The 60,948-nt window shown below is 38.5% G+C and overlaps 1 protein-coding gene and 1 pseudogene across 3 annotated transcripts; both read left to right on the top strand.

Moving 5' to 3' along the window:
- Positions 1-5,012: 5,012 nt before the first annotated feature.
- On the top strand, positions 5,013-27,850 carry LOC114704101 (zinc finger protein 431-like). Of its 3 annotated transcripts, XM_028885152.2 has the most exons (5): positions 5,013-5,159; positions 22,200-22,304; positions 23,455-23,581; positions 23,777-23,837; positions 24,886-27,850. In XM_028885152.2, the coding sequence occupies exons 1-5, from the start codon at positions 5,133-5,135 to the stop codon at positions 26,576-26,578; spliced, it is 2,013 nt and encodes a 670-aa protein (XP_028740985.1). In that variant the 5' UTR covers positions 5,013-5,132; the 3' UTR covers positions 26,579-27,850. The 3 variants fall into 3 exon arrangements, with proteins under 3 accessions (XP_028740985.1, XP_028740986.1, XP_028740987.1); XM_028885153.2 differs by lacking the exon at positions 22,200-22,304; XM_028885154.2 differs by lacking the exon at positions 23,777-23,837 and having other exon boundaries at positions 24,886-25,473.
- A 263-nt stretch (positions 27,851-28,113) lies between these two features.
- On the top strand, positions 28,114-29,642 carry LOC114704103 (annotated as a pseudogene).
- The last annotated feature ends 31,306 nt before the right edge of the window (positions 29,643-60,948 follow it).

Genomic DNA, 60,948 nt, shown 5'->3' with positions numbered 1-60,948 from the left:
TGGAGGGGAGGATTGTGATTTTGGGGAGATATATAACTGTAAAGCAGAGGACAGAGAAGAAAGAAGAGAATGGAAGAACTAGATGGGTAAGAACTTGAGAGGAACAAACTGAGTTGGGAAAGAAGTAGATTGAAGAGCTACAGGAGAGTACTAGAGGAACGTGATGGAAGATGAGAAAGAGCCAGATGGGGAAGAACAAGATGAGGTAGAACGAGAAGAGGAGAGAGGAGACGGGAGAGGAGATGATATGGGAAGGAACAAGATGGATGAGAACCTAGAAGGGGCAGAACTAGATGAAGGAATTAAGATAGAACCTAGGGGGGATCGCAGACAAGTGTAGAGAGAAATCAGGCTAAAGATGACCTAAATATGAGAGCAGAATATAAGCTTATAACTGTCACAGAATAATAAAGTATATGGAGTAAGGAGCTTCGTGTACATAGATTCATTTCTTTTCATCAAAGATTAATTATCATCTGGTTGTAGATTCTTCCCGGACCCTGGGAGGGGACTATCGAGGGGCTGGACCCTCATAGTCCTCAATATTTTTCTTTTTGACATGATGAATCACCACATCAGTTGATGAACAATCACTTCTCCTAATCACAAGGTCTCTCCAGTTAGAATTGCATCTTTATTAATTTTGATGGTATCCATAGCTTTTCTTCTCTTGTGGAAAGAAAAGTAAAACTCCTTCCACAATATAACACATAATCCAGTTTCCACTCTGAGGTCAATACATCCTTAATGTACACAAGCTTATTTAATTCAGTAGTTATTTTTTCTATTGTCCAATGTCTCTCCACAGCTGTTGTTTCTTTCTTATTAGCATTTAGAAAATTTACAGTTAGTAAGTTATTATGCAGTCTATCTCTGGGGGTCTTTAATACTACTTTCTGCTTATTTGGCGTTTCTTTTAAAGTGCAATTTGATCTTTCTATAGCTGTTTGTCCTGAGGGAGTGTGTGGTATACCTGTAATATGCTTTATATTGTAATATGCAAAAATAAAGAAAACTGTTCTGCCAGGTGCCAGTGGCACATGCCTTTAATTCCAGCACTCAGGAGGCAGAGGCAAGTGAATATCTATGAGTTTGAGGCCAGCCTGGTCTACAAAGTGAGATCCAGGAGAGGCACCAAAACTACAAAGAGAAACCTTGTCACAAAAAAAACCAAAATAAATAAATAAATAAAAATATGTGGTGCACTTACACAATGGAATTTTATTCAGTTAATAAGGAAATTAAGGCATAAAATTCACAGGTAAAGGGATGAAGCTAGAAATTGTCGTTCCAAGTTAGGTAGCCAAGACCCAGACAGACAATATTGCAAGTTTTCTCTCATTTGTAGATATAAGCTTTGAATATGTAGATGTGTATGTTTCATTTTGAATACTCATGGAGGTCAGCAATAAACTGAGTCCTAATGACTTACCTATCTCTTTCATTAAGCCCATAGATTAGTGCCTCTATTAACTCTCATCAGAGAAGCTTTTTTTTTTTTTTTTTTTTTTTTTTTTTTTTTAGCAGATGGTGACTGACAGAGACCCACAATTTGTTTCTGCACAATGCTCAACCCTGGGAGAAAGTTGGAAGGGAAATATGTGGACAGGAATGGAGGGAGGACAATAATAGGGAAATTGATGTAATATGTTTCAATTAAAAATATATAGAAGAAAATTTAAATAAAAAAGAGAGGGTCAAGATAGATGGCTCAACAGTTAAGAGTACTGGGTGTTATTACAAGCAATCCAGGTTCCATTTCCAGAACCAACATCATAGCTAACCATATAACTAAACTTTTTTTTTTAAAGGAATGAATAGAATTTTCTACAGTGATGTCACCGCCCCTGAGACTGACAGCAGCTAGAGCTAGTTAAAATAAGCTCCTTTTGGTCTTGCACAGAAGCAGCTGTGGCCTTCCTCCTAGCCAGCCTGCTCAGAGACAAAATCAGCTTTGTTCTGAGAGTAATAGAGCTCATCATAAACATTCATCTAAGAACAGAATATACAGTGCTATTAGGTGACTTTTTCTTGATGTTTTCTGTATTTGTGTTCTCTGTCTTTTATATCTGTGAGTATGGTGGCACTGGTACAGGTATCTTTTAGATCAAATATCAAGGTTGATATGTAGCATAGGCTCCAAAATAATCCACTTTTACAGTGTCATTTACTTGATTTTCAGCTAAGACCTTGTGGTACAAAATAAACGTGCCATAGACATTTCTTCTTCCTTCCTTCCTTCCTTCCTTCCTTCCTTCCTTCCTTCCTTTCTTTCTTTTCTGTTTTTTGTTTTTTGTTTATTTTGAGACAGGGTTTCTCTGTGTAACAGTTCTGGCTGTCCTGGATCTCACTTTGTAGACCAGGGTGGCCTCAAACTCACTGAGATCCACTGTACAGGGACCCCAAAACAGCTTGACCACAGAGCTACCATGACAGGCTTAGGGGCCCAGACAAAGCTTCTGTGACAGGCTTACAGGCAGGCAACACCCAAACCCAGGAAAAGCCATAAGCTGACACCAAACAGGGATCCAGCCAGGGTTGGGAAAGTACCTAACATCCCAAACATTCCAACTAGATGTCTTTGAACCTAGGACACACCTATTTCTCCTTTTTAGCAAGATTCTCTTAGACAATATTCAGCCAAAAAGGGTCCTGAACCCTGGAAATCCCCTCACCCCAACCTCTGCTATGATAAAAAACCCACCTCACCTGAGCTCAGGGCTCTCTGCTCTCACCACTTCATGGGACAGCCAGACCAAGCCCCAGAATATGGAAATAAAGGCTCTTTGCTTTTACATTTGGGATTCAGTCTCTGTGGTGGTCTTTTGGGGTTCCGGATATCTGGGCATCATACCACCCACCTCTGCCTCCCAAGTGCTAGGATTAAAGGCATGCACCACCAGCACCTGGCTTGCCAGAGACATTTCTTTCCATTATTTTTATAATTTATATATGTTCACACAGGACTTTGAGGTAAGAGTATCCCCAAATGTCCCTGCTTTTACGCTGTGATCATGTTCAGAAGTGAATTTGCTAGTTGAGCATGCTTAGGAATAGGTAGAACTCTATGTGAATGTGTCCAGACTGCCTAAGTAAAATCTCCATGCTTCGCTTGTTTAGGAAAAGCATTGCTTTAGAAAAAAGTCCCATGCTCTTCTTGCATCCTGTAGGTAAGAAATCTTTCTCACTTCTCTGTCTTGGCTGTTGTGATGGCTATTCTTGGCAGTCAAACTGACTCTGGAATTAACTAAAAGCCAAAGAGTTGGGTACGCCTGTGAGGGATTTTTCTTAAATGTTTTGAAATTGAAGACCCATCTTTATACGGGATCATTTGAGGTGATGAGATCCACCTTTAGCATCTTGGTGGCACTGTACACCTTTATCCCCAGCATGCAAGAGGCAGAGGCAGTCCATTATTCTGAGTTTGAGGCTACCCTGGTCTACAGACTGAGTTTTGCGCTACACAGATAAACCCTGTCATAAAAACTCCACAAAGAAATCAAACCAAGAATAAGACCCATCTTTAATCTGGATCACACCTTCTGGTAGTAGGTTACATATATAGATACTGAAAAAGGAAGCTCTCTTTCTTTGCCTGTTTGCCCTAGCTCTAGTACCAAATTCATTCCTTTACAAGGGTTAGAGCCTACTCCTTTGGAATTTTGATGTATATTGAAGACCAGCTGAGACATTCAGCCTCATGGAGTGAACAACTACTGGATTCTTCAAATTTCCATGGGTAGATAGACATTGTTGGACTGGCTGAACCACAACTTGTGAGACATTCTAATACATCCACTTTCTACATACATGGAGAGATTGATTTTTCCAGGCCTGCTCATGCAGAGAACCTTTAATAATGCAGCCATATTTTTTTTCACTGCTCACTGAGGAAGATATGCTGGCATACAATAGTGCTCATAAAGACATTCTTGTTAGCTCCATTTTTCTCTAAGTATTCAACTTACTATCAAGACTACTCTTTTTATTATTATTCATTTGTCAAGAGTTTTTCCTGAATTCCAGAAGAAAACTTTGAAAGCAATGGAGCCATCATCCAGCCTTCTAGTAGGAGACAGATTTATCATTATTTTTGTTTGTTTTTGTTTTTTAAATCTGGTTCCTGGATTTCTCTCCTGTTTCTCTGAAGTGCCTGTGACTAACAGGTAAAAAATAATGTGAAGTCAGGACAAACTCCATTTTTTCTTACCTAACAGCTCTAAGATAGAAGCTGTACCAAGTTTCAGAGAACTAGCTAGGGTCCTGGTCAAGGTGACCTCTCCAAGGTGGGTAGACTGATGGTCAAGAAATAGCCTTGAAACTAAAACAAAGGCTTAATCCATCAAACTCTATAGTTCTGGGAGAGTTTACAAATGTATTTTGTGTTCTGTAGTTCTGTTCTTGTTAACTGAAGTATGACCCTGGAATGCAAAGGTTTATACACTCTGAGAACTCAGGGCCGGCCTCCTTCATCTGGATAGCCAGAGTGTTGGAGAGGACCAATCCTGGCTTGCTTATTATCAATGAACCCCTTTGTATTTGCATCGGATATTGGCTCTGTGATGGTCTTGCTTGAGGGTCTCTCAATATAGACATATCAATATCTTCAGTTCACCTGACCTCAGCATGAAGCTACAGAACAAACATCTCCTTTTGTGTTCTTAAATCTCTCTTTAAAATTGTTGATATTCTGGGTACCCTTCTACCTGTGGGACAGGGAATCATTGCACTCCACCCTGAGTAAATGGCTGTGCAAGCTAGTGCATTAGGCCCAGGAGGAAGAATGGGAAGTGCCTATGGAATGCAGGCAGACAGCAGGGTCAGCAATCAGACCCAGGGGCAAGTGTCATTGAAATGCAAATCTCTGCAGTCTGGAAAAGGTCTGGGTCTGGGGTGTAAGGTAGTGTCAGGATCCAGTGTGCTGTGTCTTTAAGCACACTGTAACCCTAAGGGAGGTGCTCTTGTCACTCATGCCTCATTAGCCAATCAGGGACCCCAGCATGAACGTCTAGTCAGAAGCGGTGCAGAGCCCTTCCGGAGCCAGGTTGCAAAATTGGCTTTGAAAAGGAGCTGCCGCCATTGCTTTTATTTGCTGTACTCTGACTGCTGCCGCAGGGAGCTGTGAGGGGGACATGGTGGAGCAGAAAATTCACGACATGGTGAGCTAGAGGCTGCTTTTCGCAGATGAAGAAGAACAGATGGGCAGGTGTGGGAGACAGTGTGGCGGGTCCTCCCGGGGAAGAGAATCTCAGCCAGATTCCCTGTCCCATGCGGTCTGTGCGACTTCCTGGACCCAAGCACAAGCCTCCAAATAACTTTGCTCTGTGGGTTACATCTGTGCAGAGGACTAGGAGCAGGGAGTTGTGTGTAGAAACCTTTGTAGCCAATAATAACATGCTTTGGTGCATCCGCGGCAGGAGGTGGGCCAAATTGGAGAGATCCAGTTTCTCCAGTATCTTCTAGACATTCAGCACTTTGCATTTAACTTTTTTTTTTTTTTGAGACAGGGTTTCTCTGTGTAGTTTTGGTGCCTGTCCTGGATCTCGCTCTGGACCAGGCTGGCCTCAAACTCAGAGATCCGCCTGGCTCTGCTTCCCGAGTGTTGGGATCAAAGGCACGTGCCACTGCTGCCCGGCTGCATTTACCCTTTACATGTAAGATTCATTTAGAGTTAATTTTGTGGATGTTGTAAAAGGCATCTCTTGTGTTGGGTAGCATTTCACTATTAAGCTGTGAAGTGGAAGAGTAGAATTTGCGATATAAAGAACTTATCAATGTTTAGAAAATAGTAATTCTAACAACGTAGAATTTAGCTGAGGGATGACTGCCTCTGAAACACACCAAAGATAAGTATATGCTAACCAGGCCTGTTAGAGTTAAGGATACTAGAATACCCCCCCTTTTTTTTTCACCAGGGGTGTCCAGACATTTGCCTCTAAACCATTACAAAGAGGACACCCTTGATTTACAACCAGCCATTAGGTTCATATATTTATCAAAGAATAGGCCTCCCAACAAGCTGCTCAGTGAGGTCACAGCCTACCTTAAGGCCTGGTGCGCTTTAAAGTTCCAGTTTTTTTTTTTTTTTTCTAGAGAAAAGCATAGGTCTGAGAGATGGGCAGTATGATACCAGCTCACAACTATTTGAAATGTAAAACACCATTGTGTTAAGGACTGGTCTGGTCAAGCAAGGCTTTCATTTAGGCCCTCAGGCAGGGAGGAGGAACATTTTTGGCATAGTTGGGGCCTAGACCTTCAGAGCTTTGCCTAAGGCCTTGATGTATTTAGAATAAAACAAAGCTCCTTCTCTAAAACCAGAAGTGTAGAGCTGATGATGGTCTGGGGCCACGATCTTCCCACCACATTGAGCTATGGTCATCAATCATAAGGCCACTGTAGGAATAGTAATGTTCTTGCCATACCCTGTGTTCCCCCTGTGCAGCATTGTTTGATTAGCCTCTTCCTGAGTATATCCCATTGTATGATAGTTTCATCTGACTTTATAGAAGTTTCTCCTTTCCTTCTATTCCCCCTGGAAGTAGCATACAGGAAGCTATTCTTCTTAAGCTTACTTGGCATGAGACATAGCTTGTGCAAAAACCTCCTCACCCCAGCTTTTATCTGTCTTACCTTCTACTTTTCCTATCTTTCTCATTCCCTGACACCTGCACCTCAGGACCCTGTCACTGAAGAATGACCTGCTCTTTCAGGTCACAGGTGTACTTCAGAAATAATTCTGGTAATATCTTTTCTGTGTAAGCCTTCCATCTGCCTAAGTGGCTAGAATTGCAGTTTCCTGTTCCTATTTCAATTATTCAAAGTATAACCTGGAGTTTGAATCTAAAAGACACTTATGGATGACAACATATATGGAATGTTAAATCTGCCTAGACTGGTGCATCAAAACTTGACAGGATCATGTATGTTGTATTGATTCTGGAAAAAAGAAAGATGCAAAATTTAAAGGTCATAGATTCTTTTTCTGGGGTCAGCTCATCACTTTTGTACCCATCTATGTTTGACAGAGTTGAGGCTCAGTGAGGAGAGTATGAGATTTCATTGTATTTAGCAGTGAAGACAAAGATAGGTTGAATTTAAGGCCATGGGATGTTGAGATATACAAGCTATGAGACATCTGCCATGGAGAGCTGCATATAGGGATTGGGAGTAATAAAAGAGATACATGAGAAGTTGCAGTCATGCATCTGTGCTCTTTCAAAACGAAGCCCCATGTTTCCAAGACATAGCCACAGGATTTGGCATTTGCCCTGCTGATTTTTAGTCTCACCATAGTCTTCTCTCACTTGTCCACATTCCTCTCTTTCATTGATTTATTTTTTATTTTTTATTTATTCTTCTCTCATACCAGCTTCAGTGTCTCACTCCACTCCTGTCAGTTGTCCATCTTGTACTCAAACCCCCTCTTCTTCATTTCCCTTAGAAAAGAAGACCTCTTTCATAGGTCTCAACTAGACACGGTATCGTAGCTAGGGTTTCTGTTGTTGTGATGAAACACCATGGCCCAAAAGCAAGATGGGGAAAAGGGTTTACTGGCATTATACTTCCAGACTGATGTTCACTACTGAAGGAAGTCAGGACAGAAACTAGAACAGGGCAGGATCCTGGAGGCAGGAGCCAATGCAGACACCATGGAAGAGTGCTTCTTACTGACTTACTTCAAATGATTTGCTGAGCTTCTCTTCTTAAAGATCCCAGGACCACCAGCACAGGGTGGTACCACTCTCAATGGGCTAGGCTTTCCTCAATTGTTCAGTAATTGAGAAAATGCCATGCCGGTGTATCTCATGGAGGCATTTCCTCAACTGAGGCTCCATCCTCTCTGATGTCTCTAATTTGGTGTCAACTGGACACACAAAACCAGCCTGTACACATGGTCTAACAAGTTACAATAAGACTAGGCACAAACTGTCATTTCAAGGCTGGAAAAGGCAACCCTGTATGAGGAAAAGAGTCCCAAAGTAAGAAAATAAGTCAAAGAAACACCCCATATACACACACTCCTATTTTTAGGGGTCCCACAAAAATATCAAGGTATGTAATCATCATATGCAAAGGAGTTATCACAGACCCCATAAAGGATCCATGGTTGCTGCTTCAGACTGTGAGCATCAATAACCTGGGGTTATTTAGTTCTGTGGGCTTTGTTCTCCTGGTGTCCTTAATCCCTCTGGCTGGTACAATTCTTCTTCCCCCTTATCTGCAGGGGTTCCTGAGGTCCTCCTAATGTTTGGCTGTGGGTCTCTGCATCTGCTCCCATCAGTTTCTGGATTAAGCTTGTCTGAATACAATTGGGCTAGCTACCATTCTATAAGTATAGCAGAATATCATTAGGAATCATTTCATTGACTTTTTTTTTCCAGTCTTGTTAGGTTCTATTCTAGATCTCTGGACCTTTGAATTTCAGGTTCACCCAAGCAGTGTTTGGCATGGGCTCTCCCTCATGGAATGGACCTAAAGTTAGATCAGTCACTGGTTTTCCACTACCACAAGTTCTGATCCACCAAAAACCCAGCATCTTGCAAGTAGGACTAATTGTAGGTGGGTTTTGTGGCTGGGTTGGTGTCTCAGTCCCCATAGTGAAAGGCTTGCCTGGTTAGAGAAGGCTGTTCAGGCTTCTTAACCCCCATTCCTAGGAGTCCTCTCTAGGGTCATTTTCATGGAATCCAAGGAGTATCCAAAGAGGGAGTTGTACTGCTTATCTTAGAGTTAGAAAGGAGAGTGGTTTGATCAATGAGGGTTATATAACAGACTGCACTAGGTTTCCATATCGACTCCCAAATGCCCCCTCCCCTGTTCCAGTAGTCTCTCCCCATACACTCTCCTTGTATCTCCCCGCCAGCCTGCCCTCTCTTGTTTTCCCCCAGCCACCTCCAGTCTGACCCAGAAAATCTGTTTTATTTCCTCTTTCCAGGGAGGTCCATGTGTTCCCCCTTGAGCCCTCCTTGTTAATTAGCCTCTCTGGGTCTGTGGGTTGTAGCATGATTATCTTTTACTTTACAGCTAATATCTAATTATATGGAAGTTCATACCATGTTTGTCTTTTTGGGTCTCAGTTACTTCACTCAGGATGATATTTTTCTAGTTCCATTCATTTGTCTGCAAGTTTCATAATGTCCTTGTTTTAATAACTGAGTAATATTCTAATATGTAAATGTACCACATTTTCTTGATCAATTCTTTGGTTAAGAGATATCTATATTGTTTTCGGTTTCTGGATGTTAAGAATAGAGTTGCTATGAACACACAAACACACACACATTACACATATTCAGACACAGACACCATACACACAAATAAACCCACAAACAAATACACACACACACACACACACATACACCCACAGTGAAACTTTCAAAAACAGTATTAGTATTTAAAGAACATTTAGGATATGTGTGGTGAATAAATTTACACAGGATTGAATTTTTTGTTAGATTTGTTATTCATTATTTGTATGATATAACTGTATGTTTTGAAAAGTTATGATCTCATAGAACTAGTCTGTTTAGGTAGCCATAATAGAAATATTTGCGAAGTATGATACTTGTAGTACTTTGGCTACTATGAGGAGAAGATGTATAAAATATTTTTGTATTTAATATTAGTGGTTTAGAAGAATCATTTTGAATCTGTATCAATAATATAAAAGGATGCCCCTATTGTAGATACTTGAAATTTAAAGACCTTTGAGGGTTTAAGTAGTAAAGAACTTGAATATTTTGATGTAATGAAAAGAGACCTTGTTTTTGTTTTTGTTTTTTTGTTTTTTGGAGACAGGGCTTCTCTGTGTAGCTTTGCACCTTTCCTGGAACTCACTTGGTAGCCCAGGCTGGCCTCGAACTCACAGAGATTCTCCTGGCTCTGCCTCCCGAGTGCTGGGATTAAAGGTGTGTGCCACAACCACCCGGCTGTGTTTTGTCTTCTTTGGCCCAAGTGTACAATTAGTTCTAAACCATCATTTCTACTCAGCTTTTCTTGTAAAAAGCTTATTTGCTTTTTCAATTATGATCTCTTTACATATCTTCGAGTCTCCATTATTCTCGATAATGTTTGTGCTGAGAGTGAAACCCAGGCAGGGCTCCTGCTGAACAGCTGCTCTACCACGGACTTGTTCCTTCCTTAGAAATATTTGTTTGGTGTTTGAAATATTTTTTCTTTGGTATGATTTTAGTGAACAGATCAAGCCCTTTGCTTAATAAATGTTGTGTATTAGTTTTTACTTCAACTGTGGGTTTTCTCACAGTAGGATGATAATTGTATTGTTAGATGACTTCATTTCTGAGTTTTTCAGCCCCCTTTTTCCCATGTATATTTGAATAAAGACTTAAGATTTGCCTGTGGACAGTATTGAGAGACTGCATGTAAGAAACTGTCTTTCTTTTTGTCACAAAGCACAATAAATGTTTTAGCTAAATTATATTTTTAAAGTTGTAATTAATGAATTAATCAATATATTTCAGGTAGTTTTGATGGGTAGCTTCCCTGGAATTCATCTATGTATACCAGGCTGATCGCACACTTAGGTAATCTTGCTACCTTCCAAAAACTGGGATTACAAGTGTGTGCCCAGTAAAATTCCATTTACCTTCCAGTTTTCTCTCCTAATATATGTCTAAATTAATGATTGTGTATTGCAGCAAATGTGCAATCTGCTAACAAATGTTGCTTACAAGTAGATAATCATTGGGATGGACATTTCCTATTCTTCATTTGGAAGTTAGGATTTCTGAGTTCAGATTACTTAAATGCAGGATACATTTTCGGTCCTATGGAAGTATGGAAACGTGTGTTTATGTTAAGTGAAGTTATTATTACTTTTGTATAACAGTAACAATGTACCAGGAATGTCCAGACAAATATCAAGTAAGGATTAAAGTTTCTTGCAGTCCCAGTCTGTGTTCTTTTAAGGCCCTTGAGAGAACATTTTGTGCTCATTTCTGGGAAAGCTGTTTTCTGGTTTAAGAAGCATTCATTTACTGTATAGGTGCTAGTGTGGTATTATGTCATTTTACAGTTGCTTTTCTTTTACCTAGGCTCATAACTGGCCAAAATCAATTGAGAAATTCAGTGTGATTGACTCACAGACACTTAGGTTTAGGTTTGTTAGCCATACATTAGGCACTCTTTATTATTTGAGAATTTCACACATGAATATAATGTATCTTGATCAAAACCACCCCTTATTTCCTCCTCTTCTGTACCCCTCCCTCTTCTTGATTCCTCTTCTCTACCTCATGGGCTAATGTCAGTCAGAAACTCAAGGCAGAAGAAGCCTAGAGGTAGGAACTGAAATAGAGACCCTGGAGGAATGCTGCTTACTGGCTTGTTCTTCCTGGCTTATTCAGTTTTCTTTCTTTTTTCTTTCCTTTTATAATTGAAAATAGATTTTCACACAATATATTTTCATTTCCCTTACCCAATTCCTCCCAGATCTTTCCCTCCCATCCAAATCCATATCCCTTCTTTATCCCTCTCAATAGAAAACAGTCATCTAAAAATTCTGTTTGCTTTCGTATACACCGCAGTACCACCTGCCCATAATGCAGCTCCACAGTGGGCTGGACCCTTCCTCATAAAAAAATCTATAGTTGAAGTTCCTCTTCCCAAATATTGCTATCTTGTGCAGTGTTGAAGAAAACCCAAGCAGGAAAAGGACTGTGACTTTTGAGCCAACATGGAGTGTGTAGTGAGACCCTATCTGAAAATAAAATCAGAGTAACAAAATATAAAAACAAATAAATAAACCCTCATGATTTGTTCATCTTTTAGCATTCCTCTTTTTCAATACTTTGACCATCTTCCTAAGTCTTGTAAAGATTTGGTTTTGAAAGCACCTATTCTTTTCTTAAATTTGGCTTTTAACTAATTTGATGATTTTGTTCAAAGGTGTAAAACAGGGAAATTTTGGACGTAGGTAGAACCTGTTCTATGTATCATACACTTTGATCTTTATATCTGAAGCAAATCTCATTATGACACTTGAGTAACACCCCAAGTTGTCCTCTGGCCCCTTCGTGAACATTGCACCCCATATACACATGTGCACCTTCATATGAAAATATATGCAAAATATAAAGAAAAAGTAAAGTTTAGGAATAGTGAGAAGTGAAAATGTCTAGGAGTTCATTAATATGTCTGACTTTTGTTCCTAAAAGGCAAGTTGAATTTTGTGACTTAAATGGGCTGATTGAAGTCTTAGGAATAAGATTCAGAAGAGCCATTTCAGTTAAGAGCATTAGCAGGAATGAGTTAGTGTAATTAGTGGGGCAGAAATTAGTTAGGAGCAATGTCTATAGGTATCAGAAAGTGTCCTATCATTAGAGAAATGAAAGAACAAAAACACACCACCTGTATTGTCTATGTAAACACTTGTGTTCAGTGTTCTTCTGTTCACATACACACAGACTCCACAGTGCTTTCGTAGAAGCCAGATGACAAATACAGGGAATTCGTTTCCTTCTGACATATGGGTCTTGTGGATCAAACTAGGTCTTTAGCTTTGGTTGCAATTACCTTTATTGTCTGAGGCAACTCCTTAGCTCTCATACGTATTTATTCCTTTTATTTATTTGTCAGGATAATTTGCATTTGTGTCTAAGGATCTGACTCAGATGGTCTTGTCTGTCTATCCTTAGAGCATTAAGCATACATAGATTTGCTTGCCATCCTAGGACTTAATGCAGTCCAGCATAACTTTTATTGAGTTCCACAGTATATACCACGTAGATTGTTTCTGGGTGGTGTTTTTATTCGTGTACTCCCAGGTATCTTGGTGATCATATGTAAATAGAAATATCCTCAGATTTTGGAATCAACCTGTTTGTAAATTATTGCTTATGACAAAATTTTGTTGCTTTTGCCCTCTCTAATCATATTGTTCTATAGTCATTGTGTAGATACTCAAATATTTTTCAAGAGAAGGAGTTCCATTTCTGCATGTTAATTAAAAGCAGCAATATTTGTTTGTGGTATGCAGTAACATTAAGTGTACCACATTTGCTTTTTACTTTGCTCATAAAATCTAAATACTCTGCTTATATAACATGCATTTTAATGTCTTGTCATTACACACTTAGAGCAATTACAGTGCATGTACATATAGTACATTAATAGCAATTTTTTATTTTTACCTTATTTTTAGAGGTACATTTTGTTGGTGCTTTGTATTTTTATGATTAAATGTAAGCAAATTGTAAAAAGTGCTGATAATGCAGTGTTATTGATATCAAGGTATATACCTTTATACTTATATTTATTTATTAATTTGTTTACTTATTTTTAGTAGTCTATACCTGGATCATGCATGTAAAAAGAGACTTCTTGAACTAAGAATAAAATACAGTTCTAGATTTTAGTGTGCCTTTGAGGATATTTAGGGGTCTTGGAAGGGTGGTAGAATATTTTGATAGATATTAAAATGGCTACACCAACAAGCTTCATAGGTTTATTTGCTTGGACTATCTTTTCCTAACCCTTTACCCTAAGGTAATGTCTGTCATCTTTGTTGAGGTGTGTTTCTTCTATGTAGGCAGGAGGATCAACCTTGTTTTCGCATCCATTGTTAGTCTGTGTCTTCTTATTGGATAATTGAGAACATTTATATGGAGAGATATCAATAAGCAATGATGGTTGATGTGAGTTATATTGTTGTTTTTGTGTGTGTGAGAGAGAAAGAGGAAAGAGAGAGACAGACAGAGAGAGAGACAGACAAACAGACAGGTACTGTTTCCCTTCTTTTGGCTTTGCTGGTGTGAGATTATTTCTTTCCTGTATTTCCATGGGTGTGATTACCCTCTATGTGTTGGAGTTTTCCTTCTAAGAAGCACCTTCTGTAGGGCTGGATTTGTAGACAGATATTGTTTAAATTTATTTATTATGGAATTTTTTTTTTTGAGACAGGGTTTCTCTGTGTGTAGTTTTGGTGCCTTTCCTGGAACTCACTCTGTAGCCCGGGCTGGCCTCAAACTCACAGAGATCCACCTGGCTCTGTCTCCCGAGTGCTGGGATTAAAGGTATGCACCACCACCACCACCACCACCACTACCACCACCACCACCACCCATTCCAGAAATCTTATATTCCTGTCTCCACCTCTCAATTATGCTGGGATTAAAGGCATGATCCAGGGTGGCCTTGTACACCTGATCTTCCTGCCTCCTCCTCCCAAGAGATAAGATTAAAGGTGTGTGCCACAATTCCTGACCTGTATGCTTAATTACTGGCTAGCTCCACCCTCTGATCTCCAGGCAAGCATTATTTGTCAGAACACAAACAAAATATCATATAACATCACTCTGTGCAAAATTTTAAGACTCTTGATATTCTGGGCTCTCATGGACTTGGGAAGGTCCATGTTTTGGAGTCTAACATCCCAACCACACACAGATTTCCTACCATATAAGATCTACTCCACACCTGGAGATGTGCTCTATTACCTTATGGCTCTAGAATCTACAACTTCAGGTATCCACTGTAAGCAGTGTCTTCACAGAGTTTCTCTGCAGATGTTTCAAATCTATTACATGGTCATCACCTCAACATGAGCCATTCAATCAAAGAGGTCTGCCCTGAAATCATATAAACACATGAAATAACAAATGGACTGAACAGCTTATATTTAATTATTTATGTGCATAGATATATAAATATATATGTAATAATAATAACAAAAGGAAGAAGGACAACCAATTTGAGACAGAGTAAGCAGGGGCATGAAGTGATTGGAAAGAAGAAGAAGGGAGTTACTATGTGTCACCTAAAAAGGGATTGTAGACAGGGCATTCCTAGAAACAATGTTTTTTTTTTTTTTTTTTTTTTTTTTTTTCTAGGAATAGTCCAAACAGAAGTTTTCTCCCTTCTGGAGTATATTTATTCGTTTGTTTGGGTTTTTTGTTGTTGTTGTTGTTGTTTTGGTTTTTTTTGTAAGACAGGGTCTCTCTGTATGGCTTTGGAGCCTGTCCTAGGAGTCACTATAGACCAGGCTGGACTTGAACTCACAGAGATCTGCCTGCCTCTGCCTCTTACTGGAGTAGGTAGAAGGTGAGACAAAAGCTGAGATTGGGCCAATGAATCTGAATCAACAAGAGACAGACAGGGTAACCCTCTGCTGTTTTGAGAAATGCCTCTGAGGGCTTCTTGCAGGCCCCCATGTCAAATTTGGTTCAGTCATTCTCCATGAGGGAAACTCCTCCACAGAGCAATTAAAGGACCTATTGTCTATTGTGAAAAAGCATTCTTCTCTGGATGACAGAAGAGCTTTAGAAAGTAAAACAAAAATTTTAGAATTAAAAAAGCAAATGTTGTGAAGATTAGATTTGAACAAGAAAGACCCCTTGATTAGAAGAGGTGATATAGTTCATCATCCAGCATGACTATTCAATCTATTCTAACTTCTAAGATTAATAAGTACTTTTCATTTGATCAGATATAACTTGCCATACTAGAGCACCTCCATGTTTGGGTTTGGACAAGGTTTTGTTTTAGTCTTTCCAGGAAAATAAAATCAACCATCTTGAGGAATTTAAAGACATTTGTATTGTGGGGCATTTACCCACCAACCCCACAGTTCCCCAGAGTTTTCTTGAGTTTGAGCAGAAGGAAATATTAGATAGAAGGATTTAGATTGGGGAGATGAAGAGATAGAAAATAAAGGATAGCCTTTAGAGAGCCTGGAACCTATACCAATGGGCCCTGACTGTCTCTGCCCCAGGGTATTTATAGAGATGCCAAGGGGTGGAGCAAAAGACCTCCCCACCTCTCCTGCACAGTCAAGTGCAGACTATTTCAGACACCTGCATTCAGGCCTGTGTTCCTAATCATCCTCTCTATGAGGACCTGCTGGGTAATACCACAAGGAACTTGAAAACGGGCTCCCACATTGGATAAATAAGCATCCAAAAAAGGAGAAGTACTGGCAAAAAATTACCAAGAAAAGGAATGACCTGGTCAAATGCCATCTCTGAAGTCTCCAAAAAGGAAGAGAGGTTTCCCACAATGACAATTTCACCTGGACTATGATAGTGCCACCAAGCTGACAATACCACCTCAAGATCGGCTTGAGACTACAAACTACACAGTACAATTTCAAGGTCCCTGGCAGCAATTATCCATTCTCACGGGCTACTTTAGGCAGGACTTGATACACACCCTGCACTTTCCCATTACACAGAGATGGGATAACAAATGATATAGGACTAGATAATTATCCCAATTTTTTTCAGGATCCCCTTAAGATGCTATCACCCCAAGATAGCAGGAAGTAATTTTAAGAACATGGTACCCAGACTCCGAAGAAGATGGGTGGATGGTTTTTGGATGTTCTATCGGTTATGTATGTTTGTCATCATTTAGGGTGGTTGGTTACAAGTTGTTTGGTAATGATCAGTAAATAGCTGAAAAAGGAGATTAGATTCATGGATCTCATTCTGAAAGGAAAAAGCGATGATATATAAATTTGATAAAAGGGTAGATTATTCAATCTACTTTTAGACCAAAAATGCAACTAATAGCTTTACTATTCTATACTGGTTTGGATTTTTGTATATTGATACAAATTTGATTTTTTTTCATACTGTATATATGTTGTAGAAATGATAGGTTAAATGGTAGGTTATTGAATCTACTTTTAAACCAAAAAAAACCTACTAGTTTTAAATATTATACTTTATAGGTTTTTGTATATTGATACAAATTTAAGGTTATTTTTTAAGAACATACTGTATATGTTTCTACTCTTGTTCAAGATATTTTTTCTATACAGCTCATTTAGCAATGTAATGTAAATTGCTAGTCAGATTGTGTCAATATGTGAGTGCTTTCCTGCTTCAACAGTAATTGAGATTAGCAAATGTGGAGTCAGGTAATCAATTTTAGATGATTCACAAGTGTCCTGACTGTCCATTTCTTGGGTTTCATAGACCAGAACAATCAAGAATCTGGATAAAGAAATTATCTTATCATGAAATGAATTTTTGTAGTTGTTTTCGAGATAGGGTTTTTCTATGTAGCTTTGGTGCCTGTCCTGGATCTCACTCTGTAGATCAGGCTGGCCTCAGACTCACAGAGATCCACCTGGCTCTGCTTCCAGAGTGCTGGATTAAAGCCTTGTGCCACCACTGTCCAGTTCAATTTATTTTTGTTAAACGAGTTCAACCAAATAGAAGATGCAGGTAAAATGGTGTGGCCCAACCTAACAGGAGTGTTATTTTCCAGCTTTAACATGTATAGCCTCTGGGGAAAAAATGTGAGTAATCCTTTGTTTGCTCTCATATAAATTTGTAGTCTTTGGAACACATGGCCAAAAATTCTGTTTCAATTTTTCAAAATAATTCCTTGTGATTATAACCATATCATGGCCACAGTCTCTTTCTTGCCTCCAAACCTCTATCATTGACCTGCCTCAAAAGCCTGCCCATGGTTTTCTAATTCATGGCCTGTTGTTTTTCTTTAATGACAGTCATACAGTAACAACAGTTACTGTTTGAATGTGACCTGTGTTTGGCTGCAGGGCTTCCCAACTATGAGGCAAAGGGTGGGCTGCACTAGAAAAATCAGTGTGTAATGAAATTTGTACAGAAAACACTGTGTGCCTTTGAAGAACAGGAAATACTCTGGAAGACTGGAAGACTGTCCACTAAAATACAAATTTCCCTTTCTGCCCCTAGAGTGGATGAACAGAGCTGAGAAGGCCTCTGCTCTGTGTGTTACTTAATCTCTGAGCAGCCTGTAAGGGAACTGCTACTTTCCTGAGTCCCAGCTGGGTAGCCTTAGCTAAGGTGGGTCTCTGCGAAGTCTTAGCAATAAGGAGTACCAGTGGGAGGTAGCTTGCAGGTTCTTTCCAGGATTTTCCTTTGGTTCTGCTGTAGAGACCTGTGAGGGAGACCAGAAGCCATTCCATGGTGAGTGTGGGCACAATTGAACCCAGACCAAGAGGAGCAGTTCTGCTGAACTGTCAGAGTCAGTGTGACTGAGATAGACCCTGAGCCAGACTGTGGTTCTTTTGGTCCATGTTGTGACCTGGGCTATGGCCTTTCTTCCTTGAAATACCTGAGTATGGATTTCCTGGGTGGGGGAGGCTCTGCTGCCCTGGCTCTGGGAAGTATGTGATTTTTTTGTTTGTTTGTTTTCAAGACTAGGTTTCTCTGTGTATAGCTCTAGCTGTGCTGGAATGAGCTCTAGACCAGCTGGGCTCAAACGCATAGAGATCCTCTTGCCTCTGCATCCTGAGTGCTGGGATTAAAGGCATGTACTACTACCACCTGGCAGATGTGATGCTTTTAATATATGTGTCCAGTGTGCATACACAGGCACTGCATTTAGTGTACAGTGGGAAGATGGATTGGATAACTAAAGGTCTGGTTTGTAGATGTTCTTAATATTGTACTCCAGTTTCAGGTTTGTCTTATAAATGTTACAAATAATTTAGAATCTGATAGAAAGAAGTGATGGGAGCATCTTTCAGCAATACTTGATTAGCATGTTTTTAAATTTCTGATATCAGGCTTTACCTAATTCAGGGAAGTTTAGTTCCAGGGGAGAAAAGAAGTTTCTGAGCTGCAGAGATATTTCAGGTTTGCTTGGTGCTGGGCAGATTGATAGGGCACATTCCACATCACGTGCCATAACATATGGGGCAGGAAATATACATTAAATTATTCTTCTACACTTTTGCAACTGGGCATCAGTGGGGCTGGGTTTTTGAGACCACAAGTCAACATGAGAGTTTGCAGAGCCGTAGCAGGAGATTACCTCCATTTGCCAAGAGAGCTGTAAAGCATGGGGCCTGTTGTTGGTTTTTTTATTCTTTGCTGTTTTGGCTCTTGGAGGTTCTCTATGCAGTTCCCACAGAAATCACATACAGAGGCTTATTATTACTAATAAATGGCTGGCCTAATCTAGGTTTATTTCTAGCTAGCTTCTCTTAACTTAAATGATCTCATCTACCTTTTGCCTCTGGGCCTTTTTTTTCTCCCTTCTATAATTCTTTCTCCATGCCTGGCTGTGTGGCTGGGTGTCTGGCAACTTCTGTTTTTGCTCCTTTTCTCTCTTTCTATTTACTCTCTCTCTGTGAACCCTGCCTAGCCTTTCCCCTGTATTGGCTGTTCAACTCTTTATTATACCATCATCTATTTTAGACAAACAAAATATCACAGCTTCACACAGTTAAACAAATGAAACATAATAGAATGCAATGCATTTTTGTATCATTAGTCAAATGTTCCATAGCATAAACAAATGTAACACGTCTTACAATAATATTCTACAACAGAGGCCTCTCTGTTTGGAAAAAAGATCAATAGCTTCAGGGTCAGAAACATAAATCTTTAATGTTCACTTTCAGTTAATGTTGTTGGAATTATGAATTTCTACACACCTAGAATTATAAGAAGTTTGGTAACATTGGTGAAGATCACACATTTCCTGGCTTAGTTTCCTTTGGTATTGGTTAAAAGTTGACTATATTTTTTTGCTTTTGTTCTTGAATCTCTCCTTAATTCTTTTTTATCAATTTTGGACATATTCTTGTTTGTTTTAGCTTTGTGGTAATTATAGAAGTCAGATTGTATGTCAATATGTGTATTATTTTCTCATAATCCTATCGAGCATTCTGAATTTTTCCACTTTGTAATAGCTTTGGAGTCAGGTATCCTGTTATAAATTGTTAGGAAATTTCTTTGGGTCGTATTCAATTCATGCTGCAAATTTATCATACACAATATCTTAGTATTGATGTATCTTGTTCCTATGGATCATTTATATACTTATATGCTTATTTAGGTTTTGTTGTTGTTATTCTGGGACAGCCTTTTAGTTTATTGGATAAAAAGTTCTATGTTGCTGGGCAGGTGGCAAAGCATGTTTTCTTCTTGGTGATGAGCTGAGTTTATATGTTAGTATCCAAGTTTGGAGACTTATAACAACTTGCTACTCTAGATCCCGGAGATCTGACACCCTATTTTCTTGTATGCCACCTTTGTAGACATGGATCAAATTCTCTCTCACACACAAACATACATAAAATGTGGGGATAAACTTTTTTCCAAAAGTTCTTGTGACTCATAAGTAATTTGAGCAAAACAAGTTGCTTTAGGTGTATAATACCGTCTACGGCCATACCACCCTGAGTCTACGGCCATACCACCCTGAACGCACCCGATCTCGTCTGATCTTGGAAGCTAAGCAGGGTCAGGCCTGGTTAGTACTTGGATGGGAGACCGCCCGGCAGGTATATAATACAAATCATACACTATTTTATTAAAAATCTGTTATGTTGCATTTGGTTTGGAAAAGTTTTCATTTCCTCAGCTTGATGCAGACTTACAGGCAATTGCCAGTTATAGGAAATAAATGATTTATAAATGATCCTAACAATTGCCCTTTTCTTTACATAAGAGAATGAGATACTTTTAGTAATCAATATATTTTCTATAAAGTTAAAAAAATCAAAAGTTTTCAAGCGAATCTGTCTAATTCTGTTAGAACAGCCATCCTCATCCAATCTTTTTCTATTAGCTAGGGAGAGTATCAGAGTTCACAGGATGAGGGCTGGCCAGTGATTTCTTGTGGATCAATTTTGATTAGAATTCTGCAGTTCTTGTTTATGGGACCATGATAATATTTGTAGGTATTTCTTTTTCTCTTGTTTGGTCAGTGGTGCCATCTATGTTGTTGATTTTATTGTTATCTAAATTTGTTTTTTTTCTCTGGAAAATGATGGAAGTTTATTTTTTTATTTTTTTACCCCCAGATAATTTTCTATATTATGCTGTGAGTTCTTTGGCTTTCATTTGTTTGGAAAGTTTCTGTGGAGAGACAGTTTTAGTTTTCTCTTCTTGGTCTTAGAGGCTCACCTCTTTTCATTTCTTAATGTGTCTATATTTTTCAGTTGTTGCTATCTTGGTGTTTGGGTTTTTACTGCTCACGTGATTGATATGGTTAAGATATCATTTTTGTGTTTTTAAACCATTCTCGTGTATTATTATCTCTTTGTCTTACTTAGTTTCAGTAGTCGAAATAATGTAGCCTGGAGTCATCTGAGGGAACATCAATTGAGGCTGTGCCCAGATCACAGTTGCTAGTTCCTGTGTTCTTGAGAAACTGTGTTGATTGATGATTGTTGTAGAAAGGCTCTTCCACTGAGGTTGCAGTGCGTAAATAGTGGCCTGAGATAGATAAGAAAGCTAACTGAGCATAAGACAGGGGCCAAGTAAGAGAGAAATCTAGTAAACAAAGTTTCCCTGTGGTTTTTGCCTTCATTTCCTTGCCTGAGTTTCTAGCTTAAGATGCTACAATTGTTGGTTGTGATCTGGCAATATCAGCCACATAAACCTGTTCATTTCTTGAGATGCTTTTAGTTAGACAATTTAATCACAGCAAGAAAAAACTGTTAGAACAAAGTGTGGTACACCAAAAGTGATAAGGGTGCCAAGTAGAATGTGAGACTGTTGTCTTTGGGGTAATGTTTAAGATATTAGACTTTAGATGGCAAAAGCCAACAAAAGTTGCTCCCAGAGCTTAGTCAGCTATTCTTGTAGAATAGGAATATGGGAGTGTTGAAAGTAATGCTGAGGGTGGAGGTTGAGGCAATTAGGATTTCAGCGGGAAATAGACTCCATTAAAAATTTAGCTAGAGGTAATTTGTATAATATTTTGTCCCATATCATTCTTATTTTCTCCATTCCCTAAGAAATTGAGTAAGGCAGAATTAAAAAGTAATTGGCTGAGTTCTTGGACAAAATATTGATTCTCTTGGGTGTTTATTACTGATTACTCAATCACATCTACAGTGGAAAGGAAACAGGTGATAGCAGAAAGAAATAAAGTTAGAGAATAATAGACAGCCTAATTCCTAATCCCAAGAAGCAACTTCATACAGGAATTGCTTTAGCTCTGGTCCAAGTGTGGTAGAGTCCATTAGAACTTAGAAGCCAAATTTGGGGCAGTAACCCTTATTGTACTGGTTCTGCAAACAAGAAAGATATAAAATTTATAGGTTATAGGTTTTTCCTCTGTGCTTCCAGTTTCACTCATCAGCCAGTATCCTTCTTGTACTGTAATGTCATTCCCACCATTATAGACTATGCTTAAATCACATCAGATACAGAAGAAGCAATTGCTCTTCATGGCAAGCCTACTGGCTTGAGTACTGTTTTAACTTTTCTTTGTCTGTTTTTGATGACAAGAATTGCCTGTGTGGCCGCTGTTGTCCTGAAAGTAGCTCCGTACACCCAGCTAGCATTGAACTCAGAGACCTCCCTTACTCTGGCTTCCAAGTGCTTGGATTAAAGGTGGGCAAAATCGCTGGCTTTTTTGTTTTTATATTATTGGGTGATAGGCTTGGAGTTCTTGTACATGTCAGACAAATACTATGGCACTGAGCTTCACCTCCTATCCTGAATTTTTAAAGTTGGATGATAGTATCATTTTGCTTCTCAGGATGGCATGTATTCAAGACATTAATATTGCCTGAGACTTCTGTTATCAGATTGCAGGTGCATGACATTATTCTTCCTTGTTGTATTGGTTTTGATTTTTTTTAAACATATATGAATATTTTACCTGTATGCCTGGATAGGCACCACTTTGTTACCTGGTTCTCACAATCATCAAAAGATGGTCTCAGAAACCCTGAACTAGGAATAATGGATAGTTTTGATCCCCTATATAAATAATGGCAATTGATCCCTCCTATATGCAAGACCAGTAAGAGCTCTTTACTACTGAGCCATTTTTCCTGCCCTGTGTTAATGATTTATTATCAACATTTATATTGCTAATGTTTTTATCTGTCTATTTGTAACTGTTTAAACATTCAGTGGCTTTTAGTAAGACCTTATTGATGTTACAGATTAACGTGGGACAATTCAGTTTTCTCAAAGATAAATACAGAAGTGGAATGAATGAATAACTCTTTGTAGAAACTTTTGCAAACCACCTTTGAGTTCCTTCACTTTTTTGTTTGTTTGACTGATTTGGTCACGGGAGACAGGGTCCCAATATGTACTGCTGACTGTCCAAGATCTGATTGCATATACTGGGCTAGCATTCAACTCAGAGGTAGATATACCGGCCTCTACCTTCTGAGTGCTAGGGTCAAAGGCATGAGCCAATACACCCAGCTTGCCCATCTTATTCTTTTTGTCCTTAGTAAAATACCTTCTTTTATGTGTAGTCTATACTGATGATCTGTTTATTTGTCTATGTTAAAAGGTATTTCTGTTGCAAGGTCATATCCAATTAAAAGGGTACAAAAATGACAGAGATGATCCTCCTATTCACTTTCATTCTAGATTGACTTGGTGAATAAATTATAATATTTGTGTTATGGAATAAGTGGGTGGAACACCAGAATTATATGACTACACTGTCAAAGAAGTATTCATTTACACTGTTGTCAGTATCATGCTTTCAATTATACACATCTATGGGATATTTTAGAATGCAGTGACCTATGATGATGTGCATATCGATTTCACTTGGGAAGAATGGACTTTGCTTGATCCTTCCCAGAAGAATCTCTACAAAGATGTGATGTTGGAGACCTACAGGAACCTTACCACTGTAGGTAAGACTGAATTTTCCTTCATGTAAAATAAGGGGACAATTAATCCTTGACTATCTGTGCTTTTCTGTAAATGGATTGAGAAAGAAGAATGAGGTGAATTAATCAGGTCTGGTTCTAAGGTTCCTTGAAGATAGTAACTTAAATTTTGCACAATTTTCAATAATATAACATACATTTTCTGAAACTAAATTTTAGGATACAGCTGGGAAGACCATCTTATTGAAGAACATTGTAAAAGTTCTAGAAAACATGAAAGGTAATTTTTATTTGCAAACTGATACAAATGTGCCTTTGAGGAAATTGCAATATGTCCTGGAAATTTCAAAGAAAACCAATAGTGTAAATAAGCACAGCTTAAAATGCATTTATGATTATTAAATTCTCACAACACCATATAACCCAACTGCAGGCTGATTAATTACATTTACAAGGCATTCTTTTAAGAATGAAGACAAGAAAACAGTGCCTTAACAGATATCACCATTAGAATCAAAGCCCCATGAATGCTATGCTTGTAAAACTGCCAATGCATTTCATTTCATACAACTCATATTACAAAAGGTAAGCACAATGAAGAGGTAATAAGTACATGTCAAAAACCTCCTAATAAGCAAATAGTCCATAGTGAAGCTAGTGTTACTCATTTACTTGTAACTTTGCTAAATTTAGTGAAAGAGGTACTTAGATTCAAGAGTCAAGGGCCATTGTTGAGAAACCTTAATCTCTATATCACATGCCTATGAGAAACAGAAATTCAAACTAAATTCAATGTGGAAACCTTTTTTTTTTCATTCTCCTTTTACTATGTGTATCATATGTCTCTCTGGATACAAGCCACATGAACATAGGGATATGGAAAGATGTAACATACCTCTCAGAACAATTATAATATTTGTAGATGTCCCCACATTGAATATACTTATATACTTGATTCATATAATTGGTTTTCCACCTTCACTGTAGTATGTAGTATGACTTACAGTATAAGAAAATTTATGAAAGCAATAAGTGCATTAAAGATCAGTTTTTTCCAGTTTTCTTGAAATATGTGAGAAATCTCCTATTGATAAAGGTCCTGTAAATGTGAATCATGTAACAAAGACTTACTATCACAGGTATCTTCAAAGATGCAGAACAACAACTAATAAAGGGGAACAACATGTGTGTAAAATTAGTGATAAAATTTTAAGACCTGATTCCTTTTTACAACTGGAACAAATTGTAAAAATAATTCATTCAGGTATAAAGATTCAAAAGAGTATCGAATGTGGCAAAGCTTTTACATGTGCCAATTATTCTTGCAGGCATGAAAGAATTCCTACTGGAGAGCAACCTTCTGAATCTACTCAATCTTTTAGAGCCTTTGCTCATCACTGTACTTCTCAAAGGCATAAAACAACACATACTGGAGAGAAACAGTATGAATGTGATCAGTGTGGTAAAGGCTTTGTGTATTACACTAATCTTCAAAGTCACAAAAGAACACATATTGGAGAAAAGTCTTATGAATGCAATCAGTGTGGTAAAGCCTTTGCAGACCAAAGAAGACTCCAAATACATAAAAGAATGGATATTGGAGAGAAGCCCTATGGTTGTAATCAGTGTAATAAAGGATTTTCACAACTTCAAGTGCATATAAGAACACATACTGGAGAGAAACCCTATGAAAGTAATCAGTGTGGTAAAGACTCTTCACAGTTTAGTCATCTTCAACTGCAAGAAAGAACACATACTGTTGAGAAAGCCAATGAATGTAATCAGTGTGGTAAAGTCTTTGCACGTCCCAGTGATCTCAAAATGCACAAAAGAACACATACTGGAGAGAAACCTTATCCATGTAATCAGTGTGGTAAAGCCTTTGCACGTCAGAGCAGTCTCCAACTGCACAAAAGAACACATACAGGAGAGAAACCCTATGAATGTAATCAGTGTGGTAAAGCCTTTGCAAATCAAAGAAGACTCCAAATACATAAAAGAATACATACTGGAGAGAAGCCCTATGAATGTAATCAGTGTGGTAAAAGATTTACACAATTCAGTGTTCTTCAGGTGCATAAAAGAACACATACTGGAGAGAAACCCTATGAATGTAATCAGTGTGGTAAAGGCTTTTCACAATTCAGTCATCTTCAACTGCATGAAAGAATACATACTGGAGAGAAACCCTATAAGTGTAATCAGTGTGGTAAAGGTTTTGCACGCCCCAGTGGTCTCCAAATGCACAAAAGAACACATACTGGAGAGAAACCCCACGAATGTAAACATTGTGGTAAAGCCTTCGCTACTCACAGCAGTCTTGGAATGCATAACAAAACCCATACTGGAGAGAAACCTTATGAATGTAATCATTGTGGTAAAGCTTTTTCTCAACACTATATTCTTCAAAGGCATAAAAGAACACATACAGGAGAGAAACCATATGAATGCAATCAGTGTGATAAAGCCTTTGCACGTCACAGTGGTCTTCAGATGCACAAAAGAATACATACTGGAGAGAAACCCTATGAATGTAATCAATGTAGTAAAGCCTTTGCACGTCAGAGTAGTCTCCAAATGCACAAAAGAACACATACTGGTGAGAAACCCTATGAATGTAATCAGTGCGGTAAGGCCTTCGCAGAACATAGAAGTCTCCAAATACATAAAAGAACACATACTGGAGAGAAACCTTGTGAATGTGATCAGTGTGGTAAAGCCTTTGTATGTCATAATCATCTCCGAATACACAAAAGAACACATACTGGAGAGAAACCCTATGAATGTAATCAGTGTAGTAAGGCCTTTGTAAGTACTAGTCATCTTCGAGTACACAAAAGAACACATACTGGAGAGAAACCTTATAAATGTACTCAGTGCGGAAATGCCTTTACCCTTCGAAGTCATCTTCAAAGGCATACAAGAACCCATAATAGAGAGAAACCCTATGAATGTAATCAGTGTGGTAAAGTCTTTGCTCATGACAGTTCTCTTCAAAGGCATAAAACAACACATATTTGAGGCAAATCCTGTGAATTTTATTTCTGTTAAAGCCTTTATATATCACAGTGATCTTCAAAGGCATAAAAGAACCGATACCAGAGATAAACCCTATAAATGGGATAAGTGTGGTAAAGGCTTTGCATGTCATAGTAATAGAATATATAAAAAACACAGACTTGAGCAAAACCATATGAAGGTTGTCAGTATAGTAAAGCCTTGGCATGTTTTGGTAGTGTTAGAAATCACAAGTAAAAATCATATTATAGAGAAACGCTATGAATAAGTCATTATGATAAAGTTTTGCTTTTCATACAGGAATAAAACTTTTTGTCTGCAATCAATCTGTTAAAGCCTTTGCATATTACAATAGTCTTTGAATAATTGAAAAAAAATACTGAGGGCTTTTTGTTATAAATCATTTGGTAAGATCTTTAGTCAACACCCTTACCTTCTGTTACACAAGAATTGAGAGTGTTAACAATCTGGCAAGCATTATGATGTCTGTGTTTATATTGTTGAACCTGAAAACATGGGAAAATGAATTCATGAAGCCTCATGAATTTCAATGATAACATAACTCTTCATACTTCTCTTCAATTATATTTAATAAGTAGTTCAGTTGTAAAACTTTATGGATTTGTATTAGTGCCTTTTCTGCTTTTGTTATATAATGTCTACATCAACTTATAAAAAGTGTTTAGTTTGGCCCTTTGTTCCAGAGGGATACAGAATCACCATGAATGTGGCTTGGCAACAGGTATTGGACATGGCATCCTAAGTAGGAAGCTAGGAACTTGTGTCATCCACCTGCAGCATGAAGTAGAGATTAGGAAGTGGAAATGGTGTGCAGAAATTCTCAAAGCCTTCCACCAGCAATATATTTTCTCCAGCAGGGCAGCATTCCCGAAATCTCCTCAAATGATAACAGTAGCTGAAAAGGTTTGATAACTCTGACTTGAATCCTGAATTCTTGTTTTCTGTTAATGAACCAATTCATATAGTCAAAAACCTGTAAGTAACCCTTTAGATGCCTCAACACCTAAGTTAAGGAAATGAATGCTTAAAACAGAAAACTTCTATGATTAAAAAACTGTTTCAGTTTCAATTATGTGATGCCAATGTGTGCTTGTGTGTGTATGTATATGCTGATTCCCAAGAAGATTAGACCTTTGGATCTTCTTGTAGCAGGAATTGTAGGAAGTTGTCCAAAATTGGACCCTGGTCCTGGGATTGAACTTTTCTTAACTCCCTAGCCAGGTCTCTATCTTGGTAAATATTTAAAAGCTTATTTACATAATTTTGATGTCAGGAAATAGGGACAAACCTAAACAAGAGAAAAACCTTGTGTAAATGATTTGATAAAGACTTCAGACATCACAGTTGTCTTCAGCATCGTGGAAAAAAAAAACCCTTTTTTATTTCTTTTTTGTCATTGTCTTTTTTTTTTTTTTTTTTTTAGAATTTTTTTAACTTTATTTTATGTGCATTGGTGTGAGGGTGTCAGATCTCCTGGAAGTGCAATTACAGACAGTTGTGAACTGCCATGTGTGTGCTGGGAATTGAAGCTGGGTCCTCTGGAAGAGCAGCTAGTTGTCTTGACCACTGGGCCATCTCTCCAGCCCCCTCATCATAGTCTTGAAGTAAGTACATTATCATGTTCACTCAAGACTGTCAGCGGAACTCTTCCTGTAAGCGGCCTAAGGTGACCCGTGAAGATGGTTCGCTACTCGCTTGACCCAGAAAACCATACAAAATCATGCAAACCGAGAGGTTCAAATCTTCGGGTTCACTTTAAGAACACCCGTGAAACTGCCCAGGCCATCAAGGGTATGCATATCTGAAAAGCCACCAAATATCTGAAAGATGTCACTTTAAAGAAGCAATGTGTGCCTTTCTGGCGGTATAACAGTGGAGTCGGTAGGTGCGCCCAGGCCAAACAGTGGGGCTGGACACAGGGCCGGTGGCCTAAAAAGAGTGCTGAATTTTTGCTGCACATGCTTAAGAATGCAGAGAGTAATGCTGAACTGAAGGGTCTAGATGTGGATTCTCTAGTCATTGAAAACATCCAGGTGAACAAAGCACCTAAGATGTGACGACGGACTTACAGAGCTCATGGCTGGATTAACCCATACATGAGCTCCCCCTGCCACATCGAGATGATCCTCACTGAAAAGGAACAAATTGTTCCAAAGCCAGAAGAGGAGGTTGCTCAGAAGAAGAAGATATCCCAGAAGAAACGGAAGAAAAAAAAAAAAAAACTTATGGCATGGGAATAAATTCCACATAAAATAAATGCAGATAAAAGTAAAAAAAAAAAAAAAAAAAAGACTGCCAGTGGAGATCATTACTTTGTGATTTTTATTTTGAAACATTTATGGTATTTACTGATGTGTGCTATATGTGTGGCAAATCCATTTAATGATGTTTATTTTGTTGCCCTTATATTCTTTATGTGGAATTTTTAAACTATTGTGCTTTTACTTAGTAATAGGTATTTTCTGTTTTAATGGATGGAATGGGATGCCCTTCATCTAAGTCGTCCATTGTTTATATAAATATCAGGCAATGTTTGATCATACTTTTCAAGTAAGAGGGTATGTGTGAAAGGGTGGTGGGTAGTTGTTCCTGCTTTTGTTTCTTTCATATTTTCACCAATTCACTTGAGATTTTCTTTGTTATTCAGCCTGGCTTGGATGTCAGTAATTACTCAGTCCAAGGGTATATACTCCCAATGGGTGCTATTTTGTAAACACTATATAATAGTGTTAATGTTAAAATGAGACTGTAAGAAACATTAAATACCTCATGTGTTTTCAAAGCAGTATTTTCTTTTATCTGGTAGAGATGTAATAAAGTAGAATAATCAATCAAATGTGTATTGAATACCATAGATTTTTGTGCTATGCAGATATATACATTTATGCACATGTATATATATGTTTATAATGTATATTCCATTCTTATTCTTGTCCCTATTAGTTTACCATTTGGCATTTCAACTTGAAGCATTGCCTTTGCCCTAAGGAATTTCTTGAGAGATGCCAGATAATATAATAGCAATAAAATATATGTTTTTAACAAACATTAATAGTATGTGTTTAATGTGATTATGGCTTTGTGAGCCATGGCAGAATATCATTGGGAGGGCTCCTGGTCACTAAAGCAGTCACCCCAAGTTTATTCTTCATGGGATTTTTATCCATCAGCAAAGAGAGAAGCAAAAGACCTCCCCTTTTCAAAGACACGATGGTTCAAAGTACAAACAAGTGTAAACACCTCCTTAATTCTCAAAATATCTAGTATCCACTCCTTATGGAAAAACATACTATAATTAGGCCTAGAAGTATAATATACCTGGTAACCATGCCTTTGGCCAAAACATCCTATTATTTAGCCATACGGGACAAAACAAGCATAGCATGTCTGACCTTGAGCCAAAATTAAATAAGGTCACACTGTGGAGGCTTTGTTGGCCCTTACATCATTTCTGCCTCTAAGCCCTCAGATATTCCCATCACTGTTTTCCAATTAATGGCCTCTTTTTACTTTAACAGCAGTTACTGTTTGAATGTGACCTATGTTTAGCTGAAGGACTTCCTAACTAGGAAGCAAAGGGTTGGCTTCACTAGTCACTGACTATGTAATGGAATTATGGATACAAGGGACACCGTATTTTGGAATGGGAAATTGAATTGCTCTGACAAACTGGAAGACTTTCTACAAAATAGAAATTTAATCACACTAGAGCCCTCTCTGCCCCTAGAATGGAAGGGCCGAGCTGGGAAGGCTTATACTGACTCAATCATTAGATTTCTGCTCATCTAGTAGAGAAGCTGCTATTGTCCTGACACCCAGCAGGGTGATACTAGCTATTGAGGGACTATGGGCAAGCTTAGCAATAAGGAGGACCAGTGGGAGGTATATTTGTGTTTTTGTTTGTTTGTTTGTTTGTTTGTTTTTCTAGAGTTCTTCTCTGGTGTTGCTTTAGGGAGCCATGAGGGTCACCATAAACCATGATATGGTGAGTGGGGAGTACATGGCATTCTGGGCAGGATAAGCATGTTTGCTGCCCTGTCAGATATCCTGGAGTTAAAGGCCCATGAGACAGTCTAGTTCTGTTGGTCCTTGTGTTGACTTGGCAAGTGGTCCTTGAACTTTAAGCCTTCCTGTGTGTGCATTCCCTAGGGACAGGGAGGCTATGCAAACCTGTCCATAAAAGATGTTTAAAGTATCACTCTCCTGTGTGTACACATTAGGCATTGCCTTTGGTGTGTAGTAGGAAGACAGATTGAAAAACTGAAGGTCTTGTGTGTAGAAATTCTCAACATTGCATTCCACATTCAGTTTTACATTATAAGCTTTACAAATAGGTTAGAAACTGGTAGAAAGGAGGTAATGGGGGTCATCATTCAGAAATATTTGTTTAGAATGCTTTAACTTTCCTCTATCACCAGCCACAATGGCATGATTCAGGGAAATTAAATTCCAGGGGACAAATGGAATTTCTGAGCTGTGAAGGTATCTTTGGTGTTTATGGGGTTGGGCAGGTGGATAGGCCAGATTCCACATTTTGTGCATTGATCTATATGTCAGGAAGCACACATTATTCTTCAAATTTGTTTTGTTGTTTTGACATCAGTTAGTTTATTTTTTGCCTAAAACCACAATGGGAAATAAAGGGATGCATGGCTATAGCCAACCTTTTTGATCCACTTCAATTTCGAGAGAGAGCTCTTAAAGCATGGAACCTCTCTATTTGGAAGAGGAATCAGTAGTAGCTGAAAGATCAAAAATATAGCAGTTTAGGCATCACTTTGAGTTACTATTGTGGGAGTTGTGAAGTATATGTTTATTTAGTTTCTATACACATAAAATCATAAGTATTGATCAAGTTCCTTTTTTTTTTGTAAATTTTTCTTGGTTTAGTTTCCTTAAGTCTTTTGATGAAAGCTTGACTATATTTTTGTGCTTTGGGTTTTGGCTTTTTCTCTCTATCTCCTTATTCTCTCACACATTCTTGATTGTTGTAGATTTGTGTTAGGTATAAAAGTCACATGTCAACTTTTTTTTTTAATCCTATTGAGAATTCTGAGTTTATCCACATGGAACATAGCTTTGGAATTGGCTTTCTTGTTATAAGTTATTGGGAATTTTCTGTGTATTGTATTAACTTTATGTTCTAAATTGAACATACCCAACATCTTTTTGTTGTTGTTGACAATATAATAGTGTTCTTTGCAAAATTATAAAATGGCAAAAGATATTATTCTATATAATCATTTTTTAGCAAACTACAGTAACTGACAATGAAACTGTTGAAACAATGAACAAAGACATAGAAAGTGGGCTACAGTAGTTTCATGACACAGAATGCATAAAAGATATCCTACTAAGTATAACTTAATTGAGATAGCAAAAAGAATGAAAGTGAAACATGCTCCAGAATTTATCAATGAATATGAGTGTGACATGTGATTATATAAGTAGCATGCAAAGTAAATTTTGATAATAGTAGTTTGGAATTTTCTACAGATATCAACTAAAATTAGCTAAAATCATGTTTCATTGTAATAGTTGATATAAAATCACACATATTTAGTGTATGTATTCTGATACATTTGGACACATTACCTACGCCCAGGCAACCCAGTTACTAAAACAAAACAGAAAACCATGTTCTTCAGGCATTCTTTTTTCATGTGGTGATGTGTGTTTACAGTATACAGAGTTCTCATAAAATGACAGAATTGCTATGGATCCCAGCATTCTTCTCAATATATTTTTTATACAATTAAAATTAGTATTAACAAGTATCAGAATTTTTATGCTCATAGCTATTTTATCGATGGCAGTCAAAATATAAAAATAACCTAATTTTTTTGGGGGGGCGGTTCTCAAGACAGGGTTTCTCTGTGTAGCTTTGGTGCCTTTCCTGGATCTTGCTCTGTAGACCAAGCTGGCCTCCAACTCACAGAGATCCGCCTGCTTCTGCCTCCCAAGTGCTGGGATTAAAGGCGTGTGCCACCACCGCCTGGCTGAAAATAACCTGAAGTTTCATTTGTTGATGATAAGCTTGGGGCTTCAAGAAGACAAAGTGCTAAATAAATAAAGACAATAGCAATGGCTAAAGGATTGTATACTTATAAAGGACTCACAATCAGTGCTTTATTGGTCATGAAACTACATATAATAACAACTTGTGCTATGTTACCTCACTTCTTAGTCCCACCTGATTTTCTGATTTTCATCTTTAATGCACTCTCAGTTGTCAAGGTGATGTGAGCTCCAGGCATCTTGTCTATACTACAGGTGGCAAATGGAAATTAAGGGCAGCAAGAAGACAGAATCTTGAAAGCAATCTTCTTCAGAGGGTTTTCCCAACATTTATTTAGTTAGGTGGAGAACTATTAAACATCAAGCTTTTTGTAGCAAGAGTTATTATAGAGATGAGATGCAATTGAACTATTTTAGAAATTTGTAAAAATGCAAAATTTTGCTTTATTTCAATGGAATGAGAGCTATCTGCTAGTGATTCATACTACATGAAAAAGTAAAAGTGAGGTTAAGAAACAGACTGACTTGTTTTAAATTAAATAATGACAATAAATTATAGTCTAACAAATATGTAGTATGCTTAGACAAGTAACTCATCTGTTTATTTTCTTATCAAATAACCTTTCTTAAATGGTAGCACATTCATTTTTACATTGGAGAATGTGCTTAAACATTTAACATTTTAATATATCAGTCTTTATATGTTTAATGTATGATATAATTTATGTAGTATTACTTCATAACATTTTATATGTATTCATATATTTTAAATATTCACACATTAGTTTGCTTAATGAAAATCAAGAGTTTTTTTTTTAGATTTAAATGAGCAATAACCTCTGATTCTATAATCCAAAGTAGTAAAAGATAACACAAGATAATGATCTCTGTTTCCTGCATGGTGTATCTTTCACATTGCTGACAATAAAAATTCTTATTTTGCAGATCTGGACAAGGCCTAATAATGAGCTTGAAATAAGCTCCTATGTCATGGTCACCATCTACACACACAGAACAAGAACTGTGTTTCTGTCCCTTTCTTCACTACGTTACTTCTCTTTTTTCATGATTGATTCCTTCCTTGTTTGCATTTTCAGTTAGAAAACATTTAGTTCTTTATTAATTGAAAATAGATTATTCTCTCACACAATGCATTCTAATCAGAGTTTCTCCTTCCTCCACTCCTATCACCTGTCCACCCTCCTTCTTCCCCAGATCTACTTCTCCTCTTTTGTTTCCTCTTTGGAAAAAAAACAGACCTCCAAGAGAGAGTATACAAACATGACCAAACAAGATACAGTAAAATCCAAAACAAAGCAAAACCTCCACATTGAGGGTAAAAGGCAAGACCATAGCAGGAAAAGAGTCTCAAGTGCAAGAAAAATTCAAAATGATACCTGCTACCTCTGTTAGGATTCCCATAAAACACTAAGCTAACAGTTATATATGCAGAGTGCCTGGTGCAGACCCATGTAATCCTCATAATTGCTATTTGAGTCTCTGTGAATTTGTGGTCATCCATGTAATGTAAGGCATGGGTCTCCTCCCATGGTGTAGGCCTAAAGTTAAACCAACCATTGGTTGGGGCCTCTCACATGTTTTATTTCACCATGTTTTTACATGTCTTGCAGGCAGGACAGTATAATTGGTGGGTTTGGTAGCTGGGTTGGTGTCCAGATTGCTCTTTCTGTAATCTCTAGTGTATCTCGTGTCAAGGAGACTAGAACATAGGCATGAAAGCTCCAAGGCTGCACCTGTGCAACCTCTGGACATTCAGTGAGCCGTGTGGAAGTTATCTTGGGAATTGAGTCCATGCTGTCGTTTTTCAGAGAGCAGCCTCTCCTAGCCTTAGTCTGTATCATTTAGGGATCTTTAGAAATCAGCCAACAACTTCATTTTACAAAACCAGGTACCACCATTACTAGTAGTCCTCACTAGGGTCACCCTCACCGATTCCTGGAAGTTACCAGTGCACTAGGTTTCCACATTAACTCTTAATTGCCCCCCCCCAATTCCATGTGTCTGTCTCTGCACTTTTTCTCCATATACACACCTGATCCCTCTTGTTCCTGCTCTCATTCACTACCAAGCGCACTCACAGAATCTATTATAGTTACCCTTTCTAGAATCCATAATTCACTCCTATAGCTCTCCTCTACACTGAACCTTTCTGTGTTTGTTCACTGAAGTTTGATTAACATTTACCTAATAGCTAATAACTATGTATTAGTGAATACATACTACATTTGTCTTTCTATTTCTGGATTAGGTTAACTCACTCAAAATGATTTTAGTCTAGTTGTATCCATTTGCCTATAAATGTCATGAAGTCCTTATTTTTAACAGCCAATTAATACTCCATTGTGTAAATATACCACATTTTCTTCATCCATTCCTTGTTTGAGGGATGTCTAGGTTGTTTCCAGGTTGTGGCTATTATAAATAGAACTGCTATGAAAATAGTTAACCAAGTGTTCTTGTGGTATGACTGAGCATCCTTTGGGTGTATGTCCAAGAGTGGTTTTGAGGTAGATTGATTAGCTGGGTCTTGAGGTAGATTGATTAGCTGGGTCTTGAGGTAGATTGATTCTGAGTAACTGCCATATTGATTTTCATAGTGGTTGTAAATGTCTACTCCCACCAACAATGGTAGAGTTGCTCCAAATTCTCACCAGCATGAGCTGTCACTTGTGTTGTTGCTCTTAGCTAGTCTGATCAGTGTGAGATCAAATCTCAAGAGTTGCTTTGATTTGTATTTCCCTAAGGGCTAACAGTGTTGGACATTTCTTTAAGTTTTTCTTATTTTTTCTTTTTTTTATTCAGAAAATTTCTATTTGTTTTACGTTCCAACCAGAGAACCTCCTCCCCTCCCTCTTCTCAACCCCCAGCCTTTCCTCTCAAAGCCACCCACCCATTCCTACCTCCTCCAAGGCAAGGCCTACCATGAGGAGACAGCAGAACCTGACATACTCATTTGAGGCAGGTCCAAGCTCCTCCTCTTGCATTAAGGCAGTGCGAGGTCTCCCACCATAGGCAGTGGACTCCAAAAAGCTCATGCATGCACCAGGAATGAATACTGACCCCACTGGCAGTGGACCCTGTAAGCAGATCAAGCTACACAACTGGCTTGCCTGTGTAGAAGGCCTAGTCCAGTCCTATGGAGGCTCTACAGCTATTGGTCCACAGTTCATGAGTTCTAACTACTTTGGTTTGGTTATCTTTGTATGTTTCCCCATCATGATCTTGATGCCCTTTGCTCATAGAATCTCTCTTCTCTCTCTTGTACTGGACCCCTGGAACTCAGCCTGGTGCTTGGCTGTGGATCTCTGCATCTGCTTCCATTGGTTACTGGATGAAGGCTCTATGATGACAGGGTATTCATCATATCATACTGATTGGTTGCAATGACTGTGAGATTAATAATTGATGGGGGAAGTTTCTTCCACTGAGGCAAGTAAGGCCAAAAGCACTGGGCCACGCCTTAAGGAAACAAAGAGCTGTGACATGTGTAGAGGACACTCTGGCCAGGAGAAACCTGACCCATAAGCTCCAGACCAAAATCTGATGACATGCAGCCCAGATCCAAAGTAGACATGCCACACCAGCTGGAAGCAAAGCCTGCCAAAAAGTACACACATAAATACCTCACCTCTTTGTTTAGTAAATGAGATTGCTTGCAAATCTCCCAGAATCTGTGCTGTTGGTTCTGCATCTGTCAACACTCTGCCCTCAGAATCAGAGACAGTGAGACTCTACTTGCAGAGCAAGCAACACTTCCACTGAGGGTGGCAATATTACTAAGAAAGTTGTACTTTGCTGGGTAAGAGCTAGCTGAGCATGAGACAATGACAAAGCAAGAGGAAACCAGGAAATCATGTTTCCATGAGGTTTTGCCTTGTTACTAACAAGTTTTTATCCAAAGTTCCCATAGTGATGGACTTTGACCTGAGGGTATCAAGCAAATAAACCCGTCCATTACCTGAGTTGCTTTTCATTAGAGAATTGAATCACAGCAACAAAGAAGCAAATTGGAATGAAAAATGGTACCACAAAAGTCATTTTATTACAACAAATAGCCTGGAAATATTGTCTTGTAGAAGAATGTTAAATATATCAAGAGTTTTGATAACAAAAGGATGGAAAGTGTACATGGGGCTTAAATGGCTATTGCTGTAGGACCTGGAAAATGGGAGGGTCAATATTAATCCATATAGTTGAGGTCAAGATCATAAGATCTCATTGGGAAATAGTCTCCAAGAAAAATTAAGCTAGCAGTCATTTGTGTGATATTTGGCCCAAAATGTTTTTTCTGAGATCAGAGGAGATTGGGCACATTCAGGGTGGTATGGCTGTAGACCCAAAATGTTTTTTATTCTGCACAGGTCCTGCAAAATTGAGTGAGGCAGAATTCAAAAGCAATTGTCTGATTTCTTAGACAGAATATTGATTCTATTGGATGGTTACTGCTGATGAATCATTCAGGTCTACAGTGAAGATGAGCAACAAGTGAGATAAAAAGAAATGCAAAGTCTGTGGTAGTAGAGGAAAAACAGCACTAGGTAGATTCAGATATAAGTCCAATAGTGAATCAGGCAGGAATTTTCAAGATAATCCCCATTAAAGGCTCTTGCTCTACAGTGTAAGCCAAGCAATCACTCCTTAATTTGGAAGAATTTTTCAGATGAAGGGCAGGTGTGTACTTTTTAGTAACTAAGGCTTTTTAAAGTAGTGCAGTACATACAAGGACAGTCGAACTGGTTGGATACTATTAAGCTGCGTTGGTTACCTCCGTGAGATAGTGAAAACCTGAAAGCAACTATGAAACAATGAAAATTAAATATGAAATCCAGAGGAATGTTTTGATTGATAACAGTACAGCAGCAGCAGCAGCAGCAGCAGCAGCAGCAGCAGCAGCAGCAGCAGCAGCAGCTATTTTTCATTTAATGTTCTTTCATAAGACGTAGAGAATGGGTGAAATGATTTTTAACCCTAAAGCAATCCAATATATCTCTAGTTGTTCTAATCTCAGGTCTCTTGAAAACTCAACTAAATCAATTAAGAGAGTGGCTTCAAACCAAGCTGGAGAAATATGAAACAGGGTTTTTGGGAATGAACAGTGACACCAAGTGATGAAATAGCTACAGCACAGTTACGACTCAGTATTTCTAGCTCCTTTAATATTTTCTCAGTCATTTTATTGATAGCCCTAAATAAAGACCACATATTTAATTTGTGGTGTGTTTAGTTTTGACTTTAGCAACTTTAAAAAACTCTGATCAACACAGCAAACCTGCCCTCTGAACACCACACATTGCCTAGTAATCAAATCACAGGCATTATGAACACAAGGAGCACTGGTCCTCGAGAAACAAGTCAGAGAACCTGATGGCCTTGTAAGTGTGGATGATTTCTTTTTGTGGAGGAATACCCAGGGTGATGTTCATGGAGGCTCAGGGTGTTCAGGGTAATCTCAGTGCCTTTCTTGACAGTTCTCTGTGCACAGTGAGCACTCACTGCAGATCCTGGCTCCATCTGTGTTCCAGAAATAAGGGAACAGAAGAGGATAGGATGCACCAAAGGAAAGTTCCCCAACAATGCTGGGGACAGACTTCTGGATACTGCTTCTTAAAAGGAAATATTTAGATTCTGTTGGCTTTAGTATAGAAATAGCAATGAGCAGATATTGTTTGTGCCAGAGAAAGAGCCTGGAACAACTTAGAACACAAAGCAGTAGAAGAGTGAGATTGTCAGAGGGTCTCACAGTGTGACTAAATTCTGTGTGGTCAGTGTGTGTGTCTTGGGGTCATGTCCACTTTTTATTATAGTTCAAAGTGGTCTGCTTTTACTCTGTACTGAAGGTCCTCAGAGATCTGGAATCTGCTATCCATAATACAAGCTTCTGTATGGGCAAAAGACATTCAGGGTATTCATTTGCAAGTCCTTCAGTATAGAAAAGCTTCCAGCCTACAGTCCTTCTTCCTTCTGAGCTCAACCCTGTGTTTCTCAAGTCACTATATTACAAAAACACACAGACACCATTTGATTCAGACAGCATATTACCCTATCCAGAAATTGCTCAACATAGTGTCTTGCCATATCAAGTGTTACCATAATTTCTTCTATTACATAAAACAAGGTCAACTTCATTGGAAATTTTTTTTCTATGGGTTTCCTGACCCTAAAATTTTTGAAATGTGGGGAAATGGATTTGGAATTACAGCCCTGAAGATGAATCTCAACCTTATGGTGTACCCTTCCTTAGAGGTCAGGAGAGACACCTTAAAGGTCAAACCAAAGAGGCACTTTACCTGCCAGGTGGTAGGTGGACATAATAAGTGGCAATCTGTCCACTGGTGTCTTTAGTTCTAGGCTGACCTCTAACTTCTGTGCTTTCACAGAAAGGTCTGTGGAAATTGATCTTTGACAAACTTCTTCCTTTAAAAATATATACAAGCAATCAGAATAGAAGTCATTCTGATGTGGTCTTTAACCTTCAACTTGCATGTGACAGCCCTTTATGAGCAACTTCAAAGGGCTAGCTAAGGAGACTACCGGCTTTGCCCAGGAGCCCCAATAACCACATTTATAGGGAAGGGAAGTAGATTTGAGGAACAGTGCAAAAGCGACAATTCCAAAGGAAGGGGACAGCCAGGGGCTCCCATGCTGCAATTCCCTGATGTGTGGCTGGCAGTTTAGCCTTTCTGTGTGTCAGTTTCCTCCAGCTAGAGAAAATTTGGTTTAGATGACCCATGAGCATGAGAGATGCCACCAAGGACACTTTATAAAATTACTTCATTTGTTTATGTTTTTTTTTTTTAAATCAGCCACAATAACTGATCTCTTTGAAATATGGTCTACAAGTTGCTAAGAATTTTTTGTTATCTTTCTCAGCTCTCTTCATTGTCTTTCCTTTTATACTTGTGTTTTTATTGATTTTGTTATGTTTACTAATTCACGTAAAACAAAAGCAGGGCCGATACAAGACACACACAATATTTCCAGGCTCTGAATGTGTTAGTAAAGCGAAAGACAATAGATCAAAACTCCTGGCAAGCCCCCTTCCCTGTGTATCTTAAGCATTGCAACCACTGTTTTCTCTCTAGAAAAGCAGGAATAATAGATACTGCACATGCTGTTAATAGTGACATGCTGTTAAATGTGACAAGTTAGAATTCTAGCTACAACAGACACCATATATGGCATTCTTCCTCTGCACTGTGCCCTTTTGCTTGTCTAGAAGGCTGGTTTCTCTCCCCAGCTCAGTCAGAACAAGCCTACTACTATTACTACTTATACTTCTTCCCCTAATCACACTTACATATCACTCACTTCCAACAGCAAGAACAAAGGATACCACTCAGAGGAATAAGTCACCAGCTCTTTTCCAGAGGGCACTCAGCTGTCAGGAAGGGAATTGAGCTTCACCAACCACTACTAGATTTTTCCAGTGGTGCAATTGAACTTCCTTGAATTTCCTGGGCAATTAATTTCTTAAGAAATTGTTGTACATAAATCATAATAAATCTGGGCCAGCTATTGACTGAGCTACAGGAAGGGAGAAGGAAACAGCCACAAAGTGAAAAGGCATTTGTGATCCTAAAATGGGGTGACAGAGATGAAAACTTAGGCTTTCTACCCCTGGCCTAGATTCCCTTCTTACTGTTTACAACCTCTGACTCCCAGTGGTCTAACAAAGAGTGAGAAGCTTTGAAAAGGGGATGGTGACTCACGTCCTTTGAAGGTGTCCTCCAACCGCTGATCTACTGGACATGTGGACTTCCTGAGGACCCTGCGGCAGTGGCAACCACAACAGGGAAGATAGGGCATTTGGTAGTGTGTTATTGTTCACAGCGACTCTCAGGACAGAGGCATAGATGTGAATTGAGCTCTGGGCATTGTTCCTTCCCCATGGGCTGAGAAGGTATCACCCTTGCCATACAGGTAGAGCAGAAGCCATGACCAGGTCCTCACTCAGCTTAGTGAGTTTCAGAGAGAAGGGACCTCAGGCACTCTGGAGTAGCCTCACAGAGCTGCTACTCATCTGAGCTGTTGACAGGATGTTGCAGCCTGAAGAATTCCTTCAGGTAAAGAAGGAGCAGCTGCTGAGGTTCTATCTACATTGCAACCTTGCATTACCACCATTGACTCACTTGCTAAGATTGTCCAAGAACTCTATGGCACTGTCACACAAAGAAAAGGCATCTTTATGTCCCAGTTCTTTGAGAAAATTTTTGTTTATTTATGGGAAACACACTCTGTAGTGACTAGAATAATAGTACTGTGGCTTTAAGTTGTCCCATGTCTCAGAATGATGCTCAAGGCAGCACAGAACCAATTACCTTTGCTCATCTAGTTTTTTCTAAGGGGGAAGGGGATGGGAAGAGCATAAGACCAGAAGTTCTCAGCTGTGGTTTCATGAGGAAGTTCAACAGGGTCACTGAAGTGCTGAAATAATCTCAACATTTTTGTGAAAATTTGTTTTCTGGGCGGGGCAAGATAGCTTAATCAATTCCTTAAGGCTTCTACAACCCAATATTGATCCCAAAGGTAGAGCCAAACTATTTGAAGATCTGTCTGTGTTCACATAGCTTGGGATTCCGTGAGTCAACAAGGTCCCCAATTTTATTCTGATGTGTGGCAAATACCATGACTGAAAGAAAATTTAGGGGAAAATGGTATATTTCACCTTACAGTTCCAGTTCACAGTTCCTCTGCTGAAAGAAGAAGTTGTGGTAGGAAATCTCACTCAGGGCCCGGAAAGTACAGAAGAAACCATGGAGTGATGGTGCATACTGACTTGCTTGCAAGGCTCATGTTCAGCTAGTATCCTCATACAGCTCGTGCCACCAGCAAGAAGGTAGATATGCATAGTTAGTTTAACAAAGTTATACTTTACTGTGCTAATGGTCATCAGAGAAGGTTCACACTCTATATTTACAACTGTCATCCTAAGCCTATGTCCCCAAGGTTGCTCAGCTATGTGACAAATCTTAGGAGAAGGTCAGGTCCAGTCTCTAACAGAAGTCTCTGATTCAAGGGTCAGGATTCTGAGCAAGTCTGTCCACCTTCAGGGAAAATCAAGGTGATATCTCTATAGATGTGCATAGCAGAGCATTGCTCTTGGTCTCTGCTTATGTACTGTCTAGTTGGAATAATGGGGTTCTAGTACTGTTTCTGGTCATCTTCACTGAATGATATTACAGAGTTCTGCTTATCACTTTTAGCCTTGGGTGTAGTAGGGTTCCAGACTAAGCTATTTTTATATGTCTAAAAGGCATTTTTTTTCACTATGCTTATTACAATAAGGCTTCTGATACATTTATATGTATGGCCATGAATAACAACTAATACACCAGGATGCCTTGGAATTAATAATGGTATGGCTTTTCATTGGGCAACTGAAAAAATGGGAAAATAAAAGTTTTACCTGTAACTACTAGTGGAAGCAGAGTTACTAAAACAGGCATCTCAAAACACATTACTGGTATTAGAGAAGTGCCTCACTCGCTACCCTGTCCAATTGGAGAACAAGGAGCAGCCTCATCATTATACCTACATTGGGTTAAATGTAAACTGAATACTTCATATAATCTATCATGGGGCCTTGGGTGGTCTCCACCAAAAATTTCATGGTCTAAAAATTTATGGTATGGAAACCAACATACTTTTAGCTTTTCTTAACTGTAAGGCTTCACTGTTTCCTCACCTAGGTTACAATACAGGGGAACATGTCATACTTCCTGTGAACATTAATAATTAGAACGTGATTCATTACCCTTTCTGAGAGGAACAGTATGAGAAAACACTGCAAATTTTACTTTTGATACAACGAGCAATGAATCCTAATACACACAAGCTTGCATTGTTGCTTCTTATATGTTATTTATAGAAAGCCTAGTAATCCAGTATAGTCATTTTTATTTCATAATATATAATAACTTCTATTTAACTCAATGTGTTAATAGGACAACAAATACTATAATTGTATTTCAACAACCCCCTTCTATTTATTAGATCCCAGGAAAATTGTAAAAAGAGTGAGAGTGGTCTTCCAAAAATTTCAATTCAATACTTGAAAAATTTTTAACAATTTTAGAAAAACATTCTTATGAATTCATTGGGTAGCTAGAATATTTACCTTAATAGTCATTTTTTTGAGTTTTCACATTTAGAGTCTTATCATTAAAACAGAATGTACAAAGAAGCTCATTTTACAAATAATATAATTAAAATATTTATAAAATAGATTTCAAGAAGAGATTAATATTGATTTCATAGAATGAGTGGATGAAGGAAAACAGCATAGGAATATTAACAGTGTGAAACTTTCAACTTCCAGTTCTTTTCAAATTTAAGGAAATGTAAAGAAAATTACTTGGAAACTCCCTCTAGTATAGAAAACTGTCCCGGTTTGAATAATGAGCCATTGGTATAGAAATAAACATTTAATGGAATTTGTTTTAAAATATTCAATATATAATATTCATTAAACATTGTGAGTTCTAGGCCAGCTGGAGCTTTCTTATGAGACCCTGTGTATAACAACAAAGAAAAATTATATTTAACTATATTTGTGTGTGTGTGTGTGTGTGTGTGTGTGTGTGTGTGTGGTATGTGTGTGTGTGTGTGTGTGTGTGTGTGTGTGTGTGTGTTATTGAGACATGTTCCATTATCATCCTCACTATGTAGACCGAGCAGGCTGGAATTCAAGGGGAACTAGCTGGCTCTGCTACCATAGTCAGGTATATTCCCTTCTGAGAATGATTTGGCAGGGACCAGTGGCTGACACCTGAAATAACTTTAAGAGATATTCTCCTGAATATCCTGTGTTCTTTACTATTCAATTTTGTTCTTCTTATACTGTGTGTGTGTGTGTGTGTGTGTGTGTGTGTGTGTGTGTAGGTGTGGGAAGAGAGACTATATAGCACAGATTCTTCACACTGACAGTGATCTTCCTGCCTCTATTTCTAGAGTGCTACAATTACAGGCTTGCACCCCATTTATGGCTCTAGTGGCTTCCTCTAAAACTATTTAGTGAGACTTTGGAATGGTTCAACAAAAATACCAGTTCTGTAGAAAGATGAAAGAGTCAGAGACACAGTCTCAATCTGTGTTGTAGGAAACTAATTGTTTATAGGGATCTCTGCTGAAGTTAAGCTGGGACACGTCAGTGCATTTTAGAAAAGGATTTCAGCATAAATCTGTACAAATCAGAATTGGAATTTTATTTGATTTTGAGACAGTGTCTCTCTAAAATCTCTAGCTGGACTTGAACTCAGAATGTAGGTAAAGTTGTTCTCATACTCCCAGAATTCTACCTGCTCCTGTCTCCAAGTATTGAAATAAAAGTTGTGTGCCACATCATCCAACTCTTAATTTTATTATTTATTTATTAATGACTGTCCTTATGTGTGTGCTCATTTGTGTGTGGAAAGGTGTGCATGTGTGCAATGATATGGGTGTAAAAGTCAGGCAACAACTTTGGATGTTGGTCCTTTCCCTTCAGCATGTTTGTGACAGGGGCTCTCATTTTCATCATAAGGCCATAGCTTGTAGGATTTCTTCTTTCTGCTTTTACCTTGCTTTAAAAGCACTGGATTATAGGCATGCACTGTTAGCAACTGACTTTATAATGAAGAACTAAATGGATAGTTGCAACGTGAGTACTTTTTCTGTTAAACTATTTTCTTAGCTCTGAAGTTTATTAAGTAGAGATTTTGATGAGTGAGTCTGTTTTGAGTCACAGTCTCACTTTCTAACCCTTTCTGGCCTGGAAACCACGAGGTAGTACATATGCAAGGCCTGGATTTTCCAGAGATCCACTCACCTAAGCCTCATGTGACAATTGGCTAAAAGGAGATGTTTGTTTATCATGGACGTACCACAGATATTAGTAGAAAGAAAGGACTTTGGGAAAGTGTGGTCTTGTGAGGGAGAGTCTCCCTCTCTTCCTCTCTCTCTCTTTCTCCCTCCCTCCCTCTCTCTACTTCTTTTTGGTAATAAGATCATAGGTCAGTTTCTGAGGTGCTTGTGTGGGATTCTGCATTAATAAGGTAAAAGCATGGGTCAGAAGAGTTCTGCACTGTGCCTTATTTTATATGAGGTTCATAAATTCTGTCCTGGAGATCACCAGAGAATTACTGCTTACATCTGGGAAAGAAGTAAGTATATACTCAAACATTTTTTATATGCTTTTGCCTCAAACATGCTTTTTGGTATTTGAGATATCAATAAAAGAGGAATGTTTTCTCTGTCTACATGGGCAAGCTACACAGCAAATTTTATGTGATGGTTAATACTGATTTTCAACTTCATAAGCTGTAGAATCAGCCAAGGGACAATCCTCCAGGCATACCTGTCAGGGCTTATCAAGATCATGTTATTATCTGTGGTGTGCTTATGAGAGATTAGCTTATATATTAACTTCATTGGAATTAGAAGACTCTTCTCCATTCCAGAAGTGATAGCACCATTCCATTCCATTGTCTTGGTACTAGATTGTGTAATAAGGACCAACATTTTTTACAGTCTGTTTTCTGACTATGGATATGGTTGTGATCAACCACCATTATCTGCCACAATGACTACTTTCTATAAACATTCTTTTTACTCACTTTTAAATTGTTAATATTTGAGCCAGGTGGTGGTGGTGGTGGTGGTGGTGGTGGTGGTGGTGGTGGTGGTGGTGCATGCCTTTAATGCCAGTACTTGGGAGGCAGAGGCAGGCAGATCTCTGTGAGTTTGAGGCCAGCCTGATCTATGCACCAAAACTACACAGGGAAACCCCATCTTCAAAAAAAATAAAAATAAAAATAAATAAATAAATAAATAGTTAATATTTGAGTGTCCACTTGTTGATGCTATGGAACTCAGTAAAGCTAAATAAGTAGTCACCCAAACCAGTCATGGTGTCACAATCCTGAGATCACAGAACTTATGAGGCAGAGGCCAGAGTTTAAGGGTTCCAATATCATCCAAGGAGTAGTTCTACAATGGGATTTGGAAGTAGGCCTGAAGGAACAGATGTGACAATGATGGGCTCAGGCAAGAGTCCCTTGTCTTCTCCAGACCAGAGCAAGCCTTTTGGCTTCTGGATAATCTCACTCCCAAGGCTAAAGGTGTATTCTTCAGTTAGCATTTGAACCCAAAGTTCTGAGCTGTGGGAGATGTGAGTTCCAGTTCCCTTGAAATCCAAGATCACAACATTTCTATAATGGCAGGGTCTCAGGATGTGTGGGCATAGGGAATGGGGAGGATAATGTATCAGGCTGCTGATTGAATGCAGCTAATGGCTTTCTGCCCCTTTTCAACTCACATCTCAGTCTCCTTGTTACTTGACAAAAAAACAAGCCAGGCTAGTTTGAGACAAAAACAATAATTACAAAGCTGGAAACAGGAGCAGTTTATCAGGCTCTTTCCAGGAGGTCATGACTAGATGGCTCAGACATTAGAGTCTCCAAGGAGCTGATACTGGGACTCAGAGAACTGCCAGCAACTCCAGTGCCCAGAGCTACACAGGTTTTCTCTTGTGTCCTCCTATTCTTCCCCTTCTCCTTCTTGTCTCTTCTTATCTACTGGGTCTCCTCGTCCCCCCTTTGCATCTCCTCAATTTCAGTAAGTTGTCAGATAAATAGTAGAATCAACATATAGTACACTGAAAGAATAGAAACAATACCATTGTTTATCTGGATAAAGTCCAGATGGTTTGGGAATTTGCTGTGATTCTTCTGCCTGAATGTCTTGATTGCCAATCCAAAATTGAATGATGACCTGTAACAGATTTCAAACACCTACAGACAGGGCCTGAAAAGTTGATGATTACAGTGGACACCTGAAAGTGTCATAGATTCTAGAACCTTAGGAAGGCCAAAGAGAGCTCCAGGTGTGGAGTTGATTAGCAAATGTAGGAAAAACGTATATGCCTTGGATAACAAAGCCTGAACATGGAGCTTCCACAGTATCCAATAGCCCAGGATATCATTAAGAGTCTCAGAATTTGAGCAATGTGGTAAACAAGGCTGTTAGGTCATTTTGCCTCTGTTCATCCAGTGGAGGAGGTGCTGCTGTCCTGAGTCCCAGCTGGTTTAGAGACCCCTGGCAGGCCTTGAAATCAGAAGTACCAATGAGAAGTATATTTTGTTTTTTCTAGGGTTCTCTTCCGATGCAGCTTTAGAGAGCTGTGCAGGAGACCATAAGCCGTGCCATGGTGAGTTGGGGCATTTCCTTCTGGGCAGAAGGAGCAGGTTGACTGAGTTGTCACACCTGCTGGTAGCTGAATGCACCATGAGTCAGTTTGTGGTTCTGTTGGTTCATGTGGTGACACTGGCTGTGGCCCTTAGCCTCTATGCCTCCCTGAGTGTGTATTCCCTAGGAACAGGAAGTCTATGCAGGCCTGGCCATGGGACCTGTGGTGATTATAATATCACTGTTCACTGTATTCACACAGACATTACTTTTGGTGTGCAGTGGGAAGACTGATTGAAAAACTGAAGGTCTAGTTTCTAGGAATTCTCAATATTGCATTCCATATTCAGTTTTGTGTGATAAGTTTTACAAATACGTTAGAAACTGTTAGAAAGTAGCTGATGGGGATCATCTTTTATTAGAATGCTATTAATTTTCATCTACCACCAGCCACAATGGCATGATGCAAGAAAAATAAATTCCAGGGAACAAATGGAGTTTCCGAATTTTAAAGGCTCTTTGGATGTGCTTGGTGTTTGGCAGGTGGATAGGGTAGATTATACATCCTGTGCCATAATACATGTAGCAGGAACTGGACATTAAATTAATCTTCAACATTGTTTTTGTGTGGGCATCAGTCAAATTGGGTTTGCCTGAAAATACAAGGAAGAATGAGGGAATGCTGTGCCACAGCTGACCTTTCTGGTCACCTCCATTTCCAGAAAGATCTCTAGGCCATTTGGCTTCTCTGTTTGTAAGAGAGAGCAGAAGCTAGGGGGTGATAAATACAGTATTTAAAGGTCATTTTGAGTTATTTTTGTCAGAGTTGTAAAGTCGGTGTTTATTTAGTTTCTGTACACATAAAATCATAGGTAACATTGGTCAAGTTCACATTTTTCCTGGTTCAGTTTCTTTAGGTCTTTTGGTAAAAACTTGACCACATTTTTGTGCTGTTGTTCCTGGATTTTTCTCTCCATCCCTTTATTCTTTCAAAAATACTGTACACATGCTTGATTGTTGTAGATTTGTGTTAAATATAGAAGTAACACTGTGTCACTGTGTGTACTATTTCTTCTTAACCCTATTGAGAATTCTGAGTTTTTCCACATGGCACATAACTTTGGAACCAGCTTTCCCATTATAATTTGTAGGGAATTTTCTGTGGATTCTAGTGGATTTGTCTTGCAAATTGAACATACCCAACATCTTTTTGTTGTTTTTGAAAATACATCATTTTAATGGTGCTGTTTGCAAAATATAAAAGGGCAAATGATATTATTCTACATAGTTATTTGTTTAGCAAACTACAGTAAACGTATGAAAATGAGACTTATTTGATAATGTATGCAGACATAGGAATATGACTATAGTATAGTTGAGTGACACAGAATATATTGTTATATTCCCATAAAAGATATCCCACTAAGTAGGATTGAATTAAGAAAGTGTGGTGATATATTGTGTCCACCAATAAATTTTGCACCCTAATAAAGCTTATCTGAGGATCAGAGGAAAAAGTCAGCCACTATATTAAACAAAGAAGTCCGGCAGTGGTAGCACATGCCTTTAATCCTAGCATTCAGGAGGCAGAAATCCATCTGGATCTCTTTGAGTTCAAGGACACACTGGGGAAGAGAGTCAGGCATGGTGGCACATGCCATTAATCCCAGCACTAACCATAGAGGTCTGAAGGTCTATACAGACAGGAAGTGAGGCAGCTGGGTGGAGAGAAGAAGTGAGATACTGAACAGAAAGGCATATAGGCATGGGTATACAGGAAGAAGGTCACTTTGAGGATTTCTAAGTATTAAGAATGTGGATGGCTTCTTTCTGTTTTTCTGATCTCTCAGTTTTTTTCCCCAATATCTGATTCCAGGTTTTAATAATAAAATGATTTAGCAATTCATCTTATATCTTGCACCCTAACATCTGTGTCATGAATTCACTAAAAAGCTGCTTGTGGCCTTACTTAATACTACAGGAGTCTCCACCCCACGTTGGCTGGAGTCTTTTGGCTTCTTCTCCCTTGGTGGGTTGCGGGCTCTCTCTGGATTCCCATCTTAGATTGCTACCACACTAGGTAGGTGCCTTGAAACTCCCTCAGACTTCTGTTCTACTCAGTAAGCAGAATTGGTGAGTCAATTAAGATATCTTAAAAGGAAGAATTAGTTAAAAGAGAATTTTTTCTCACATTAAAAAATGGGAAACATTTTTACAATAAAGGGAATTTGGTCTCCATTTGATAACACATTAGGCAGTTTGAAATGGAACAATTAAATGAGAGGATAGTTAATGTTGATGGAATTTACATAACATCAATTATGAATATTATTAGTTTGATCATTTTTATTTTAGTGTTAAAAAGATTGATTAATTTGAGTGCCAAGATAAAAGATTTAGAAAATCTTGATAAAACAAATTATAGGTAAATAAAATAAATAAAACAAATTCAGACCCAGACAAAATTTAATGGTGAACCTATCTCAGCATTGAATTATATGGTTACAGACAAATAGCCTGTTTCAAAACCAAACTTTATCTATCCAGTAACCTTATAGGAACTGCCAAATGCTCAAAGGTGTATATGAGCTAATTGGACTCAATGTTACATTTCAGGAGATTTAAACAAGCGCTAGTCTCATATGGTATGCATTCTCCATTTGTAAAACATATGTTAAACTCATGGTCAACTTGTAATAGAATTATCCCTCAGGACTGGAAAGATTTGGTTACAGTAGTCCTAGAGGCTGGGCCATAGTTACAGTGGAGAACCTGGTAGAAAGAGATGGCCAAAATTATAGAACAATGATGTGGGACTAGAGGTATGGAAATTTCCCAAAATCAACTTTTTAGAGAAGGTGATTTTGCTGATATACAAAGACAATCTTTATATGATGACCACACCCTAACTTTTTGCTGAACAGCAGCCTTGAATGTGTGAGACAGAATTGAAGAAGTTGGGAAGAAAATTGAGTCATTTACAAAAGTTATACAGGGCCCAAAAGAAACCTTCACAAATTTCTAACAAAGGCTGTCTTCAGCAGTAAATGGAATGATACCAAATTCAGAAGATAGACAGATAATAATTGAATCTCTTCCTTTTGAAAATGCCAATGCAGCATGCAAAAGGATAATTAGGTGGTTAAAAGCAAGATCAGCACCCTTGGAGGAATGGATCAGGGATACAATTAATATTGAATCTCATGACCATGATGATATACAGATAGGAGAGGTGATTTCAAGAGATTTGAAGAAAAATAATTAGTTGGATGCTTTAATTGCAGTAACAAGGCCACCTAAAAGGGGACTGTACACAGGGAATTCCCAGAAATAATGTTTCTTCAAGGAACAATGGCAACAGTGTTCTAGATTATGCAGAAGGTGTGGTAAAGAGAAACATTGGACTAATGAATGTAGATCAACAAAGGAGAGACAAGGTAATCCTTTGTCTTTGCCATCAGGAAACTCTCAGAGGGGCCTCTCACAGGTTTCCATGGCAAATTCAGTTCAGTCCTTTCCTGCCATCATAGAAGAAACCTCTTCTCAGAGCAATTAAATAACTAAATGCCTGTTGTTAAAAAAACCATACTGCTCAGGGTGATAGAACAGCTATAAGCAGAGAGAACAAAAAAATCAGGAGAAACCATAAAGTGCCTTTTTTGGCAAACATTGAAATAAATGAACAAAGACCAAAATTAAAAACACAAATAAATGGCATTCTCATGGAGGGTTTTGTAGACATGGTTGCAGATGTAACAATAATTGCAACAGAATCTTGGCATTCAAATTGGCCTTTTCAGGAGGTATATTTGCTAAATTTTGGAGAAAGCCTCAGGAGGTGCTGAGAAGAGGGTTTATTCTGTTATGTTTGGGTGGAATGTTCTGTAAGAATCAGGTTCATCTGATAGAACAGAAAGTAGGAAGTAGCCTTGAACGCATTGACATAGGAAATCACTTCCTAAATATAACACCAGTAGCACATACACTGAGAGAAACAGTCAATCAATGGGACCTCTTGAAACTGAGAAGCTTTTGTAGAGCAAAGGATACATACAGTCAACAAGGAAAAGCAACAGCCTACAGAATGGGAAAAGGTCTTCACCAACCACACATCTGACAGAGGGTTGATATCCAGAATATATAAAGAACTCAAGAAATTAGACATCAAAATGCCCAACAGTCCAATTAAGCAATGGACTATAGAATTAAAGAGAGAATTCTCAACAGAGGAAACTCAAATGGCTGAAAGATATTTAAGGAATTGCTCAACATCCCTAATCAATGGGCAATGCAAATCAAAACAACTCTCAGATACCACTTTACACCTGTCAGAATGGCTAAGATCAAAAACACTGAAGACAGCTTATGATGGAAAGGATGTGGAACTAGGGGAACTCTCCTCCACTGCTGGTGGGAATGCAAGCTTGTACAACCACTTTGGAAATCAATATGGTGCTTTCTTAGAAAATTGGGAATCAATCTCCCCAAAGACCCAGCTATACCACTCTTGGGCATATATTCAAGGAATGCTCAATCATACTACAAGGGCACTTGCTCAGCTATGTTCATATCAGCATTGTTTGTAATAGCCAGAACAACCTAGATGCCCTTCAACTGAAAAATTGATAAATAAAATGTGGTACATATACACAATGGAATACTACTCAGCAGAAAAAAAACAATGACATCATGAGTTTTCCAGGCAATGGATGGATCTAGAAAAAATCATCCTGAATGAGGTAACCCAGACTCAGAAAGACAAACATGGTATGTACTCACTCATAGGAGGATACTAGATGTAAAATAAAGATAACTAGACTGCTACTCATAACTCCAGGGAGGCTATCTAGAAAACAGGACCCCAAGAAAGACACAGGGATTGCCCAATGACAGAGAAATGGATGAGATCTACATGAACAACCTGGATGTGAGTGGGGGTAATGAAGGGCAAGGGTTGAGGGAAAGAGAGCTTAGGGGAGTGGGAGATCCCAGCTGGATCAAGAACAGAGAGGGAGAACAAAGAATAAGAGACCATGATAAATGAAGACCACATGAGTATAGGAAGAAGCAAAGTACTATAGAGGTCCACAGAAATCCACAAAGATACCCTCACAATAGACTACTGGCAATGGTCGAGAGAAAGCCCGAACTGACCCACTCTGGTGAGAGGATGGCCAAACACCCTAATTGTCATGCTAGAAACCTCATCCAATGACTGAGGGAACTGGATGCAGAGATCCATGGCCAGGCCCCAAGTAGAGCTCCAGGAGTCCGATTGGCAAGAAAGAGGAGGGTTTGTATGAGCGAGAATTGTTGAGACCAAGATTGGAAAAAGCACAGGGACAAATAGCCAAATGAATGGAAACACATGAACTATGAACTAATAGCTGAGGAGCCCCCAACTGGATCAGGCCCTCTGGATAAGTGAGACAGTTGATTAGCTTGATCTGTTTGGGAGGCATCCAGGCAGTGGGACCAGGACCTGTCCTGAGTGCATGAGCTGGCTGTTTGGAACCTGGGGCTTATACAGGGACACTTGGCTCAGCCTGGGAGGAGGGGACTGGACCTGCCTGGACTGAATCTACCAGTTTGGACTCAATCCTCAGGGGAGTCTTTGCCCTGGAGGAGATGGGAATGGGGGGTGGGCTGGGGGGGGGAGGAGGGGGAGAGGGAGAACAAGGGAATCTGTGGCTGATATGTAAAATTAAATTAAATTATAAAATAAAAAGAATCAGGTTCATTTGGTTTATTATATCAGGTAACTCCCACATTTCTCCTTTTTTTTTTGAGGACAGTACATTAGTGAGAGTGAGATTGAAGTCTACATCTATCAGTGAGTGAGTTTCAATGTGTGATTTAAGCTGCAGAGGTGTTTGTTTTATAAAGGTGTGTGGCCTTGTGTTTGGGACATAAATGTTAAGAATTTAAATGTTATCTTGGTGGAATTTTCCTTTGATGAATATGTAGTGTCTTTCCCCATATCTTTGAGTTAATTTTTGTTGAAAGCCTACTTGGCTTGATATTAAAATGGCTATAAGAGCTTGTTTCTTAGGTCCATTTCCTTGGAATATCTTATTATAACCTTGGGGTAATAGCTATCCTTGATATTCAGGTTGTATGATGTAGAAGGATGGATCCTGTTTTTGGTTCATTCTGCTAATCTTTGTCTTTTTATTGGGGATATGAGGCCTTTGATATTGAGAGATATCAATGAACAATGATCGCCAATTCCTGTTATTTTTGTTGTTGGTAGTGGTGGTGATGGTGGTTTGTGTGTATGTGAGTGTGGGTGTGGGTGTTCCTTTTTTGTTTTTTTTTTCTGATAATGTAAGATTATTAGTTTTTTGTGTTATCATGTGTGTAGTTTACCTCCTTCCAGTCATTTCTGCAGTGCTGTATTTGTAGATGAATGTTGTATAAACTTGACTTTATCATTGAATATCTTATTTTCTCCATTTACAGTGATTGAAAGTTTTGCTGGGTATAGTAATCTTGACTGGCATCTATGGTTTCTGAGAGTCTGCATCAAAAGTTTCCGGGCCCTTCTGGTTTTTAGATTCTCCATTGAGAAGTCAGGTTAATTCTAATAGGTCTGCCTTTATATGTTACTTTGTATTTTCCTTTGCAGCATTTAATATTCTTTCTTGATTCTGTATATTTAATGTTTTGATTATTATGTAATGAGAGGACATTCTTTTCTGGTCCAAACTGTTTGGTGTTTGTATGCTTTTTATACCTTGATAGGCTCCTCCTTTAGACTAAGAAAATTTCCTTCTCTGATTTTCTTGAAAATATTGTCTTAGAGTTTGAGCTGGTATTCTTCTCTTTCTTCTCTTCTTATTATTCCTCAGTTTGGTCTTTCCATAGTGTCTCATATTTCCTGGATGTTTTGTGTCAAATTTTTTTTTTAGATTTAATATTTTTATTGACAAATATGACCATTTATTCTATTGTATCTTTAATGCCTGATATTTTCTCTTACTTTGCTTGTATTCAGTTTGTGAAGCTTGCCTCCGTAATTTCTGTTTATAGTCCTAAAATTTTTATTTCTTGGATTGCTTCAGTTTATGTTTTCTTTATTATTCCTATTTCCATTTCCAATTGTGTTGCTTTATTGAGTCCATGGAATCAGTGAGATCCTCACAATATAATCCAGAAATCTTAGTAAATCTGCAGACTTGTAAGAAACTGCAAGTCTACTAGGTTTGCATCACTACATTTTAGGCTAATTATTGAATGATATACAGATACCTAATACCCTCTGCAGTACAAGTCATTGTGTTATGACTGAAGACTATTCTTTTTTCAAACCTCATGTTTTGAGTGCATGTTCCCATACTGGTGGCACTGCTTTGAGATGTTATAAATCCTAATTTAGAAAATGAGACATAACTGAAGGACCTAGGTCTCTAAAGTTGCATCATTCAGCAAATAATCCTATGCCTGTCACTTTTCATTCTACTTCCATAAATACCATGAAGTGAACAGCTCTCTTTTCTCATATACTCTGCCAGCAGGATGTTCTGCCCAAGTGCACTGGACCAAGTAACCATGGCCTAAGCCCACTAAAACCATGAGCTAATATATGTTTTTATTCCTGTTAAATTGTTACAATGGTAAAATTTTTGCATAAGTAAGATATCTAATAAATAGTGACATAATATCATGTGGGTAGGCTGAGAAAATATGAAAAATATTCCATGTGAATTAATAACAAAGAACAATGAAGTTTGACAATTAAAAAAAATCTAAGATATCCCACCACTCCTAGATGCTGAGTCCAAACTAAATTAGAGGAAAGGACATTTAACTGTGAAATGCAAGTAAAAATGGTCAAGGAGCAATATCACAAATGCAAGAAATAAAAAAAGTGGTGACCACTATGCATTCTGCTTACACTAAATATATTTGAAGTACTGTTTAAAAAGAAAGTGCAAGAGAAAATATCACTATCTGCAGAAAAATATTTTCTGCTTTTAAAGAGAAGGTCCTATTTATCTCAGACTTCCCTTGAAATAATAGTTACATCACTAAGGATGATGTGGAGCACCTGAACCTCCTACCTCAATCTTTCAAGTGTTGAGATTTAAAGCCTAAGTCGGAATGCCTTATTATAGAAAAAAAAAAATTGGCAACATCCAAAATGTATAGATGATTAAAATTGTCAATTTGCAGGAGTTTTTCATTTAGAGAGAAGGTGAATAATGCTATGGGTGTAGTAATCAGATCTGTGCAGATGTGGTCTCTAAGAACTCAGAGGGAGAAAGGAGGGGAAACTGCTTTGCGATACAGTGTCTACAGATGTAGACACAGCATCCTTTAGAGTCCAAACACAAGCCTGCAAGACACTCAGACTAAATACCCACTTATGTAGTGAGATTGTGGTAATAATCTGTCAACAATCTCAGCACAGGTTCATTGTTAGTAAAATCAGCACAACAATATCTCCAAACATTAACCTTGGTGACAATTTCCTTAGAGGCGGTTATATTTCAGTACTCTCAACACTAAGCACTCAATCCCACCAAAATTTAGGAATTGGTCTAAAAAAACATTGTTTTACTTAAAAATAATATTAGCAGCCACTCTGTTTTGATCTGTATTGAGCTAATAAAAACATTTTTATAGAGGCTGGCATTAATCTCGATAACATGTGCCATTGTTTAATTTACATTATCAACTATACAGATTAAACTTGAGCAAACATTGCATATTATGTGTATATATGGTCTCTTTTAACTTCTTTCCCTATAGATAAATAGATAGATAGATAGATAGATGATAGATAGATGATGATAGATAGATAGATATAGAGATATTACATTCAGATAGATAGATAGATAGATATAGAGATATTACAAACTAATGAACAGATGTCATGAATGTTAACTGACTCTAAGTTATGTATATATACAGATTACTAACAATATTATTTCTGACTCTTTTCCATGCTTTTTCTGGATGAAAGATCCTATTATTTGTACTGCATTTGATGCTAGCAAATATATCCTAAGGGCCATTCTGTATAGTATGGTTCATTGGAAGACATAAATATATCTGTTCACCAAAGCTCCAGTATTGATGACAATGCAGAGAAACAAGCCCATCTAAGTCTCACTTAGTGAGCCAGTGACTATACTGTTATTACTTACAATAACTTAAGTGACCAGTGACTCACAGGAGCCCCTTATAGAAATGTCCATGATACTATGCATGATGACTCATAAAGCTGGAATCCTTGGAACTCCCCGCCGATTTTGGAGGGAGCTAGTCCGGTTAGCCTTCTCTCTCCAGCAATGTTACCACTTGTTTAATCTTGTAGAGATGCCTATGACTGGCAACTTTCAGAGACTAGCAAGTTTTTGAAGCTTTCTAACAAAAGAGCCTCCCTTTTGTCTTCAGGAGAAGATGCTTCATCTTAGAGGAAATAGCAGGCCATCTGATGGATGCTCAGTTACACAGCAGAACCTTAAGGTTTAACTGGTTTGCTGAAAATGCACTGAGAATCATATAGGACCTTCATAAGTTGCAAATGTTACTATTGGGAAAGGCAGAACTGTTCAAAACTCTGAGAAGGCCTGCTTCCAAATAATGAGGCTTGTGAGAAAATGATACAAAAACCAGTGTTCCTGTTCTCCTTAACAAATATGCCCAGACTCTTGAATTAATTTTAGCTATTAGGGCTGGTCATGTTTCTTGGGAAATGCATATTTCTAATGGATCTCATGGTTAATTTGATGTTTCACAAAGAGATACAGTTAGGATTATATTTTCTAAAATTCTTTAGTCAATTTTTATGTGTAAAAAGAAAACCTAGTTTAATATTTGAAGATAATTATTACCCTACCTGATAAATCTGGCTTCATATGAAAAATAAGCATAAATAAAGGATACATAAGTAAATATTTTAACTAGAAATCAAAATTTTCCAAATGTTACTACTCAAATAATACCATTATTAATTTGTTCTTTTGCAACAATGCTAATAATTGTTTACACTTGTCATTTAGGACTTTCTGTTAGTGTATTGCAAGATAAATATTTTTGGTGTTAATGAAGCTTATTGCCTTTTATTCTTGTCATTTATGAAATGCCTCTTAACATACTGATAACATATCTACAGATATTATATTATACTAAGGCCACAAGACAGCCATAAACACATGTAGCACAAATCTTAGAAGGTTTTAATAATAAAATCAAACCTGAGGCCAGTTATTGGGGTGAATGCTAGAAGATCAGAGAAGCAGAACAAACCACAGCTTCCTCACCTTGACAGTTCCTCAGCTGATCCTGTTTCCTCAGACTGGAAGCCTCTCAGTCCTCATCCAGAATGAATCTCAGCTGAACTATTGCTCAGAAGCCTAAAAGCTTAACCAATCAAAAGCTTCTAGTTTTTGGTCCTCACGCCTTATATATCTTTCTGCTTTCTGCCATCACTCCCTGGGATTAAAGGCATGTGTCACCATGACTGGCTGTTTCCAATGTGGCCTTGAACTCACAGCGATCCAGAGGTATTTCTGCCTCTGGAATGCTAGGATTCAAGGTGTGAGTGCCACCATTTTCTAGCCTCTGTATCTAGTGGCTGTTCTGTTCTTTGACCCCAGATAAGTTTATTAGGGTACACAATATTTTGGGGAACACAATACCACCACAAACACATAAAGAACAAATGTCAATACATGGCTAGAATGCACTGAGTTATCTTTTCTTCAAAATAGAACTTGTCTCTAACCTTCAACAGGTGCAGTTAGCTGACCACATTCAACAATGACCCCATCTGGATCTGATTCTCCTGTGGAGTTGAGATCATACTCTGCTTGGTCACTTGAGGTGTAAATGAGGTCTCACTGTTTGACTGAAAAGATCTTATTTGGGATGATTGAAATGTTGTCAGAAATACATTGCAGCAAGATGTGGTGTCTTCTTGCTGTAATGTTATCCATGGGGAGACAAACGCAGGAGAATCAGGTGTTCAAGATCATCCTGTGCTACACTGAAAGGTCAAAGCCAGCTTATATATTACATGAAATCATGCCTCAAAAAAGAAAACAACAAACAAAACCTGTAGTGGGTAGCCATTCCAGCTTGGATCTGGAAGTTCCAACCCGCATTGAGACTCTGGCAACTGTCACGCCTACGAGGACCCGAGAGCTGGATGGGCGAGTGCTCGCCTCGGTGCCGGGACGCTGAATGGTGAAAGGTGGACTGTGCAGAGCTCCAGAGAACACCGCTGGATTGCAATACACCTTCCCCAGCCAGACCCTGCAACCTACCCATTACTTAATTTGTGAGTTACGCCATTAAATAAATATCCTTTTAACTACGTGGAGTGGCCAAAATAATTTCACCAATAAAAACCTGCATGGTATATGTGTTGGAGCTGGGCTACATATGAGATCCCATCATTATGTCCAGTCATAGTTTCTCGTATGGTCTCGATTTGCTGTATGAAGAGACTTCTTTGAGAAGGGAGTGGGAGCTGTTTTTACTTGTTGGTATAAGGATAAGATTTAGAATGTAGTTAGAGATTATGCTGGTCAAGCTAGAGGCCATGGGGTTATGTATATGATTAAGTACTAAGGTCCATGAGTTCACTAGCTTCAGGAAACTGGCTACATTTCAGGTATAATTTCACACTTTTTGACAGGATTTTATGTCTACTTAGACAGTTCCTACATCTATGGCTCAATCAACATTGTAGAAGAGGGTCACAAAAATATGGAAAGAGCCAGGAAACAAGGAAGTCTGGTGGGAAACAGTGTCTACTAGAATTGGCTGCATGAACAAGACCAGTCAATGGCAAGATCAATGAATATGTTAACGTGGAAAGAGAAATTTTCATGGGGTCCACCCCTAGACAAAGAAGTGTAGGCAACTAATGACTGCTAGGAGAAGGAGAATTAACCTTTCACAGGAAAGAGTCTCCTTAGTTTTCCAGTGCAGAGTAGTCAGCTCTGAAACCATTTACACAAAAACTAACTCAGGAGGTTGAGTCATATCAGGCACCAAGATTATCAGAAAAATATGTTTCTGTTGTTAGAAAATTCACTCATTGATTTGGACTAATTTTTCAGAGGATGGTTAGGCCTGTACTTTTCAGTTAATGAGGCTTTTATTTTCTAAATTTAAGATTATTTTATTCATTTTACATACCAACCACAGATCCCCCAATCATCTCTTCTCCCTTTCAGCCTTCCTCCTCTGACTCAGACCCTCACCCCTCCTCCAAAATGGTAAGAGCTCCTATAGTGAGTCAGCAAACCCTGGTAAATTTAGTTAATGAAGGACCAAGCCCCTCCCCCTACATCAAAGCTGAGCAAGGTACCTCACTATAGGTAACGGGCTTCAAAAAGCCAGCTCATGGATCAGGGATATCATGATACCACTACCAGAGGCCCCTCAAACAGACCAAGCTATGCAACTATGTCCCATAAGTAGAGGTTCTGGTCCAGCTTGGTCTAAAGTTTGTGAGTTCCTACAAGCTTGGTTCAGTCATGTCTGTAGATTTCCCCATCATTATCTTGGCACTCCTTGCTCATAGAATCCCTCTTCCCTCTCTTTGACTGGACTCCCAGAGCTCAGGCTGGTGCTTGGCGGTGGGTCTCTGCATCTGCTTCCATCAGTTATTGTATGTAGGCTCTATGATGACAGTTAGGGTATTCAGATCACCAGTCTGATTACTGAATAGGATAGTTCAGGCACCCTCTCCATTATTGCTAGTAGTCTAGGCTAGCTAGGGTCATCCTTGTGGTTTTCTGTGATTTTTCCTAACACCAGGTTTTTCCCTAAATGCATAATGGCTCTCTGTATCAAGATATCTCTTTCATTGTTCTCCCACTCTTTCCCTCCCTCAGCTCAACTATCCTGTTCCCTCATGTTCTCTTTCCCCATCCCCTCCCCTTTATTGCCCCCCATTTACTCATGGGGATCTCATCTATTTCTCTTTCCTAAAGGCAATACATGGATCCCTCTCAGGGTGCTCCTTATTACCTAGCTTCTCAGGAGGTCTGGGTCATAATCTGATTAAATTTATTTTATATCTAGTATCCACTTATGAGTGAGTACATACCATGTTTGTCTTTCTGAGTCTGTGTTACCTCACTCAGGATGATATTTTCTAGTTCCATCCATTTGCCTGCAAATTTCATGATGTCATTTTTTTCAGCTGAATAATACTCCATTGTGTATATGTAATACATTTTCTTTATCCATTCTTTGGATGAGGATGTGGAGTAAGGGGAAAACTTCTCCACTGTTGGTGGGAGTGTAAACTTGTATATCCACTTTGGAAATCAGTATGATGGTTTCTCAGAAAATTGGGAATCAATCTACCTCAAGACTCAATGGTAAAACTCCTGGGCATATAGCCAAGGCATGTTCAATCATACCACAAGGACACTTGCTCAGCTATGTTCATAGAAGCATTATTCATAATAGCCAGAACCTGGAAACAATCTAGATGCCCCTCAACAAAAGAATGGAATGGATAAAGAAAATGTGGTATATATACACAATGGAGTGAGTATTACTCAGTTGTAAAACAATAAGGCTTTTAGTACCAGAACAGTACATATAAGGGAATTGAACTGGCTGGTTACTATTAAGCTGTATCAGTGCCTTCAGTGGGATAATGAAAAACTGGAGGCAATTAAGAAACAATGAAAATTAAATAGGAAGGAAGGAGGAACATTTTCACTGATAACAGTGCTTGAGCAAGATAATTGGATATTAAACTCAAGGATTAAGAGGGTTATAAATCTTCAAAGGAGGTATCAGCTGAGGAGATCTGTTATGCCTGTTGATAAAAATGTATGTAAAGTTTATTACAAAGGTTTTGAGTACCTGAGCTCACTTGAGTCTGGGAACCTGATCTAGAGAGATAGGAGCCCGTTTTTCCAGCAAAGGATCTTGGTTTAGACTGCAGCAGTTCTCAACCTGTGTGCCATGAGCCCCTTGGGGATGAATGGCACTCTCACAAGGGTCACTTATCAGATATTTAACATTATAATTCATAACAGTATCAAAATTACAGTTATAAAGGAACACCAAAATAATTTCATGGTTGGGGGTCACCGCCACCTGAGGAATGGTGTGTGTATGTGTGTGTGTGTGTGTGTGTGTGTGTGTGTGTGTGTGTATGTATGTAT

This window comes from Peromyscus leucopus, chromosome 2 (assembly GCF_004664715.2).
Source record: "Peromyscus leucopus breed LL Stock chromosome 2, UCI_PerLeu_2.1, whole genome shotgun sequence".
Taxonomy (NCBI): Eukaryota; Metazoa; Chordata; class Mammalia; order Rodentia; family Cricetidae; genus Peromyscus; species Peromyscus leucopus.
The sequence above is the reverse complement of the archived record's forward strand: the minus strand, read 5'-3'. Positions and strand labels throughout refer to the sequence as shown.

Coding starts and splice junctions, on each gene's coding strand:
- LOC114704101 (XM_028885152.2), top strand. CDS start 5,133: ATGGTGGAGCAGAAAATTCACGACATG. Junction 22,305..23,454: donor TCCAAGTGCTTGGATTAAAG/GTGGGCAAAATC, acceptor GGGATATTTTAG/AATGCAGTGACCTATGATGA. Junction 23,838..24,885: donor AGTTCTAGAAAACATGAAAG/GTAATTTTTATT, acceptor TTATTCTTGCAG/GCATGAAAGAATTCCTACTG.